We start from the raw sequence: 71,020 nt of genomic DNA on the forward strand, positions 1-71,020 counted from the left end.
CCTTGCCACGGTCGTGATCAGATGGGGGGGGGGGGAAGCGTGTGGGAACGGGGACGCTGCCTGGCTCGCCCCGACAAGCCCGGGGAGCTGGGTGTGAGGTTCCTGGTACCCTCTCCTCTGTCCCTGCGGGCGTGGGGCTGAGCCTCTGTTAGTGAGTGGGCGGTTTGATGTAATTAATTGAGGCGGGGGTGAGAGGAAGGCTTACTCCGTCAAGCCCCTGCTTGACTAAACCTGTGCAATGTCTGACATCAGCCGCAGGCCTCAGACGAGCAGCCCAGAAGAAGCACCCCCGAGCCAGCTTCCACAATTCCCAGGACTTCAAAGCGTAACTAATCTGATAGTTACCTAGTGTTTCTTGGGGACAAAGGGATAGGGCAACTCAGGATCGAAAGAAAAATCTGTGTGGTGTGTGTGGGTGTGTGTGTGTTGAGATCTTTTAAAAATATGGATTGGGAAAATCTAAGAGGATATAGATAAATCATATAGATATATCATATAGATAAATCATACTTTTTTGGACAATGGAACACACAGGAGCCATAGAATGTCAGTAGAAAATTTTCAGTGCTAGGGATGGGATATCTGCCAGTGAGTTGTTGGCCAGCAAGGTCCCTGATGCCCCCAAAACATTACAGGCCGTAGCTGAGGCCCTTGGTTTCCCACCAGGAATAGATGGTAAGACCCTATTGCTGAAGACACCACATACTTGGGCTGCAAGATCACTGAGAAATCCTGCTGGAATTGAGCTGATAACCCCCTCCATGTAGACTGGCTGACAGAAAGCTGGAAAAAGCCACACTGCATGCAGTTCAATGGGAGAGAGAAAAATCACCAGTGGACATACTCCACAGTGGACACTGCAAGAGGCCAAATGAGCCACTCGGTGCAATAGTGGCACATCTGTTATGGGGGAAACCAACTGCCCTCTAATTGGACTGGAGGCCTGCTCCATGGGAGGGAATACATCCCTGATACTGAAAACTTAAAACAGGAGTAGTCATGAGCCCTAGGGGTGTAACATTTGTTGCTATCTGGCTAAATGTTTATAGTATGCTCATTAAACTGCCCAGTAAGCACTTCTCTTAATGTTCATGCCCATATATTAATGCTACTTTCACTTTTTCTTTTTTTTTTTTTTTTTTTTTTTTTTAAATTTTTATTTATTTATTTATTTATTTGAGAGTGACAGACACAGAGAGAAAGACAGATAGAGGGAGAGAGAGAGAATGGGCGCGCCAGGGCTTCCAGCCTCTGCAAACGAACTCCAGACGCGTGCGCCCCCTTGTGCATCTGGCTAACGTGGGACCTGGGGAACCGAGCCTCGAACCGGGGTCCTTAGGCTTCACAGGCAAGCGCTTAACCACTAAGCCATCTCTCCAGCCCAACTTTCACTTTTTCATTAAAGAACTTTCTCTTTTCAGATGGAAGTGACCTTGGGATGACTCAGAAGGCACCACGGTGCTGAGAAGAAGTGACAGAGGAGTGCTCAGCTTTGCAATATCTCTATCATACCTTGCAAGACTCAGGGTCCATTGTGGAAGAGGTGGAGAAAAGAATGTAAGAGCCAAAGGAAGGGTAGGACTCCTTACAACGTGCTCCTCCAGACACAAAATGGCCTGGATATCCATGACCTCACAGTGCCTGACACTACCTACACAAGACTATTATAGTAGGAGGAAACGATCATGACATCAAAATAAGAGAGAGACTGATTGAGAGGGGGAGGGGATATGATGGAGAGTGGAGTTTCAAAAGGAAAAGTGGGGGGAGGGAGGGAATTACCATGGGATATTGTTTACAATCATGGAAATTGTTAATTATAAAAAATAAAATTAAAATATATATGGATTGGGACCTGGAGAGATGGCTCAGTGTTTAAGGTGGTTGCCTGCAAAGCTTAAGAACCCAGGTTTGATTCCCCAGTACCCACATAAAGCCAGATACACAGGTGGCACGGGCATCTGGAGTTTGTTTGCGCTGGCTGGAGGTCCTGGAGCACCCATTCTCCATCTGGCCCCTTTCCTAATAAATAAATTAAATGTTTTGTAAAGTAAGGATTGGAGGCTGGAGAGATGGCTCAGTGGTTAAGAACCAACATAAAGCAAGGTATAAAAAGTGGTGCATGTGTTGTGTGTAGTGGCTGGAGGCCCTGGCATGCTCCCTTTCTCTCTCTCTCTCTCTCTCTCTCTCTCTCTCTCTCTCTCTCTCTATTCCTCTCTCTCTGACACACACATACACACAAATAAAAACTATGGATTGAATAAACCAGTAAAACAGACTATCTAGGTGTGGTAGTTCACTTGGGAGGCAGAGGTAGGAGGATTGCTGTGAGTTCGAGGCCACCCTGAGACCTCAGAGTGAATTCCAACTCAGCCTGGGCTAGAGTGAGACCCTACCTCAAAAACCAAAACAAACAAAAAAATCTGCCTACTGCCAGTTGGGTTTCTAAGTGCAGAAATTTCTGCCTTCTAACTGTGCTCTACTCCCCAGTCAAAAATCAGCCTCCTACTTCCAGCATCAAGACTCAAATACTCCACACAGAGCCTCCAACGTGGACTATTAGAACCACAGTTGCACCCAGTTGCTTCCATCAAATTGCCCCCTCTCTGGGAATGTGTCGCCTCTAGTATTCCTGCCTTTGCTCTTGAATTTGTCTAACTACCCCCCCACACACATTTGTCCTTTAAAAATCTAGCTCCTTAAAGACTTCTCTGATTTTTATACCCAAGAGGTCCTTTGCCCCTTGTTTTCATCCGCCCATGATGCCATCATGAACAAAGACCTTGCTTTCCATTCTTTATGGTCTTAACTTGCAAGACTCTGCTTGACCAGAGCATACAAAATGAAGAGCAGAGGTTAAGTGTCAAACAATTGCTGTTTTCTAGATCAATCAATCCATCAATCCTGTGAGGTACGAAGGTAGAAAAGAGGGGAAGGAAGAGAGCCCACTGTCTCCACAAAGTGATCCTAGCGGATGACTGATGAAAAACTTTTACTTGTGAAGTTCAAAACCTAGAGAGACAGTGTATTTTAATAGAAATAGGATACCTGAGTTTTTCTCTTGAACACTGGACATCTTCTGTGTACCAAGTGCTAGTTGGATGGTTACTGGAAACACACAAAGATAAGCAGGAAAGATCCAAGAAGGTAATCTACAGAGATAAATAAAAGTTATTGAGGTGTAGGAAGCCTTCTATTTCTAAGCCATCTTAAAGCTCGTCCTCTAGCGTTTTCACGTTTGTGTATATTTGTGATAGATGTAATAATTATAACTACCTAAAACCTTTTCTTTTTAGTAAGTGTACAAAATAATGGGCATCTTCATGACAATTTCATACATGTATAACATCGTACTTTGCTTGTATTCATTCCCCATCCCCCTTCCACATTCCTCCTTACATTGATCCTTTTCCTCCTCACAAGTAGTCACCCTCTGTTTTCATGACCTATATATATAAATGTGGGTTCTAAACTGATCTTGACGACCCACACTTGTCATGCCAGCACTTGAGAGGCTGAGGCGGGAAGACTTCTGTAAGTGTTCGAGACCAGCTTGGGGGCTACAGTGAGATCCTGCTCAAAAAGATCAATCAGGACTAGAGGGATGGCTTAATGGTTAAGGCATTTGCTTGTAAAGCCAAAGGACCCAGGTTCAATTCCCCAGGACCCACGTAAGCCAGATGCACAAGGGGGTGAATGCATCTGGAGTTTCTTTGCAGTGGCTGGAGACATTGGCACACCCATTCTCTCTCTTTCTCTTCACTCTCTCTCTCTCTCTCTGTCAAATAAATAAATAAAAATAAAATATTTTTTAAAAAGGTCAATTAGAAGCTGGGCATAGGGACTCGTGCCTTTAATTCCAGCACTTGGGAGGCAGAGATAGGAGGATTGCCATGAGTTCAAGGCCACCCTGAGACTACATAGTGAATTCCAGGTCAGCCTAGGCTAGAGTAAGTGAGACCTTACCTTGAAAAACAAAAAAAAAAAGAAAAGAAAAAAAGAAGGTCCATCAATGTAGGTTCTGAATATGAGATAACACTCAAAAATTGTATTTTTTTTTCAAGGTAGGGTCTTGCTCTAGCCTAGACTTACCTGGGATTCACTATGTAGTCTCAGGGTGGCCTTGAACTTATTGCAGCCCTCCTACCTCTGCCTCCCCGAGTGCTGGGATTAAAGTCTCGCCACCACCCCTGGCTGTATTTCTTTTCTTAATATTTTATTTATTTCAGAGACAGAGATAGTGAGAATGGGTGTGCCAGGGCCTCCAGCCACTGCAAAAGAAATCCAGGTGTATGCGCCACCTTGTGCATCTAGCTTATGTGGGTACTGGGGAATCAAACCTGGGTCCTTAGCTTTGTAGGCAAGTGCCTTAACTGCTAATCCATCTCTCCAGCCCGAAATATTGTATCTTTTTTTTTTCCTTGTCTATATCCTCTCTTGTTTCCACCCTGCCCTGCCTTTACACCCTATTGCAGTTCCCTTCATGTTCTTGGGACAAACACCTACCAGAAGCAGCTTAAGGGAGGAAAGGGTTTGTTTCAGGATTACAGAATCCAGGAGAAATGCCATCAATGGCAAAAGAAGCTGGCTCACTTCAATACATTCACAGCAGAGAGAAAACACCAACAGCCAGGAAACAGGAACAGCCAGAGCTCAAACTGCTCAGAACACACCTTAGGACTGGGCTACAGATCCATTCCAGTAGCACCTCCTCCAGTAGGCTGCTGGAGATTTAAGGAAGTTTAACCTTAGTCAAAAGGCTATGGGGGGGCTGGAGAGATGGCTTAGTGGTTAAGGCCCATGCCTGTGAAGCCTAAGGACCCAGGTTCGATTCTCCAGGTCCCACTAAGCCAGATGCACATGGTAGGTAGCACGTGCATCTGGAGTCATTAATATTTGCAAGCAGAGAGACACAGAGAGAATGGGAGCATGAGAACCTCCAGCGACTGCAAACAAATATTCCACTTTGCATCTGACTTCATGTGGGTAATGGAGAATTACGCCTGGGTTGTTAGGCTTTTGTAGGCAAGTGCCTCAAGCACTGAGCCATCTCTCCAACCCCACATTTATTCATTCATCCATCTAGGCTGATTCCATCCTGGCTATTGTGACTAGTGCAGCAATAAGGATATGCCCAAGTATTTCTGTGGTTTGCTGACTTAGATCCTGTAGGGGTGTCTACCCAAGAATGATATGACTATAATAGCCAAAACTCTTGAAATTAAGAAAAAAAAATCTTCTCAATCTGAACACTTAGTATAAAGGTAGAGTAAGCAAAATAGTATAATACTAGTATAAATATAGGCATATAGATCAATGGAATTAATTTGAGAGTCCAGCAGTAAACGCTTTCCTTTTCTGGTCAGTAGATTTTTGACAAGGAGGCCAAGACAAGCCTATAAGGGAAAAACAGTCTTCAACAAATGGTGCTGGGACAAGGTACCCCCATGCAAAAGAATGAAATCAGACTCCTCTTGCCACAGTATTCAAAATTTAACTCAAATAGAGTGTAGGCCTAAATGCAAAATCTAGGACTTATAAAATTCTCAGAAGTTAACATATAAGCAAATATTTATAATCTTGTATTAGGAAATGGCTTCTTACATAAAACACCAAAAAAAAGAAAGTAATGAAAGAAGTTGGATTAAACTGAATTTCATAAAAATAAAAACTTTTTGATAAAAATGACATCAAGTAAGCAAAAAGACAGGCCACAGAATGGGTGAAAATAGTTACAAATTATGTATTTGTAAAAATTCATATCTAGACTATATAACTCAATATCACAACTCAATAATTCAATGACAACCCAGTTAAAAAACAGGCAAGGGCTGAGAACATAGCTCAATTGGTAGAGTATCTGCCTAGCATGTATGAAGCCCTAGGTTCAATCCCCAGAACCACAGTTTTAAAAACCCATGGTGGGGCTGGCGAGATGGCTTAGTGATTAAGGCACTTGCCTGCAAAGCCTAAGGACCCAAGTTTGATTCCCCAGTACCCATGTAAGCCAGATGCACAAGGTGGTGCATGTGTCTGGAGTTGGTTTGTAGTGGCTAGATGCCCTGGCATGCCCATTCCTTTCTTATCTTTCTCTCTGTTTCTTTTTCTCTCCAATAAAGAAATAATTAAAATAAAAAAAAATCATGGTGGCAAATGACTGTAGTTCCAACACTCAGGTTGTGGAGACAAGAGGATCAGGAAGACAAGGTCAGGCCATCATCAGCTACATAGAAAGTTAAAAGCTGCCGGGGCGTGGTGGCGCACACCTTTAATCCCAGCGCTCGGAAGGCAGAGGTAGGAGGATCTCTGTGAGTTCAAGGCCACCCTGAGACTACATAGTGAATTCCAGGTCAGCCTGGACTAGAGCGAGACCCTACCTCAAAAAACCAACTCCCCACCAAAGAAAAGAAAAGAAAGAAAATTAAAAGCTAGTCAGAGATACATGAGATTTAAAGCAAAAGGAATGAGCAAAAAGCTGGGATGTGGTGACTCAAAACTATAATTGCTTCCGTACGTTGGGACTGCGCCTGCTTGAACCCGGGTTCGATGCCACCCCCACCCTGGGCCCAAGTCAGCCACAGGGAGGATGCCGGACAATTTGGGATGAAGATGAATGGAAAGAATTTGAGCAAAAAGAGGTCGATTACAGAGGACTCCAGGTTCAAGCAATGCAAATAAGTGAAGAGGAAGATGATGATAATGAAAAGAGAGGAGATCCAGGAGATAACTGGGAAGAATGTGGAGGTAGTGGAGGTGTAGAAAAGTCTTCAGGTCCCTGGAATAAAACTGCCCCAGTACAGCGACACACAATTCCCGTCCCTGCAGTCCACTGCCAAGCATGTAGAAAGTCTGGACAGGTACTTAAAATGGATGCTACCTGGATTAAATGACCACATACGGCACATCTACATCTTATTTAGGGTCATGAATTTTTTAAAGTAAATAAAATGGGAATAAATGTAAATGTCAATTCTCCTACTGCTGCCTCCCATGTGTGGGGATTAAAGATCCTCTTAAAAAAAATAAAAGAAAATAAAATAGAAATAACATACCAAAAAATAGGGGGGAAAATCTTAAAAAATATATATTTATTTGACAGACTGAGTATGTGAGTGAACCAGGGCCTCTTGCCACTGCAAAGAACTTTAGATGCTTGTGCCGCTTTGCAAGCCTTGGCTTTACCTGGGTACTGAGTTGAAACAGGGCCATCTGGCTTTGCAAGAAAGTAGCTTTAACCACTGAGCAACCTCTCCAGCCTAAATTTTTTTTTTTATTAAAAAAGAAATAGGAAGAAAAAGTAAGAGTGCTGGAGAGATTGCTTAGTGGTTAAGGAGCTTGCCTGCAAAGCCTAAGGACTCATAGTCTACTTTCCCGGTCCCACATAAGCCAGATGCATAAGTGATGTACGTGTGCAAGGTTGCACATGTATACAAGGGGGAGGCACATGTGTCTGGACTTCAATTTCAGCAGCTGAAGGCCCTGGTGTGCCAACTCTCTCTCTCTTGCTTGCTCTCTCTCTCTCTCACTCTTGCTATCGCTCTCTCATTTAAAAAGAAAAGAGACCAGTCTGTTGGGCTTGCCTCAAAAAGGAAGAAAGAAAGAGAGAAAGATAGAAGGGAAGAAGAGAAAAGAAAGAAAAAGAAAGAAGAATGGCAAATGATCTAATCAGACATTTCTACCAAGACTTCAACGAAGACCGAAAAATGTCTGATACATACCCAGGAAGATGTTCAATAACATCAGCCACTACAAAAAACAAATCTAAGCCAAAATGACATGCTTCTTCACACACACCAGGATGGGGTGGCTAAGCTTTAAAAGCAACAGTAACAAGTGTTAGAAAGAAGGTAGGGCATTTGGAACCCTCACATCATGCTGGTATGTAAAATGGGGATCCGCTTTGCAAACACTTTTTCATATCCCCAAAATGCTAAGCAAAGTTATCATATGACCTGGCAAATTTACACTTAAATGTTTACCAGGAGAACTGGAGACATACGTCCACAAAACCTTATACAAGCATATTCAGGGCTGGAGAGATGGCTTCGTGGTTAAGGCACTTGCCTGCAAAGTCTAAGGACCCAGTTCGATTCCCCAGTACCCACATAAGCCAGATGCACATGGTGGTGCATGCATCTGGAGTTAATCTGCAGTGGCTGGAGGCCCTGGCATATCCAATCTCTCTCTCTCTCTTTCTCTCTCTCTCTCTCTCTCTCTCTCTCTGTCTCTGTTCTGTCTCTGCTCACAAATAAATTAATTTAAAAAAAGAATATTTGTGGGGCGGGTGGTGCACGCCTTTAATCCCAGCACTTGGGAGGCAGAGGTAGGAGGATCGCTGTGAGCTCGAGGCTACCCTGAGACTACATAGTGAATTTCAGGTCAGCCTGGACTAGAGTGAGACCCTACCTCAAAAAAAAACAAAATAAGTAAATAAAAATAAAAAGAATACTTATAGCAGCTTTATTTATAATAGGAGGTAGCTTTGGATGAGTTTTAGATGTAACGTCATAGTAAGTCAAGGCACATCTGTATTAATTTTTTTGTGTGTATGCATGTTCATTTGTGTGTGGATGTACATGCATGTGTGTGTGTGTGTGTGTGTGTGTTTGTGTGTGAGGGCTCGAGGGTGACGCTGGGTGTTGTCCTCAATAGCTCTTCCCTTTATTCACTCAGACATGGTCTCTCACTAGAACCCAGGGTTTGCTAATTCTATTAGTCTAGCTATCCAGCTTGCCTTAAGGACCCTCTATCTCGACATCCCAGAGTCCTGGGAGCACAGGTGGGTGGCCTTACCCACCAAGAATTTATTTTTATTTTTATTTATTTCTTTATTTTGGTTTTTCAGGATAGGGTCTCACGGTAGCCCAGGCTGACCTGGAATTCACTATGGAGTCTCAGGGTGGCCTCCAACTCACGGCGATCCTCCTACCTCTGCCTCCCGAGTGCTGGGATTAATGGTGTGTGCCACCATGCCCAGCACAGTGGGCATTTACATGGGTGCTGGGAATCTGAACTCAGGTCCTCCAGCTTAAGTGCTTTATCCACTTAGCCACTTCTCTAACACCTGTATTCCCATTTCAATTAACAAATAGGGGGCTGAAGAGATCGTTTAGTGGTTAATGTGCTTGCCTACAAAGCCAAAGGACCCAGGTTCTATACCCTAGGACCCATGTAAGCTAGACACACAAGGTGGTGCATGTGTCTGGAGTTCACATGCAGTGGCTGGAGGCCCTGGCGCACCCATTCTCTCTCTCTCTGTCACCTCTCTTGCTGCCTCTTTCTCTCAAATGAATAAATTTTTTTAAAAATAAAGAAAGAGCTGGACATGGTGGCACACGCCGTTAATCCCAGCACTTGGGAGGCAGAGGTAGGAGGATCGCCGTGAGTTCGAGGCCACCCTGAGACTCCATAGTGAATTCCAGGTCAGCCTGGGCTACTGTGAGACCCTACCTCAAAACAACAACAACAAAAATAGAAACCCAGCTTTAAAAGTTTTCAACCAAATCTTGTGTGTGTGTGCATGTGTATGTGCAGATACACATAACCTGTGTGCACAAATGCAGAGGCCAGAGGAGGACACTGAGTGTCCTTTGTCTCACTGAACCCGGAGCTCTCGCCATCTTTCAGCTAAACTAGCTGACTCGTGAGCCCCAGGGATCTTCTTGTCTCTGGCCCTTTCAGCACCGCGGTTACAGGTATGCACAGCCAAGCCCAGCTTTCTTTTCTATGGGTGCCCAGCATCACATTTAGTTCCCCATGCCACACAGCCAGTGTGCTTTCCCATGGAGCCATTTCCCCAGTAACAAGATTCTTACTGAAAAAAAAAAAATTAATACTTTCAAATTTTTTACTTAGTTACTTGTGTGAGGCAGATAGAGATTGGGTGCACCAGGGCCCTCAGCCACTGCAAACGATCTCCAGACACACGTGCCACCTTGTGCATCCAGCTTATGTGGGTCCTGGGGAATCGAACCTGAGTCCTTTGGCTTTGTAGGCAAGTGCCTTAACCACTAAGCCATCTCTCCAGCCCTGAAAACTTTTTTACTACTTCCCAAGAAGATGAAGAAATCCAAACCTTAACCCATTTGTTTTTCATATAAAACGTGTAATATTTCACAAGCACAGAAAACCAGGACACCAGATGTCTCAGATGGCCTTGGGTTAAGCGAGTTTAGGAGTCTCAAGGTATTTCTTTCCTTCTGGTTTGTCATCAGACATGCTGTCCATTGCACTACCAACCTGCATCGCTCCTCTTGGTCTTTTACAGCCGGGCATAGTCATGGCAGTCCCCCCCCCCAACACTTCTACAATACTTAAACAAACAGAAATCATTTGGGCTGGAGAGATGGCCTAGCAGTTAATGTGCCTGCCTATAAAGCCTAAGGACCCACGTTCGACTCTCCAGATCCCACGTAGGCCAGACACACAAAGGTGAGGCAAGCACAAGGTCTCACATGCCCACTAGGTGGCGCAAGCATATGGAATTCAATTGCAGTGGCTGAAGCCCTGGCATGCCAATTCTCTCCCTCTCTTCTCTGTCTCTCTTTCACTCTCTCTAAAAAAAAAAAAGTGAAATCATTTTACCAGCACCAGGAGATATAGGCAGTAAGATGGCAAGCTCAAGGCCAGCCTTGGCTACATATATATACAGACAATGTAAAAAAAAAAAAAAAAAAAAGCAAAACAGGCAGGCTCACTTTGCATGAGAATCAACAAGAATGAATGGAACATCTACTGCAGAGCAAGACTTAAGTTCAGAATAGAATAGCATAATTCCCATTTTTTAACCTAATAGCAGTTTAACTGACATAATGAAATACGACAAGACACACTAGCCAAATCATCTGGAAATTTCATTTTGTAACCTATATTTAACAGCCCCCTACGATGTGTCATGTGCTATTATTGTAGGAAATAGAAGTGGACAAAACAGATTTATCCCAAGAGTTAAAATGGATGTGACGAGCACAATGGCTAACGCATAATATGTGCTCTGTCCTTGACGCTGCTCTGAATATCCTTCAGGAGGATTTTGAAATCTAATGGTCATATGACTCACGCAAGACCTGTACATATGACAAAACGAACACAGTGAATTTGAAATTTTGCCCAAGGGCACCCAGATAATAAGGAGCTGAGCCAAGGCTGGGACCGTGTGGTGCCGGAGGCGGGATCATACCTCCTGGGCGGAGCTGGCCCTACAGGAGCTCAGAGCAAGAGGCGGACAGTAGGATGGGGGGGGGGTCCCCAAGACACACACTCTGCACTTGATGCATAGAAATGCGCCTCTTCCCACCTGCAGGGACAAAGTTATTAGTTGCCTGAAGAGTTTTAGGCAAGGGAGTGGGGGCTGGAGAGAAGGCTCAGCGTTAAAAGGTCCTTGCTTACAAAGCCTGACCGCCTGGGTTCCGTTCCCCAGTACCCACACCAGATGCACAAAGTGGTCCAAGTGTCTCTGGAGTTTGCTTGCAAGAGGCCCTGACATACCCATTTCCCTTCCCCCCACTCTCTCTCTCCTTGCAAATAAATAAATAAATAAAATAAAAATAAAACATTTTAAGCAAGGGAGTGGTGTGAATATGTTTGAGAAGGGAGGATAGCTTGAGTGAACTGGAAAAGACCCAATGATCTGGTGAGTAGATACGATAATAGGGAATGGTCACATTTCCAGATAATTATCAGGCAAAAATCAATAAGATTTGAGAGGAATTTGGCAGAAGGTTTGAGGGAGAAGGGCAACAGGGAGTCTACCCATTCCCAGTTGCTGGGAAGACCAGAAAATTAATCTGGCTGCGATGAGATTGTAGTCTGTGGAAACATGTGGCAGAGAGGCATTTCTGCCAAGAAAACAGCCTGCCAGGGCTTGAAAGGGCAAGAGAAAGGCAGAATGAGACGAAGTGGCTGAACTTGTGTGCAGAGACAGAGGACGAATATCAGCGTGGTGATAGACAGCTTGGGGCCTAGTCTGCTGAAAGGAAGACTTTGGTGTGCGGCCCAGGAAGAACATCAGTGTAAAACATGCAGTAAAATGTCCACACCGACGTGTTAGGCAAAATAGGTGTTTGTTTGTAGTGGGGCAGGATGGGAAGGAAAGGATCAGATAAATGAGGAGGCTGTGGCAATCTTGATAAAGGCTGGGCCAACCAGGTTCCATTGCAGCCCAGATCCTGGGAAAGCCCTTGCACCAGTCTTCTGGAAAGGATACCAGGGCTGGTTGATTTGGGAAAGACAGAAGAGAGCAAAGGTTTCCCAGGTCATCAAGTTGTGGTAAGAGACAAGGGATGTGCCGAGAGAGGCATCAGGATTAATATATGAAAGCAGTCCCAGTTAGCAGAAGGGTAGAACTCCTTCCTCTCCTGGGATACTTGCCACAGAGCGTGCCCGAGAAAAGCCCACTGTATACAAACCCTGGGAAGGCTGGTGCTATGTGAACGACCTGCAAAGGATCATGAGGCTTATGACCCAGTGCCCTTTCCCAACTCTCTAGCCCACTTCCATTCTTGAAAGTGCCTTTTTGTTTCTTAATACACTGTCTGTATTTATTAATAACCCTGTGCTCCTGATGCAAGTCTTTGGCCTGAGACACAAGAACCTGAAAACCTCAGTGGGTGCCCTCTGAACTCAGATCTACACCTGTAACGTCCTGAACCCAAAACACGCCACCTTTGGAGCCAAGTCAGCACATATGACCAGAGTCAATAACCTTTAATTATGTACCTGGAAAGTGATTATAAAATAAACTTCATGGAGTTGAATATACACTAAATAACCCTGAATGGATTGGTTTTTTTTTTTATAAAAAGTATATTTTTATTTGGGCTGGAGAGATTGCTTAGTGGTTAAGGCGCTTTCCTGCAAAGCCTAAGGACCCATGTTCAACTCTCTAGATCCCACCTAAGCCAGATGTGCAAAAGTGAGGCAAGTGCAAGGTCACACATGCCCACTAGGTGGTGCAAGCATCTGGAGTTCGATTGCAGTGCCTGCAAAGCCAAAGGACCCAGGTTCTATTCTCCAGGACTCGTGTAAGCCAGGTACACAAGGTGGCTCATGCTTCTGGAGTTTGTTTGCAATGGCTGGAGGCCCTGGCCTGCCCATCTTCTCTCTCTCTCAAGTAAATAAATAAAAATAGGGCTGGAGAGATGGCTTAGTGGTTAAGCACTTGCCTGTGAAGCCTAAGGACCCCAGTTCTAGGCTTGATTCCCCAGGACCCATGTTAGCCAAATGCACAAGGGGGCGCACATGGCTGGAGTTCATTTGCAGTGGTTGGAGGCCCCGGAGCACCCATTCTCTCTCTCTCTCTCCCTCTTTCTCTGTCTGTCACTCTCAAATAAATAAAAAAAAACATAAAAATAAAATACTTTTTAAAATATTAAAAAAAATCATCTTACATCTCTTACCAGAAAGCAAAGCTACTTATTGGCAAGCTGATGAGGCCTGTCTGTAGAAGCAGGGAGCTTTGTTCTTTCTTTTCTTCAAGTAAAACTCTGCTTGCTTCCTCTTCCTCAACTTTCCTCTCTTGTCATGCATCACAACCAAGCGACAATGAACTCAACCCCCAAAACCAGTAGCACTAGGGCCTTCATCCTCATGGTCATCAATGGCTGTTTCTTGTCCAAGTATCTCAACTACATTTAGGCAGGAAGAAGAAAAAGGGCAAAGGCAAAAGGGAAATGCTAGCTGGGTCTGTTCTTTGTTCAATAACCTTCAACCTTTGCAGCATTTACACTCAGTGATTTATACCCGTTTAGATCTCTTTGGTTGGAAACAACCATGGTGGGGGTGGGGGTGGGGTCTCAGGAGCAATCACAGAGAGTCTAGGGACATGGGCAAAAGTGTAGGAAAGAGGACATTTCAGCTGGGCTTGTCCCTGTCCCAAACAAAATTAACTTCTGTTAGGAAAGAAGTCTCCTTTAGACCTGCATTTCCAACTAGCTTCTCAACTGTTAGACTTGGATGTTTCACAAGGATCTCAAAATCAGTATGTTCTGACATGATCTTATTTTCCTTCCACACTGGTTTCTCTTCCAGTGGTTTCTTTACCTTGGTAAAATCCAGAACCACTTGACCCAGCTTGCTAAAGCAAAGGCTTGACTGCCTGTCCCCCACCACATCCAAGCAGCGATCACCTCTCATAGATTCCTCTCTCTGCCCATTCACCTTCTCTCTCAGCCTTGCCTGTGCTCCGACAGCCCTGAGGAATGGCTTGTCCTGTCCCTTCTCACAACCTCTTCTGTGGGTTCTGATGGTGGCTGTCAGGGGAATTGTCCTTAAACTCAAAACCATCAATATCCCCCTAGAAATAAATAACTTGCAGTTTCCCACTCCCTGTAAGACAAAGACCAAACTCTTTGACATGACGTGACCAACAAGGTTCTTTGTGACCTGGTCCCTACCCACCTCTTAGGTCTTGTTGCCACATTCCTAAAATACTTTCTCTTCCCTAGAGGAACCTCTTGTCTCCTCTTGTTCCTGGGCGTTTGTAAACATCGCCCCTTCATCTCAAATATCCCCTTTTCTTTCTGCACCCTGCTCCCCATTCTGAATTTAACCAAGTTTCCTCTGGAAACTTCCTAAATTGCAACTTTGTGCTCTGCCCTGTAATCATCTGCTCACCGTGTCCCTTTGCTAGCAGATCAGTGGCACTTGAACTTCATATCACAATGGTGCCTTGTACTGCTCCCCTGTGAACTCCAAGAAGTCCCCCCAGGAGTCTATATGTTGAGGAGACAGTGTGGGTCATTGTGGGGCAGATGATCCAGGCACCACATCTTGAGGAGCACTGAAGAAACTGCCCTTACTGCCTGCCTAACACAGGACAGTCACAAAGTGAGCCATCTGTCTACCTCTGGGGTGGTTAAGTTCTGTTGTTAACTTGCTCCGATTAGGAATCAAGAGACATGCCTTTGGGTAGGTCGATGAGGTTATTTCGAGGAAGAGTAGGTGTCTCTTATAGTGATGGACTGACTATGTATAAAGACGCTCGAAGAGCATCTAGTCCCCTTTCCCCTGGCTGCCTCTGCTGGTGAGTGCTTTTTGCCTGGCTGCCCTCCTGAGTTATTCATTCTTCATGACTCATACTGACACCTACCCTGTTTTCACCATCCCTCATGGACACTGGAACCCAGTTTCATCCCCCTCCAGGGATCCTCCGGGCCTTCAGCTCTAGACAGGGATTGCTGAGCCATCCGGCCTTGTGGACCAGGTTCCTCGATGCTCAAGCCTACAGACAGCTATAGACTTCTCAGCCTGAATCCTGTAAACCAATCAAATAAACCCCTTTATAATATAAGGTCATTCTATAGGTTCTGTCTGTTTCTCTAGAAAATCCCAAAGAATACAACCTCTAACCCTTTTTACCTTCCTCCCTTCTGCGTTGTTTCATCTCCATAAAGATCACTAGTTAGGGGGCTGGAGAGATGGCTTAGCGGTTAAGGTGCTTGCCTGCAAAGCCAAAGGACCCAGGTTCGACTCCCCAGGACCCACGTTAGCCAGATGCACAAGGGGGTGCGTGCATCTGGAGTTTGCTTGCAGTGGCTGGAGGCCCTGGCGCGCCCATTCTCTTTCTTTCTATCTGCCTATTTCTGTATATCTCACTCTCTCAAATAAATAAAAATAAACAAAAAAGATTACTAGTTAGAAGGGACCATATTTTGATGTCAGATAACTCAATTGATTAGTCAATCAATCGGTCCCTTTCAATGATTCTGTATGATTAAGTCCAAACTCCCTGGTAGACAGACCTGGGGTTTAAATCCAGCAGCGCCTCTCGTTATCTCTGACACTTTGAACAATTTGTTTCAACTATATACTTGTAGTCAGCTCCATGTTGCTGGGACGAATATCCACCTAGGCAGGGTTTATGGGAGGAAGAGGTTTTCTTCAGCTTACAAAGTCAGGGAAAGTTCCATCAGTGGTGGAGGAAGCTGGCTCCCTTTCACAGATCCAAGTAGAGACACCACCAACAGCCTGGACCAGAAGCACGCAGGACACGCCAGAGCTCAAACTGCTCTTTCCTCACCTTTGAGACAGAATCCAGATCTACCCCCTAACATACCTTAAGGCTGGACTCCAGGATGCACCCCCAGTGACCACTCCTCCAGTAGAAAACCAAGTTACAAGTTTAACTTTTTTCTTTTCTTTTCTTTTCTTTTTGAGAGAGAGAGAGAGAGAGAAAGAGGGAGGAGGGGGAGAGAGAGAGAATGAGAGAGAATGGGCCCATCAGGGCCTTCAGCCACTGTGAATGAGCTCCAGGTGTGTGCGCCCCCTTGTGGCACATGTGTAACATTGCGTGCTTGCATCACTGGCTACCAGGGACCTGGAGATTAGAACATGAGCTCTTAGGCTTCTCAGGTAAGTGCCTTAACCAATAAGCCATCTCTCCAGCCTTTTGTTTGTGTTTTGTGTTTTGGTTTTTTGGTGTTTTGAGGTAGGATCTCACTCTGGCCCTGGCTGACCTGGAATTCACTACATAGTCTCAGGGTGGCCTCGAATCACAGCGATCCTCCTACCTCTGCCTCCCGAGTGCTGGGATTAAAGGCATGCACAGCCATACCTGTTTTTTTTTTTTTTAATTTTTATCTTTAAATTAAGTAGAAACCTTGTATGGGCACGTCATATGCTGGTACTATCATTTCCCTCTTCCCTGCCCCCTTCCGGTTGTGGGCCCTCTTTAGTGAGATTGCTGGTCTTCGCCATGGGGTTGTGGGTTATGAGCTGTGAGGGCAGTGGCTAGTCTTGGTGGGAAGGGCAATACCTCAGGATCTTCCCTCCCACCCTGTGGCTCTTACAGTCTGAGAATTCCCTGAGCTGTGGTGGGCGTGCTTTAAGTCCACTTTAGTGTTGTGCTCTCAGCAGCTTCTGGATTTCTACTTTGGTACTTTGTTGTTGTTGTTTATTTTTATTTATGTATTTGAGAGCGACAGACAGAGAAAGAGGCAGATGGAAAATGGGCGTGCCAGGGCCTCCAGCCCCTGCAAACGAACTCCAGACGCATGTGCCCCCTTGTGCATCTGGCTAACCTGGGTCCTGGGGAATCGAGCCTCGAACCAGGGTCCTTAGGCTTCACAGGCAAGCGCTTAACCGTTAAGCCATCTCTCCAGCCCAACTTTGGTACATTTTAAGTATCCTCAGTGTCTGTCCCCATCACCCTGGTGCACGTTGTCAGCCTCACCATGGAAGCAGAACTCTTACTCATCAATTCCTCTGGGGTTTCACCCGGGCGCTGGCTGGCTAGTGGTTCATCTCCTGCCCGGGAGTCAGCTAGCTCTTCTTGTCTTGTTGAAAGATTTTTGATTGTCCTCAGCTTTCGCTGTCTTCTGGAAAAACAAAACAAAACATAAAAAACCAGATTCTTCAGTAGAGAGTGAGTTCAGCCTAGGTTAAAGGGATAAACATTGCTAATTTAGAGAGATCTTAATAGGTGTAAATTCTCTTTTGCCCACAAACTAGTGGGAGCTTCTCTTTAGAGGACCATAATCTTGGTCTCCATAGAATTCTAACTTGGTTCCCAGTGCCAACTATTGCTTCCTTTCCACTGAGCTGATCTCTTAGCCAATCAGAAAGCTGTTGGTTACTCTCCTAGGACAAGTTTAATCTTAAGAAGACACCTGAGTCTGTCACATTCAGACCACCCCAATACTTCTTAGGTCTCTTGCCTGGAAAATTACACTATTTGTCACCTTTTTAAGGTTGCTAGTAGGAGTAAATATGATAAATGTAAAGGCCTGGAGATAATGCTTGAATCAATTGCGAGACCTCACCAGAAGGGTGCATAGGAAAGATTGTCCGTGACAGTGGGAAACAAGCTGGAGGAGTTCTTTTCAGAGGTCCTTACTCAGGGGAAGGCAAGATTCTTGGCTTAACTACTGAAAAGAATTCCAGGGGCTGGAGAGATGGCTTAGCGGTTAAGCGCTTGCCTGTGAAGCCTAAGGACCCCGGTTCGAGGCTCGCTTCCCCAGGTCCCACATTAGCCAGATGCACAAGGGGGCACACACGTCTGGAGTTCATTTGCAGAGGCTGGAAGCCCTGGCGCGCCCATTCTCTCTCTCTCCCTCTATCTGTCTTTCTCTCTGTGTCTGTCACTTTCAAATAAATAAATAAATAATTAAAAAAAAAAAAGAATTTCAGGCTGAGCCATTGTGAAATAAAGTTGGATTTTAACATAGATTTCAGCAGGGAGGTGAGTGGTGAGTTGATAGAAAAAAAAAGAGGCCCTCAGGAAAAGAATAGGACACACCCAGGTGTGGGCAGGGGGCTTCTCAAGAGGGAATTCTGCTCAGGTGTCTTAGCAGTAGCTGCATATATGATAGAATTACAGTGTTCAGAGCGTTTCTAAGGAACCATTTTTTTCTCCTTTTCCTTTTTGGATAAATGAGTTTATGGGCTGCTTCAGATAGGATTGCAATCTGATAAGGTAAAGCCACGGGACACAAGGGTGCACAAGTGGTTGAGACATGTTTTACTGTAAGTGTTGATCCTTGTGAGATTTCTAGAAAAAAAATAACAGGCTCTTAGTTGGAAGAGGAAAAAGCCTATACTCAAAGGTCATATACACCTAGGCCTTACACATGGTTCATCACTACCTTAACATTCTTATTTGAAGCATCTCTATTTAAAAGAAATATTGTTTCCATGTGAGCAAGTTCTGAGACAAATTTTGTTAATTGTACTGGAATAATTATTCTTCTCCTTCTTCTTCTTCCTCTTCTTCTTCTTCTTCTTCTTCTTCTTCTTCTTCTTCTCCTTCTTTTTTCTTTTTTTTTCTTCTTCTTCTTTTTTTCTTTGAGGTAGAGTCTCACTCTAGCCCAGGCTGACCTGAAGTTCACTATGGAGTCTCAAGGTGGCCTCGAACTCATGGCGATCCTCCTACCTCTGCCTCCTGAGCGCTGGGATTAAAGGCGTGCACCACCACACCCGGCAATGTACTGGAATTCTTGACTCTCAGTAGGCAAAAGATTCCAACAGTTTCTGGTGTGAGGGACCCTTTTCCCTTCCCATGTTCTTCTTAATTTTTCCTGTCTTTTTATCCTGCCTCAATAAGAAGTTTGGAATTGACTTAGAAAGGAACTTTAAAAAAACTTTTTTGTTTTGGGGGGGGTTTGTTTTTGGCTTTTTTCAAGGTAGGGTCTCACTGTAGCCCAGGCTGACCTGGAATTCACTAGGGAATCTCAGGGTGGCCTCAAACTCATGGCGATCCTCCTACCTCTGCCTCCCGAGTGCTGGGATTAAAGGCGTGTGCCACCACGCCCGGTTTAAAAAGCTTTCTTAAAAGTAAATGATGGTTGGCAACCAGATAGGACAATACGAACGTCCTTCACACACTACTAGTGGCAATGTAAATTTCTAGGAAATCAAATGTCTGGCTGATGTGAAGATGTGCGTAACATGTTATTCAACAAATACACTTTTAGGGATATAGCTCTGAAAGTCCTCATGCCTGAGCCGGCCGTGGTGGCGCACGCCTTTAATCCCAGCACATGGGAGGCAGAGGTGGGAAGAGCGCCGTGAGTTCGAGGCCACCCTGAGACTCCATACTGCATTCCAGGTCAGCCTGGGCTACAGTGAGACCCTACCTCGAAAAACAAACAAAAAAAAAAAACACACAAAAAAAAGTCCTCATGCCTATGTGTTAAGGGACACGTACAAAATGTCAACTACATGACTTTTGTCATTTTAGAATTAATTTATTTGCACGTGTGTGTGTGTGTGTGTGTGCATGAGCAAGGCTTCTTGTCACTGCAAGCCAATACTACACTCTTATACTCCTTTTTGCATGAAGCTTACACGAGTGGCTGGGAAATTAAACCTAGGCCATTAGGCTTTGCAAGTAAGTGCCTTTAACCACAACAATACCTGCTATTGTTTCTTGAGACAGGAACTCATGTAGCCCAGGACGGCTTCAGATTAACCGTGCAGCCACGGACGGCCATGAGCTCTCCGTCTCCCTGCCTCCTCCTCCCAAGTGCCAAGACTACAGGTATGTGGGTCATGCCATGCTCTACACGACTGTGAAGCAGAAAGACGTTTAAATGTACTGCAGTGTAACTACAAAATGCAGTAACATACAACAGTTTTAATGGATGCATCTCAAGTGCCATGAGATAAAAAGAAAAGGAAGCTGCAGAAAAGGCAGAAGATACCTTTCATATGAAGTTTAAAGCATGCAAAGCAAGCCCCTATTGTGTGATGACATCCATGCATACTGTGTAAAAACACATATAGGCTGGGCGTGGTGGCGCACGCCTTTAATCCTAGCACTCGGGAGGCAGAGGTAGGATCGCCGAGAGTTCGAGGCTACCCTGAGATTACACAGTGAATTCCAGGTCAGCCTGGGCTAGAGTGAAACCCTACCTTGAAAATAAATAAAACAAAACACCCCATATATACGTGTGTGTGTGTGTGTGTGTGTGTGTGTGTGTGTGTGCGTGCGTGCGTGTCTGGAGAGGTGGCTTAGTGGTTAAGCACTTGCCTGTGAAGCCTAAGGACCCCGGTTCGAGGCTTGATTTCCCCAGGACCCATGTTAGCCACATGCACAAGGGGGCTCATGCATCTGGATTTCTTTTGAAGTGGCTGGAGGCTCTGGCGTGCCCATTCTCTCTTTCTACCTTTATGCCTCTTTCTCTCTCTGTCTGTTGCTCTCAAAAACAAAAAAAATTAAAAAATAAAAACACACAGAAAGAGCTGGACATGGTGGCGCACACCTTTAATCCCAGCACCTGGGAGGCAGAGGTAGGAGAATATCTGTGAGTTTGAGGCAACCCTGAGACGACATTGTGAATTCCAGGTCAACCTGGGCTAGAGCGAGACCAAACTTTGAACCCACCCCTGCAAAAAAAAAAAAAAAAAAAAAGCCCACACAAAGGTTGCAGTACCACATAAACTCCAATACTGTATGGCAGTGACATAGAGAGAAAAGAGACTAGAATTAGGAAGAATTCCTCAGAAAACATGCATACGTTTTGTATCTTTTTTCTATATGTGTGTGATATGTATGTATGATATATGCATGTGTACGTTTGGATGCAATGTACACACACGTGGGGGCCAGAGGAGATGGTCAGGTGCCTCCTCTATTGTTTTTCCACTCAATTTCCTTGAGATGGAGTCCCTCACTGCACATGGAGCTGCCAGCTTTTGTGTGGTTATCGAGGTAGGGTCTCACTCTAGCCTAAGCTGGCCTTGAACTCTAAGTGAGCCTCCTACCTCAGCCCCCTGGGTGCTGGGATTAAGGGTGTGAGCCACCATACCTGGGACCTTCCTTCCTTCTTTCCTTCCTTTCTTCTTTCTCCCTCCCTCCCTCCCTCTCTCTCTCTCTGTATCTTCCTTCCTTCCTTCCTTCCTTCCTTCCTTCCTTCCTTCCTTCCTTCCTTCCTTTCTTTCTTTCTTTCCTTCTTTCTTTCTTTCTTTCTTTCTTTCTTTCTTTCTTTCTTTCTTTCTTTCTTTCTTTCTTTCTTTCCTTCTTCCTTCCTTTCTTTCTTTCTTTCTTTCTTTCTTTCTTTCTTTCTTTCTTTCTTTCTTTCTTTCTCTCTCTCTCTCTCTTTCTCCCTCTCTCTCCTTCCTTCTTTTTTTGTTTTCCTTTCTTTCTTTCTTTCTTTCTTTCTTTCTTTCTTTCTTTCTTTCTTTCTTTCTTTCTTTCTTTCTTTCTCTCTCTCTCTCTCTCTCTCTCCCCCCCCCCACCCCTCTCCTTTGCAAGCCCAACAGGCTGGCCTTTTTGATGAGAGAGAGAGAGAATTGGCACACCAGGACTTCCAGCTACTATAATCAAACACCAGATGCATATGCCTCCTTGGGCACATGTGTGACATTGTGTGATTGTCACTGTACGTTTGGCTTACAGAGGACTTAGAGAATCAGACATGAGTCCTTAGGCTTCACAGGCAAGCACCTTAACCGCTAGGCCATCTCTCCAGCCCATGGATTTTTAAATTTTTATTTGTACTTTTGACAAGGAATGATTTATGAGATGGAAGATAGGCCTAATAAAATTCCCATCAGCACAGTGGTGGATGCCTGTAATCCCAGCACTCAGGAGGCTGACAGGAGGGTGAAGAGCTCAAGGCTAGCCTGGGTTGCATAGCAAGACCCTGCCTTAAAAAACAAAACCACAGGGCTGGAGAGATAGCTTAGCGGTTAAGCGCTTGCCTGTGAAGCCTAAGGACCCCGGTTCGAGGCTCGGTTCCCCAGGTCCCACGTTAGCCAGATGCACAAGAGGGCGCACGCGTCTGGAGTTCGTTTGCAGAGGCTGGAAGCCCTGGCGCGCCCATTCTCTCTCTCTCTCCCTCTATCTGTCTTTCTCTCTGTGTCTGTCGCTCTCAAATAGATAAATAAATAATTAAAAAAACAAAAAACAAAAAAAACCCACAGTTTCTTTGAAGGCGATTTGGATTTTAAGAAATCACCAGTCCCTTTGTAACTGGGTAACTGGGGAGCAAGGTTCCGTATAGGAGAATGGCTCAGAGTATGCTCCAGAAGAAGCAAGCCTTGGGTTAGGGGAGATGTCTCAAGTAGCTAAAGAGCTTGCCACCCAAATGGGAGTACCCTTTAGGAAGCTAAAATTAAGGACATCCCTGAAGGAGCTCTGCAGAGCAAGATGCCCAATGACAGAACTCAGAGGGATGAGACAGAGGGTAGGGCTTACCTCATGTGGGGCAGAAGTACTTTGCCCAGTATTTTAAACCAAATCAGCAAACTGAAATTAATCCAGGAACTGCCTGGAACATGTCTGGGGTGAGGACTGATCTTTTCAGTAAATATTCGTCACTCACGTTTTACAAAGCCATGATCTGGGTCCAGAGAGATAAAAAGAGATAAAACATGGGATAGAAGGGTGCTCTGCATCCTCCTGGACAGGTGGCCTGGAACTGTTGTGGATGAAAGAGGCAGACCCCTCCTAGATGATGTGGACCCCTCTTCCACAAGGGCAGGGCACTGAGTCAGAGCTGTGGGTGAGCAGAGGGGAGTGAGGGGGAAGGCCAAACCATCAGGTGGGAGATTAAGGTCCAGAGCTTCATTTTAACTCAGTGGCTTAGCAGTTAAGGCTCTTCCCTACAAAGCCGAAGGACCCAGGTTCAATTCCCCAAGACCCACATAAGCCATATGCACAAGGTGGCACATGCGTCTGGAGTTCCCCTGTAGTGGCTGGAGGCCCTGGTGTGCCCATTCTCTCTATATATCTGCCTCTCTCTCTCTTTCTCTCTCTCTCTCTCAAATATATAAACAAAAACATGGACTTTACTGGGATTTGGAGATCCAGAGGAAGGGGGCAAAGAGGAATGAAGTTGGATACTGGGCTGTTGTGAGAGAGAAAATGGATTGGAGGGACAGGAATTGTTCTGAGGGGAGCTCTTTGCTTAGGATTTGAGTCAGTGTATGGCTTCCTCATAACAGACCATTTGAGGACATGAGGTGACTCAGTAATTCTTGTCATATCTTCATTCATCTGTTCAGTTGTCTCCATCCAAACCTCAATGACTTCATCTGCAAAACAAGGCTGACTAGACATATGTAGACCTGCTGGGTCAAAATACCTGACCCGAGGCAACTTAGGGAAGAAGAGGATTTATTTCCGCTTACAGTTCTGGAGGGTGGAGTTGGTTTTGGCCGGAAAGGCATGGTAGGAGGAGGAAGTCGGCTCACGTCATCACATCAGCAGGGATGAGAATGAATGTTGGTGCTCAGCTGGTTTTCTCTTTATTTTAAATTATTTTGATTTATTTATTTTAGAGAGAGAAAGAGAGGGAGGGAGAAGGAGGGAGGGAGGGAGAGAGAATGGGCATGCCGGGGCCTCCAGCCACTGCAAACGAACTCCAGATGTGTGCGTCCCCTTGTGCATCTGGCTAATGTGGGTCCTGGGGTGGGGGTCAAACTTGGGTCCTTTGGCTTTGCAAGCAAGCACCTTAACTGCTAAGCCATCTCTCCAGCTCTGCTTTTCTCTTTATACAGCCCGGGTCCACTGGCTCAAGGAATTGCCACCTACCATTAGAGTGGGTCTCCTTGCCTCAACCTAAAATCCCTCACAAACATACCAAGAGTTTTCTATGGTGATTCTGAATCCTGTCAAGTCAACAGCCAGAGATTAACCATCACAACGTGCTTCTTCTGGTTGCTGTCAGGATAATTCAATTTACACCATAGCACATGGGTCCCAAAAGGCATACATAAGAATGGTCTAAAGGCAGATGAGGTCATGCATGCCTTTAATCCCAACACTCACAAGGCTGAGGTGGGAGCATGTTCATTAGTTTGAGGCCAGCCTGGCCTCTAGAGTGAGTTCCACGTCAATCTGGGCTAAAGTGAGACTCTGTCTCACACACACACACACACACATAAACTAAGGATTGGTGAGGTGGCTTAGCAATGAAGGTTCTTGCCTGTGAAGCCTAAGGACCCATGTTTGATCTCTCTCCAGATCCCATGTAGGCCAGATGCACAAAGGTGACACCAGAACAAGGTCACACAGGCGCACTAGGTGGCACAAGTGTCTGGAGTTCAATTTCAGTGGCTGAGCCCCTGCGCGCCACTTCCCACTCTCTCTCTCTCTAAAAAAAGGATTTTTTTTTTAAAGAATGTTTCAAATCTTGCTGTATGTAATGCAGAAACACTGGAACTATCTTAAGTGCCTCTCAACTCAATGGATAAAGTATAATGTATTCATGAAACTGATCACTAGATAGCTAAGTACATGGATGAAAACTCCATCTCAGAAACATAATGCTGAATTTTTTTTTAGAAAGCAAAACTTCAAAAGTACCCTTTGAGCCGGGCGTGGCGGCGCACGCCTTTAATCCCAGCACTCGGGAGGCAGCGGTAGGAGGATCGCCGAGAGTTCGAGGCCACCCTGAGACTCCATAGTGAATTCCAGGTCAGCCTGGGCTAGAGTGAAACCTTACCTTGAAAAACCAAAAAAAAAAAAAAAAAAAAAAACAGTACCCTTTGAGAAACACAAATATGTGATAAGACTATAAAATGGAGTGGGGGAACAAATCCCAGAATATTCCAACGTGTAGTTGTCCGTGGGGTGAGAAAAAAGGTAATAAGATGTAATAAGTCAGGCTGAGGAGGCTTCAGAGAGAATGATAATGGTCATTTTTGTCACTGTTGTTTCAAAACAGATTTCAGAAGAGCTGGAGAGATAGGTCAGCAGTTAAAGGCACTTACTTTCAAAGCCTGCTGGCCCAGATTCTATTTCCCAGTTCTAATGGAAAGCCAGATGCACAAAGTGGTACATGTGTCTGGAGTTCAGTTGCACAGGCAAGAGGCTCTGGTGCACCCAGGTGAGTGTTCTCTCTCTCTCTCTCTCTCTCTCTCTCTCTCTCTCCCCCTCTTTCTCAAATAATAAAGTAATTAAACAGATTTCACTATCAGCCCAGATTGGCTTCCAACTCCCTATGAGCCCAGGCTGGCTTGAAACTCACAATTAATTCTCTTGCCTCAGTCACCAAGTTCTTACTAGGATTATAGGCATGTACTATCAAGGCCTGGCTGGTATTGTTTATTTTGAAAAGGATTTATTTTATTTTATTATTTGAGAGAGAAAGAGAGGGGGAGAGAGAATGGGTGCCAAGGCCTGTAGCTACTGTAAATGAACTCCAGATGCATGCACTACCTTATGCATCTGGCTTTACGTGGGTACTGGGGAATCAAACCTGGGTCCTTTGGCTGTACAATGTAAGTGTCTTAATTGTGGAGCCATCTCTCTAGCCCTGCTATTGTTTATTTAAAAAAATAATTTAGATGCATGAATTTTGTTGTAGCATATTCTTTATATTTTATAGATATTTGAAGAATGTCTTACTTGTATTAATACAAACAATTAAACATACATCCCACTCTCAAACTCAACATTTGGTCCTATGGGGTCCCATGGATCCCATATGGTAAATTGAGAAGTTATTTCTCTTCAGGGTCCACCTACCCTGGCCACTGCATGATGTTTATCTGCAAGGCGTGCATGGCATTCAGAGTATATAAATCCAGATGTCATTAAAAACTTTAAAAAGAAGCCTAATCTTTACAAGGTCAGGTGGTCTCAAGCCTTCCTGCAAGCAATTAGTAAAGAGTCAACAATAGAAAACTCTTTTGAATTTTAAAAACACAGAAATAAACCTGTCAAAGACCAAGGAGAACTATGGAATAAAACTATTGGTAGAATGAAGCGATCCAAGGAGATCAAACAGAAATGCCAAGCTAAATTTATAATTAGCAGACTGAGGAAAAATAAACAGCCACGGAAAGTGCAGGACATCAAAGCAGTCAGGCAAAACATCCATCTTATCTGGGCCCCTTATGCAAGCAAAGGAAAGTGTGAGAAGGACAAACGGATCAGCAGTTACAATCAGATATGGACATGGAGAGCATTTCTTAAAAATATCTCTTTGAGGGCTGGAGAGGTTGAGGTTAAGGCATTTGCCTGCAAAGCCAAAGTATTCCCGTTCGATTCTCCAGGACCCATGTAAGCCAGATGCAGAAGGGGGCACATGCATCTGGAGTTTGCAGTGGCTGGATGCCCTGGCACGCCCATTCTCTCTCTCTCTCTCTTTGCTTCTTTCTCCCTCTCAAATAAAAAAAAAAATATGTTTTTTTTTTTTAAATACCTCTATGAGCCGGGCGTGGTGGCACATGCCTTTAATCCCAGCACTCGGGAGGCAGAGGTAGGAAGATCACAGTGAGTACGAGGCCACCCCGTGAATACAGAGTGAATTCCAGGTCAATCTGGGCTAGAGTGAGACCCTATCTTGAAAAACCAAACCAAACCAAATCAAACCAAACAAACAAAAACCCCTCTATGTGTATATTTGAAAATCTCTTCTAGATCTAGAACTTCTAAATTACTGATATTTTTTTTTTGCATACTCAAGGAAAGGTGATTAAAAATACTTTTCAGTGGCTGGAGAGATGACTTAGTGGTTAAGCACTTGCCTGTGAAGCCTAAGGACCCTGGTTCAAGGCTCGATTCCCCAGGACCCATGTTAGCCAGATGCACAAGGGGGCGCACGCATCTGGAGTTCGTTTGCAGTGGCTGGAAGCCCTCATGTGCCCATTCTCTCTCTCTCTCTATCTGCCTCTTTCTCTCTCTCTCTGTCACTCTCAAATAAATAAATAAAAATGAACAAAAAATTAAAAAAATACTGTTCAATATCATTGCATAGCAGTGTTCGATCTTCAACAGATGTGCTCTTTAAGCAATGAAAATTATCTAAGTACAGAAGTGTATATAAAATGCTTATGCAATTTTATATATGGCACCAAAAAGCATGTATATAGTTGCCAATTACAAAAGATCGTGGTATAAAGTAAATTTTACAGTAATATATATTCTAATAATTATCTGCATGTCTAGGAATGCATACTAATTTGTAATTTTTAAAATATTTTATTTATTTATTTGAGAGACAGATAGGGAGAATGGGTGTACAAAGGCCTCTAGCCACTGCAAACGAACTCCAGACACATGTGCCACTTTGTGCATCCAGCTTACGTGGATCTTAGGGAATTGAACCTGAGTCCTTAGGCTTTGCAAGCAATCATCTTAACCACTAAGCCATCTCTCCAGCCATAATTTATAGTTGTTTTATCTTTCTGTCTATTTGAATGTTTTATCATTGAATAGTGATCATTTTAATACTAGTAATGTTTAACATTAAACTCTATTTCATTTAGCATTAAAATAGCTATGACAGCATTCTTTTGCTTGGTATTTGCCTGGTGCATATCTCTCTCTACTCTTTTTATTCTTGTATCTTTGATTAAGTGTAACAAACAGCAGACAGCTGACCTTTAAAAATCCACTTTCTGGGCTGGAGAGATGGCTTAGTAGTTAAGGTACTTGCCTGCAAAGCCAAAGGACCTCTGTTTGATTCCCCAGGACCCACATAAGCCAGATGCGTAAGGTGGCACACACATTTGGAGTTTGTTTGAAGTGGCTGGAGGTCCTGGTAAGCCCATTCTCTCTCTCTTTCTCTCTCTTACTCACTGTGTCTTTCTCTCTCTCTGAAACAAATAAATAAAAAATAAAAAAATTTTTTTTAAAAAGTCCACTTTCTGGGGCTGGAGGGATGCATTCGTGGGTAAGGTGCTTGCTTGCAAAGCCAAAGGACACAGTTTGATTCCCAAGGACCCATGTAAGCTAGATGCACAAGGTGGCACGTGTCTGGACTTTGTTTACAGTGGCTGGAGGCCCTGGCATGCCAATTCTCTCTCTCTCTGCCTCTTTCTCTCTCTCTCTCCCTCAAATAAATAAATAAAAATTTTAGAAAAAAAAAAACCGAATAAAGTTTTAAAAAGCCGACACCATGGTGCATACCTGTAATCCCAACACCAGGGGCAATGACACAGGAGGGGTGAATTCGAGACTAGCCTGGGCTACACAGTGAGACCTTCTCTCGATGAAAAGAACATTTTTAATATATTTACATGGGAAGAATGTGCCCTGAGCATCGGGGACTTTGGGTGCACACTCGTGTTGCTTTTTCATCTCTCCTTCTTTGCCACTGTGGTGTCGCTGCTCTTTCTCCCCCACGACACTTCTCTCCATCCACCAGTCTTTCTCTTCTGGTGCCCACTGTCTCCTCTTGGACCCCAGGACTCCTCCTTCTCCTGGGAGAGAGCCATTGCCTGCTGGCCCTGACCCCTTCTGCACTTGTTCCTGGCAGAGGGTCCCTAAAGAGGAAGCAGCCTGGCCAAGCAAAGCAGGAGAAAGTTCCAGTTCACAAAATGCTGTCCCCCCTGCCTCCCGCCCTCTCCTCCAAAAAGGAATGAAAATCAGTCAACTAATAGCAAAAAGAAATCTTAAGAGTTGTTGTAGCCATTTCATCCAGTCCAAATCTCTATAACTCCTGACTAGCCAAAGAAGTGAATCCGGAGAAGCGCTCTTTGGGACTTAGCCCTGGGGTGACTTACTCCGGGAAATTGTCTTTGAACACACTGCCCTGCTTCCCTTAGCAGGGCACCTTTCCAGGGCAGGAATCACTCTAGTTTATCTCTTTGTCCAGCACACCAAGCATAAAGCAGGCGGTGCAAATCGTGGTTAGAGAACAAGGGGCCCATTGAAGATTTGAACATGAAGCCAGGGGCCAGAACTGAATTGTTCCCTTCACCTGACTAGCAAACAAAGCTTTGTTTCACGCTGTGCTGGGTTCCCAAAAGCCTGCCTGACCTATTCACAGACGCACCTTTGGGTCCATGTCCTGAGGGCTTTGCTACCAGGAGCAAGTCAGTGGCAGTCTGGGTAGCAGCCTCAGAATAGCTGAAACTGGGCCATTTTTTTTTTGTATTGGTCAGCAGGAGCCTAGTCTAAAATAAGATACAAGAGAGACCATAAGCCCGAGGTAAAACCTTCACAAATGTCTGTTCTTGTTCCAACTCGGACCTCCTCTCTTCCTGTCCCCTGCGCATGGTGAGATTCACAGAGGGGTGTCCAGTGAGGACTCTCTCATTGAGGAGAGCCAGGAACAGCCCTTGACCTCAGGCTAGGAAATGAGGCAGGTGGAAATACAGCTCATGGCCCCACAGGGATTGACGTCTACAACCACAGGAACCTGGCCATAGGATGCTGCCCTAGGGCACCCAGGGGAGGCTATACTTGGTGTCAGTGTGTCTGTGATCAGTAGCCTCCTCTTCCAGAGGCAGCTGGGACTCAGAACTGTGGACAGTGGAGCAGGGGTGTCACCTAGAGAACAGGGGAGAGAGGAAGAGTTAAGTACCAGCAGACAAGGCAGAAGCAACAGAGGGTAAGCTGGGTGTGGTGGCGGCCCACAGGTGTATCGCTAGCCCTCAGGAAACTGAGGCAGGAGGACGGCAAGTTAGACGCTAGCTTGGCCTACATAGGAAGGCCTTGCATCAGCTTCCTATCCCCTCAAAAGAAATAAATGGCCTGGCGTTACAAGTAGCTTAAGAGCAGGATGAGAGGGCTGGAGAGATGACACAGTGGCTAAGATGCTTGACTGCAAAGCCCAGTGACCCCAGTTCAAGTTCCCTTTATCCACGGAAAGCCAGATGCACAAAGTGGTGCATGTATCTATCCGGAGTTCGTTTGCAGTGTCAAGAGGCCCTGGACACCCATTCTCTCTCTCTCCTCTTGCAAGTAAATAAATAAATAGATACATGTTTTTAAAAAGAGTACGGTGTGAAGGTACCTGGGAGGGAGAGGCAAGATTAGACCCCAGAGGAAGGTGGCCGAGGCTTTGTCCTGTGGCATTGTGAGGCATGCAAAGTTGTTTTTTTTTTTTTTTGAGTTTTTTTAATTATTATTTATTTAATTTTTATTAACATTTTCCATGGTTATAAAAAAATATCCCATGATAATACCCTCCCTCCCCCCCACACTTTCCCCTTTGAAATTCCATTCTCCATCATATTACCTCCCCATCTCAATCACTGTAATTACATATATACAATACCAATCTATTAAGTACCCTCCTCCCTTCCTTTCTCTTCCCTTTATGTTTTGTTTTTTAAGGTAGGGTCTATAACTAGGAAATTTGGGGTCCTGGGGTACTTCCTGGAACCCCAAGCCCTGAGTTTATAGCTGCAAACTATACAAAGAATTGGCAATTCCAGATTAAAGAAAGTGACCTTTAGATATCATAGGAAAAGGACTGAGGAAGGGAGGGGAAGGTGGGGAGAAGGGAGACAAGCCACCAGGAGCCCATGTAAACGAACATGGATCTTAGATTTAAAAAAAAGAAGAAAGCGGGGAAAAAAATGAAAGGGGATTTTTAAAATGTGTGACTCCAAAAAGATTAAAAGTGAAGACAGTAATAAAAAGCTAAAAGTGGCCCGGGTGGCATACGCCTTTAATCACAACCCTTGGGAGGCAGAGGTAGGATTGCTGCGAGTTCGAGGCCACCCTGAGACAGCATAGGGAATTCCAGGTCAGCCTGGGCTAGAGTGAGACTCTACCTCAAAAAAAAAGGAGTAAATATATCTCCCCACCTCCACCCCAGCATGCTGAGAGAAATCTTACCCAAGATCATTGCTACCACAGTTTCAGGGAGACGGAGAGAGAGAGAGAGAGAGAGAGAGAGAGAGAGAGAGAGAGAGAGAGAGAGCCCAGCCGTCCATTGGTCAGAGAAGATATCCTTTAGAATTTGTACCAGCACACCTGGACACACCTATTCCAGGTATCCCAGCCAACCGGCCTGGGCTTAGAGGAGAAATCCACCCATACCTGGAGAAGGTGCACACTCAAGAGAGAGCTGATTGGGTGAGATGGAAAAGCACTAAATCCCTCCACCGAAACAGGCGGGGCGGCAAGCTGAGATGGGCAGGCCAGCTGGCAAGGGTGTGGCGTAGGATCATGTATGTAGGATCCCTCCCCTTAAGGGCCCTCCTGATCCTGCCTAGCCCAAGAACCTATCTGTCTATCCTGGGACCCCCGTATTGTCTCATTTTAGCCCAGGCTGATCCCAAAGTCACTGGATCCCTCTTAGTCTGCAGAGGGCTGGGATTGTGAGCATTAGCCACCGCACCAGGCTTCATGTGAGGTGTTAAGCAGAGGATGGCACGCTTAGATTTTAATCTGAGGAAGATGGCACTGCGGTCGAGCTGAATGGAAGGAGGTCTGTCTGGTAGGAGGCTGTTGTCACATCCAAAGTGCAAGATGATGTGGAAGTTGGTTTCCAGCAGCAGTGGACTGGGGAGCAGACACCTTTACAAATGACAGCAAATGTCATCCTGAATGTGCCCCACAGCATCTGATAAGATGGGGTGACTCATCTCCTTAATGTGCGTTACACCTGGCTGTGTTCAGGATTGCGTGAGAGACGAGAGGCATGGAGACCCAGGAGATGTGTGAAGGCAGACCTGCGTTTACCATCACATGTTTGCTGGCCCATAGATAAATCCAGGGCCTGAGGCAGCCAGTGCATGAGGCTCTGTGAAGCACTGTGGGCTTGGGGTTCAGGACTAGTGATGCTGAGGAGGCCACCCCAGCAGGGAAAACTGTGAGCGAGGTCACAGGGACGTCAGAGTCCAAGGAGCTGCTATACGGGGATGTGAGGCAGAGGAGCAGAAGGGGACAGGGAGAGTTCATGGTCAGGACAACCATGGGTGGACAAATACCAGCTTGAAGAGCAGGGATGGTCGGGTCAGCCATGGACAGGGACAAAGGACTTCAGAACGGGGCAGGACCATGAGCTGAGCTGTGTTTCACAAGAACAAACAAGCCCTTCCTGAGTGGAGACGCCTTAAGCGGCTGTTGGCATTGCCACATATAAAAATTCTCAAAGAGAGTTCTGGCAGAAAGAAGGAAGCCAAGAGGGTAGCTTTGTGAAGGAGCTCACAGGTGGCCTTGAATGTGCACATTTGCTGTTGGTTCACCAGGCCCTGTTGGTGACGAGGGGGTGAACAGATTGGGGCACAGTTAAGTTGGGGTGAATTATTGGCAAGTTCACAGGTCAGTGTGGAGAAGAGAACAGAAGCAACATTAATTACCTCTGACTAGGCCCTGAGCACTGTGCCAGCAACTGACATGCAATATACACGATATCCTTTAACATCAATCTTCCAGTGAAACAAGGTTGATCTTCATCTTCAGATACAGAAAGGGGTTCTGACGGTCCAAGCCAATCGGCTGATCAGATAAGCTATCCAAAGGCAGTGCTTTTCAGTTTTTTTTTTTTTTTCTTTTTCTTTTTTGAGGTTGGGTCTCGCCCTAGCCCAGGCTGACCTGGAATTCACTATGGAGTCTCAGGCTGGCCTCAAACTCACAGTGGATCCTCCTACCTCTGGCTCCCAGAGTGCTGGGATTAAAGGCGTGCACCACCCTGCCTGGCGAAAGGCAATGCTTTATCTTCTGTACCAGGTGTCTTCATGGAGGGCATCCAGATCTTTCTTGCATCCATTTTCCTTATTACATTTGCAGATACAAGTAATGACACCATTGGGTAATAACTGAGAGGCGCTGGCGGTTGCTGCAGGCACTCTACATGCTAAAAATAGCCACACCAAACCCCTGATAATACTAGCGCTACCCTTATAATGAGGGACAGAGACATGGAAAGGCTAAGTAACTGGTCTAAGGTAAAGCCTCTGGCAAGTGCAGGAGGCAGCCCTGAACTGAGAGAGTCTGGCTCAAACCCTCGCGCTTCACCAATGTGCTAGATAGAAATAAGAATGTGGGGCTAACTGGGCGTGGTGGCGCACGCCTTTATTTATTTATTTTTGTTTTTATTTATTTATTTGAGAGCAACAGGCAGACAGAGAGAGAGAGAGAGAGAGAGAATGAGCGCACCAGGGCCTCCAGCCATTGCCACCTTGTGCATCTGTGATCCTTAGGCTTCACAGGTAAGCGCTTAACCATTATGCGATTTCTCCATTATTTTTAATTTTTAATTTTTTGTTTTTATTTATTTACATAAACTCTTAAAAAAAATTTTTTTTTAAGGTAGGGTTTCACTCTAGCCCAGGCTGACCTGGAATTTACTCTGTATTCTCAGGGTGGCCTCGAACTCACGGTGATCCACCTACCTCTGCCTCCCAAATGCTGTGTTTTTATTTATTTATTTATCTATTTAACAGCAACAGACAGAGAGACAAAGAAGCAGAGAGAGAATCACTGTGAGTTTGAGGCCACCCTGAGACTATATAGTGAATTCCAGGTCAGCCTGGGCTAGAGTGAGATGCTACCTTGAAAAACAAAACAAAACTAAAAAAGAACGTGGAGCTGGGCATAGTGGCACACATCTTTAATTCCAGCACTCAGAGGTAGAGGTAGGAGGATCATTGTGAGTTTAAGGCCACCCCGAGACTACATAGTTAATTCCAGGTCAGTCTGGGCCAGAGTGCAACCCTGCCTCAAAAAAAAAAAAAAAAAAAAAAGAAGAAGAGGAAGAATGTGGGGCTAGAGAGATGGCTTAGCAGTTAAGGCATATGCCTACAAAGCCTAAGGACCCAGGTTCGATTCCCCAGTACCCACATAAACCAGATGCACAAGGAGGCGTATGCATCTGGAGTTCATTTGCAGGGGCTGGAGGCCCTGGAGTGCCCAATCTCTCTCTCTCAAATAAATAACAAATATTTTTAAAGAAGAAACAAGAATGTGCGTCTGAATAATACACTCTCCTATATGGATGAAAATGGCATCCCCTAATCTCTGTCTTTGTGGGACTTTATATATGTCTGTGTACTTGGCTGGCAGTTAGTGAGCCCCCTTCACCTGGCCACTCCACGATTAGTGCACAGAAGGCCACAGTGTCCCGAAAGAGCCTGTCATAGGCCCGGAGAAGAGACAGGGACACCGGTCAGTGAAGAGGGAACCTGTGGAGGACGCACACACAAGCACACCTGACCTGCATCCAGTCTCAGCGGATCATCTCGCCTGCTCTGTGGAGAGCAGACCCTGGGTAGGCGAGGGTGGAAGCCAGCCGAGTGGAAGGACGTGTGGCAGGTGTCACTGCTTTGATTATAAAACTTCGCTTACACGCCTTTAATCCCAGCTCTTAGGAGGCAGAGGTAGGAGGATCGCCATGAGTTCGAGGCCACCCTGAGATTACAGAGTGAATTCCAGGTCAGCCTGAGCTAGAGTGAGACCCTGTCTTGAAAAAACAACCAAACAAATAATTTTGCTTTTATATCCTGAAAAGCTGGGAGGCCAGGGCTATCCACTGACTCTGGTCTTTCCTCATTGACTGGCTCTGTGGAGCCTCTGGACTAATCTTTTCGTCTGGGCCGACATGAAGGTGGTTGGACCCAAATGACTTGGATGTTCCTGCCTCCTTTAAGGTCGAGTGCCCTAACCCTGCTTCCATCCCTCCTGCGACTTTCCTTTGCTGCCTGAACTCTATGCCGGGCCTCGTGTGGTCCCACTGCCCTGCACGTTGCCTGCTACCCCGCCTACGTTGAATATACCCACCCACTCCCCTTTGTCTCTCATTACGCTTCTTATCACAAGGCCTTAGCTACTGCAGACTTGGAAGCACTTTCCTTTTTTTTTTTTTTTAATTTTTATTTATTTATTTGAGAGTGACAGACACAGAGAGAAAGACAGATGGAGAGAGAGAGAATGGGCGCGCCAGGGCTGGGCCTCTGCAAACGAACTCCAGACGCGTGCGCCCCCTTGTGCATCTGGCTAACGTGGGACCTGGGGAACCAAGCCTCGAACCGGGGTCCTTAGGCTCCGCAGGCAAGCGCTTAACCGGTAAGCCATCTCTCCAGCCCTCATTACGCTTCTTATCTCAAGGCCTTAGTTACTGCGGACTTGGAAGCACTTTCCTTTGATCCCTGCACCCGGGCTCTTCTCCACTGTCTTCTCTCTGATGCAATTTCACCACTTCCCGGAGGCCATTTCTGACTATCCCACTTACGTGGGTCCCTCCCAGTCTCACCACACATCCTCGGTCCTCTTAGGACGTCAGTAGACTGAGACGATCTGGTGTCTAGCCGTGTTTATCTTGCTGTCTTCTCCATAGAAGAACGCCATGAACGGGGAAAGAGGCCTGGCCTGTCTCTGCTCATTCTGTCAAACGCAGTGAGCAGGAAAGTGCACAGTGAGCAAGTAGGAGACACCGCTCAGTATTAGTCGACTGAATGAATGAACCATCTTTCAGCTTTATTTTAGAGATAGTGTGAGAGAGAATTGGCCTCCGCCACTAAAATCCAACTCCAGATGCTGCGCCACCTAGTGGGCACGTGCAACCTTGGGCTTGTCTCACCATTGTGCGTCTGGCTTACCTAGGATCTAGAGAGTAGAACATGGGTCCTTAGGCTTTGCAGGCAAGCACCTTAACCACTAAGCAGTCTCTCCAGCCCTTGGTTTTTAATAATATATAATTTAAAGCAAAGCATTTCTATTTCTTTTCCATTTCTTAAATCAAAAGGTTGTGTATGTGTGTGTGTGTGTGTGTGTGTGTATGTTTTAAGTAATTAAAAGCCCTGCTTTTAGGAGGAAATAAAGTCTTCTGAATTAATCTTATTTTCTTATTATTTTATTCAAGTTCTCTTTTTACTTTTTTCCCTTTTTGTTAATTTTTTAATAAGCATACAAAATAATGGGTTTTAGGTCATTTTCACACATGATGAATTAGCACTACAATAAAAAAGCCAGGTGTGGTGGCGCACGCCTTTAATCCCAGCACTCGGGAGGCAGAGGTAGGAGGATCACCATGAGTTCAAGGCCACGCTGAGACTACATGGTGAATTCCAGGTTAGCCTGGGCTAGAGTGAGACCCTACCTCAAAAAACCAAAACATATAATAATAATAAATACAGGGCTGGAGAGATGGCTTAGCGGTTAAGCGCTTGCCTGTGAAGCCTAAGGACCCCGGTTCGAGGCTCGGTTCCCCAGGTCCCATGTTAGCCAGATGCACAGGGGGGCGCACGCGTCTGGAGTTTGTTTGCAGAGGCTGGAAGCCCTGGCGCGCCCATTCTCTCTTTCTCCCTCTATCTGTCTTTCTCTCTGTGTCTGTCGCTCTCAAATAAATAAATAAAAAATTAAAAAAAATAATAATAATAAATACAAATTTTGAAAAATCATGGAGTTGCACACTACTGGGGTCGGGAGGGAACCATCTTGGCCTCTCGGTCCAGGCAGAACTGTTGTGCAGCACATGCTGGTCACCTAGCCTCTGGAGCCTTGGCATCAGAAGGGTGGCACCTTCCTTAGAGGGGCATTAAAGTAGACATTGGGTGTAAAGTTCCGTGGGCACAGTTAGCCCTCTGAAGAGTCTAAGTCCTTCCCTTCATGCAGGAGGGACTACATGAGAGACTGTTTCTTTCTCTGGCTGTAGCCTCCTCAGGGCCACCATGCTTTCATCACCTCCGTTTCAGTTAAAACAGGAACCCTGGAGGAGATAAATAATGAGACCTGCAAGCTGGCTAGAGAAAAGGAAGGACAGGGTTCTGGATAAAACAATACAGCTGGTCTTTGTAGGCCTTGGCTGGCTCCCATGAAACCCCTCCCTGAGGAGCATGGGCAAGGTACCTCTGCCCTTTTCCCTAGCAATGTCTCAACTTTATGGTAGTTACACCTTTATCCATACTCTTGCTCAATCACGATGAGCTTTTGCTCCCAGAGTCACAGTCATGTCTCCTCCACAGCTTTCACCTTGTGACCTGTTTTCTTTTTTGGTGCTAAGTGAGTGCAGGGACTCTGTATGCTGTACCACTAAGCCACGGCCCAGTCTCTTGAACGTCTTCCCAGATGTGGGACCTTGGTGGCATGTGCTTGTAATGGACATTGAATTCACCCAAATAAGAAATCTGATCTAGGGCTGGAGAGATGGCTTAGCAGTTAAGGCACCTGCCTGCAAAGCCAAAGAACCCAGGTTCGATTCCTCAGGATCCACGTAAGCCAGATGCACAAGGTGGTGCATGTGTCTGGAGTTACTTTGCAGTGGCTGGAGGCCCTGGTGCACTCATTTTTTCTCTCTCTCTCTCTTCCCTTTTCTCTCCCTCTTTCTACCTCTGCCTCTCTCTCAAATAAATAAATAAAAATATTAAAAAAAGAAATCTGGTCTGGAGAGATGGATTAGCAGTTAAGTGCTTGCCTGTGAAGGCTAAGGATTCTGGTTCGAGGCTCAATTCCCCAGGACACACGTTAGCCAGACACACAAGGGGGCGCACGTGTCTGGAGTTTGTTTGCAGTGGCTGGAGGTCCTGGTGCGCCCCTTCTCTCTTTCTGTCTGTCTGCCTCTTTCTCTCTGTGTCTGTCTGTCACTCTCAAATAAATAAATAAATAAAAATAAACAAAAAATTTTAAAAAATGATCTAAGGCTTATACTTTTTCAAAATAGAATCCTTTTTTTTTTTTTTTTTTTTTTTTTTTTTGCTTAAGTACAAGAGGAAGTATTTCCATAGCTTTGTCATCAACACCCTCAGCTTCCCCAAAGAGCTGAACATGGTGGGAAAAGTGGTTCTAGAAGCCACCAACCCAGCTCCTTCTGCCACCAATGACATGTGCTTGTTTAAGGTGTATTTTGCTGTTGCTATTGTTCCTTTGAGACAGGGTCTCCTATAGACCAGACTGCCCTCAAAGTCACTGTGTAGCTGAGGATGGCTTTGAACACCTGCCCCTCCTGCTTCTACCTTGTGAATGCTCAGATTCCAAGCTTGTACCATCTCCCCTTGATTATGTGCTGGGAATCGAACCTAGGGCTTTGTGCATGCCAGGCAAGCACTTAGCAACGTCTCTAGCCCTGTTTTCGGGTTTGTGTGCTTTCTTTTTTTTTAAAATTAATTATTTATTTATTTGAGAGCGACAGACACAGAGAGAAAGACAGATAGAGGGAGAGAGAGAGAATGGGCGCGCCAGGGCTTCCAGCCACTGCAAACGAACTCCAGATGCATGTGCCCCTTTGTGCATCTGGCTAATGTGGGACCTGGGGAACCGGGCCTCGAACCGGGGTCCTTAGGCTTCACAGGCAAGTGCTTAACTGCTAAGCCATCTCTCCAGCCCTGTGTGCTTTCTTTTGACAGTTTCTCACTATGCAGTCCAAGGCGGCCTCAAACATGGGAATCCTCCTGCCTCAGTCTCCTGAGTGCTGGGATTATAGGTGTGTTTCAACCACCATGCCCAGCACTGAAGTGGATTCTTCTTTTTTAATTTAATATATGTTATTTATTTGACACACAGAGAAATACAGATGAAGAGGCAGAGAGAAAGAGAGAATGGGTGCACGCCAGAGTCTCCAGCCACTCCAAATGAACTCCAGACGCATGTGCCCCCTTGTGCATCTGGCTTGCGTGGCTCCTGGGAATTCGAACCTGGGTCCTTAGGCTTCGCAGGCAAACGCCTTAACCACTAAGCCATCTCCCCAGCCCGGATGTGGATTCTTCTTTAGGAAGTCTTCACAGACCCTGTGGCCTCTCCTTTTTTCCTGCTTATGTCAGCACCCACTCATGTTTTAGAGTGCAGGTGGCCTTTGATAATGCCCACTCTGCCTACTCTGTCCTTCAACTGTCATGGGTTTGAGAGCTAAGATATGGAGATGGCAGATGCCATGCCTACCCCTCCCTCCTGAGATAGGAGGAAGACATTAGCAACTGCCAAGAGTCCCCGGGCCACACACCCTGTGCCAGACCTGCCATATGCCATCAAAGCTGCTTACCACAGCCCGACGAGCCCGAGGAGGGCTAATGTCTCAGATAGTTTCACCATCTCACTGCTCAGGAGCTCGGAGACATTTGAGGTCACCACGCTGAGAGCACACAAGGCAGGATGGGAAGATAAGAGCCACAGTCTTTGCTCACAGTGCCTCAGGGAGCCAGGCTGGCAGAATGAAGGAGAGTTCCCGCTGCAGAGCAGCCCTGGCAAGCCCTTCCTGACAGCAGGAACTTGTGAATAATGACTCCGATTAAGTGAGCATTTATTATAAGCCAGGCCCTGTGCCCAGTGCTTTGAAAGACTGTTGTTCCAAACGTCTCCTATGCCTCATTAACTGGGATTTTGAAACTCAATGTTCTAAACTGGACTTGGTGTCACACTTCTGTGATCCGGTACTCGGGGAGGGGGCAGAGACTGGGGGATTAGGAGTTCAAGGTCATCCTGGGCTACATAGTGAGTTCAAGGTCAGTCTGGGCTACATGAGGCCCTGTCTCAAGATTTCTCTTTTTCAAAAAAAAAAAAATTTATTTTTATCTATTTATTAGAGACAGATAGAGGAGGAGGGAGAGAGAGAGAAAGAGAGAATGGGCATGCCCAGGCCTCTAGCCATTGCAAACTCCAGACAGATGTTCCACAATGTGCATCTGGCTTACATGGGACCTGGAGAATTGAACCTGGGTCCTTAGGCTTCACAGGCATGCACCTTAACTGCTAAGCCATCTCTCCAGCCCTCAAAATTTCTCTTTTCAGGCTGGAGAGATGGCTTTAGTGGTTAAGCACTTGCCTTTGAAGCCTAAGGACCCCGCTTTGAGGCTCAATTCCCCAGGATCCACATGCCAGAAGCACAAGGGGGCGCACGCATCTGGAGTTTGTTTGCAGTGGCTGGAAGCCCTGGCGTGCTCATTCTCTCTCTTTCCTTCTTTCTCTCTCTATCTGTAGCTCTCAAATAAATAAATAAACAAAAAAATTCTGTTTTCATTACATAAATAGTACATATTCATAATTAAAAATATAGATAAGGGCTGGAGAGATGGCTTAGCGGTTAAGCACTTGCCTGTGAAGCCTAAGGACCCCGGTTTGAGGCTCGGATCCCCAGGTCCCATATTAGCCAGATGCACAAGAGGGCGCATGCGTCTGGAGTTCGTTTGCAGAGGCTGGAAGCCCTGGCGCGCCCATTCTCTCTCTCTCCCTCTGTCTTTCTCTCTGTGTCTGTCGCTCTCAAAAAAAAAAAAAAAAAAAATAAAATAAAATAAAAATAAATAAATATATAGATAAAATAAAACTGTTATGGTCTGAAGTATGAAAAAAAAATGTCCCTCTATCTTCTTGCTGGCCTTCCAATACACAACATGCACACCATGCCTCCAACACACACCATGAGGAATGCCAAAGAACTGAGTACAAATCCTTACCAGAATGTTCTAAGTCCTTCATGCAATTGAGGGAAAATGCCAAAGGACAGAAGTTCCCAGAGCTTAATTTACATCAGTCTGGAAACACCACAAAAAGCCCAGATTACTGGTTTCACCCAAGGATTCTAAATCAGAGGGTCTAAGGTAAAGTTTGAGCAATGCTGCCCCAGGGGTCAGGGCACCTCTCTTGAGAAGGCGTCATAGAGAAGGGTGACCATTGCTCTTCTGGGGACACCCAGATGGAAGGCCATTATCAACTGCCCCCTCAGAAGGCTGAGGTGGAGTGATGGCCGATGCCCACCCTGCTGCTGAAACAAGAACCATTTCCTCCCCATGTGCACTTAGGCTTTGCTGACAACTTTTTTCCTTGATACTGCGCTACCCAGAAAGTTCACTGGAAGACCAACGAGTATCAGAGAGGAAAGCCTTCCTATGTCTTCCCCTTTGTCCCATGGGGAAATGTCAAGACCTGAACTAGGACCTTGGATTAGTGAGGTCGGTTCTCTCAGGCTGTTCTGTGGGAAGTGGACATTGACAAAATAACAGCGGACTCAGGGATGGCCTGTCCAGTGATGTTTGTGCCCCTCCGCCAAATGCATGTTGAAATAATCCCCATGCCACAATGTTCCCAGGAGGGGATTATGCCAGTTTATCTCTTCAAGTGCTGCTAGGGAGGGTGAAGGGCACCAGCTCTATAGCCCTAGAGCCTGGCATGGGGCCTGGCAAAGAGAAGCAGCTCAGATGGAAATGAATTTGTGTCAAAGGGGCCTGGGTTCAATGTTCTCTCAGAACTCATCTGGCTCTGACTGGATTGCACAAACCCATTGCTCAGTGCTCGGTTCTTAGACCTCTGCCAATGCTGGGGCAGAAGCCGTGGTGATACGGAGCAGAGGGAGGCAGGAGGAAGGGGAATTGCCAGGAAACAGCAAGGAGATGTGAGCTCAGGTGCCAGAGTGACTGGATGGGAATTGGTCTAGAAGTGGAGAGGCTTCTTGGAAGGCTCCCGTGAGCCCATTGATCCCCACGGAGTGGCCAGAGGGTCCCCAGGACCAACAGTTCGAAAGGCTGTCAGGTCACCTTTGACCTTGGCATCCTCCAGTTGCTTCTACGTTGTTATGTCTTCGGAAGAGGAAGAACAAAGCCATGAGCTTTTATTCCGGGATTGGAGTGCACTAAGAACGCCTTTCCTGGGGAAAGGTCTGGGGCTGTTTGCCACTTGCAGTCACGTGTCCAAGGCCATAGTCTATGCACAAAGCATCTCCTAGGGACGTATGCGAATGAACTGGGATGGGGAAGGGCAAGGTACAGTGAAGACTTGGGTGTCATCGCTTTAACAGCACATGGCTGTAAGACCACCAGAGTCCGCTCTCTGCCACAGCTCCAGAAGACAGAAGCCTCAGCTGATGCCCGAGGGGCTGGCACTGCATTGAGCCCATTGGATCTGAGTTCCACTGAGCTGAGGCAGCTGACCAGTACTGGGCATTGGACTTAATACTCTCACTGTTTGAAAAACAGAATTCCCCGGTGTATCCAGAAGGTTCTTGAAGTTGTTTCCCTAATGAGTTCTCTACACCTCCACCCCAGGCCACAGGCCAGATTTTTGCAATTTATTGGTGGTCTCTGTCTTTTCTGTTCTAGCACCCCAGAATCAAGAAATTCTGAGTCTTCTGTAATTCAGTACTGTATGTACTGCCTGGGTTCACGGAGCCGTTTCTCCTCGTGACAGAACACCCGAGGTGTGAGCATACCCACGGGTATTTCTTCCGACCCTTTGTCGTTGTTATAAGACACCGACCCTCAGTTCAGAGTCTATTCCTTCTCTATGGCAGAGAGCAAATAAATAGCATCTTTTCTTGTTGCTTAGAGAAAGGTAGGAAAATGCACAAAAAATGTAGTAAAAATACTGTAAATAACCACTGTTAGGAGGTTACAGTGGTGCGTGCCTGTAACCACAGCACTCAGGAGGTTGAGGCAGAAGGATCATGTGTTTGGAACCATCCTAGGCAAAAAAGAAAGAAAGAAAGAAGAAAGAAAGAAAGAAAGAAAGAAAGAAAGAAAGAAAGACAAGACATATCCATCTATTTTACATTTTCTTATGACTATTTCTCCATATCTTATAATTCCTACTATCACCAATATAACAGTTTACTTAACTTACCTCTCTTCTAGCTCTTTAATTTACTTATACTTTTTTTTTCTTCTTTCTTTTTTGAGGAAGGGTCTCACTCTAGCCCAGGCTGACCTGGAATTCACTCTGTATCCTCAAGGTGGCCTTGAACTCACGGCAATCCTCCTACCTCTGCCTCCTGAGCACTGGGATTAAAGGCGTGCGCCACCACACCTGGCTTTTACTACTTACACACTTTTCCATCATGCAAAAGATAATTTTTTAAAATATTTTTTGTTCATTTTTATTTATTTATTTGAGAGTGACAGAGACAGAAAGAGGCAGATACAGAGAGAGAGAGAGAGACAATGGGCGCGCCAGGGCTTCCAGCCACTGCAAACGAACTCCAGACGCATGTGGCCCCTTGTGCATCTGGCTAACGTGGGACCTGGGGAACCGAGCCTTGAAATGGGGTCCTTAGGCTTCACAGGCAAGCGCTTAACCGCTAAGCCATCTCTCCAGCCCAACAAAAGATAATTTTTTAAAACTATGTAATGAGCATTCTTGTGTATTCTCCCTTTCTTTCTCTCTCTCTTTCTACCTCTGTGTGTGTGTGTGTGTGTGTGTGTGTGTGTGTGTGTGTGTGTGTGTGTTTCAGCCAGAGTGCTGCAGTCAGTGTGACTCCCCCATTGTCTCCACACCCACTTGGATTCAGCCTCCAGCACCTGGGCTCTTTTCCTCATGCATTCTCCCTGGACTATCACAAAGGCTTGGCCCTTTTCCATTCTGAGTAAGCCTGGAACTGTGACTAGATTCAGTTTATTCACCGGAGGCCCTTGAGAGCGGGGAATGAAACCAAAGCTCCTAGACTTCCGGGGAAGGAGAATCCATCGTGCTTAACGGGGGATCACTGGCCTATGTCTTAAGGGTCTAAATCTCAGAGAAGCAGGGGATAAATTGGTTGTTGGGCGTCAGGATGAGAAAGAATCTCTATTGTCTGGCTGCTGTCGGGGAGTCCTCAGAGGTCAGGATGTTGGTAGGGTTACTGCAGGCAGCCCAGGGCCTGGCTATAAGCCAGAGAACTTCCTCAGACCATGGGTCCTTAGCAGGTCCTCATGTGGGTCCTTAGCAGGTCCTTGAGAAGCTCAGAGTGGGATACTAAGAGGTTAATTGCAGGAAGATGAAGGTCCGTTGGCACCAGACAGGACAGGCTGTGCATGCTCAAGGTTGCCCCCCATAGTGCACACATCCCATTTGTGACTTTAGTTCAAGATTCTTTTAGTCCTGGGATATGACACTCGTGGCCATGGCTTGGCTTTAATTGGAGACCCGTTAGTCCTGGGATGTGATACTCGTGGCCTTTGGACTGAAAGAAAAAGTGATCTTTCTGATCAGGGTTAACTCAGGATCTCAGAAAAGCCTAAAGTCTTTGCATTATAGCTTCTCAGTCCTCCATATAATGCTTCTCTCCAGAGCATGCCAACAAAGCCAGCTCCTTCACTTGGCCTTTCTTTCTGGAAGGTCTTAGTCTTTAGAAGGCTTTTCTTAGGGGAGGGGGAACCCCTCTCTCACATCCCTGCCTTTGCTTTGTCAAATCTATTCAGACTATCTTGTCCATCAGGTCCTGTCTTAATCTTGCATCAAATCCCAGGCCAAGTGCACTTCCTTCATGAACCCTCCTTGTGTCTTGCAGGAAAGTACGACTCCATTTCTTCACCCAGCTCCCTCCCTCACCAATGCAATGGTGCTCTTGAGGGCCACACCCTGGGTGACTCACCTCTGCAGCCTTTAACCAAAAGAGAAAAAAGGAAGAAAGAAGGAAGGGAAGGAGAGAAGGAAGAAGAAAAAGAGGGAGGAAGGAAAGAAGGAAGAAAGGAAATGAAGGGTTCTGCAGATTGTATAGCAATAGCCCATCCTGCTCTCTGTGATCTGACACAGGTCCTGATTTTTTTCTGAGTCTTTCTGTCCCTGATCTTACAGGATCCCCACATGGCCCACGGCATGGTTTAGGTCAGAGATCCACACCCTGCAAATGAGGAAGCTGAGGTCTCAGGAGGAGAAGTGACTTTTCCAAGGCTATCTCAGAACTCCCCTGGGAGACTAGGACCTGCTTCCTTCCTCAAACCACTCTCTTCTTCGGCTCCTGCCCCTGGCTTATTTCCCTGTTGGCCACAAGAATAGAGTCGGACAGTCCCCGAGGAGTTTGGGGGTGATAAATGTGTGGGTGGAGTGTGTGTAGGCTCCTCTGAGTGAGTGTTGGGGAGGTCGGTGATCATGACTTTCAGAGTACCCCAGAGCAAGGTTGGCACTAAGATTATCTTCTGTCTACTCTTCATCCCCTGCTCATCAATTGGGGGACCCTAGGTGTTCCCCAGCATCCAATAGCTCCGGCCATACTAGCAAAGGCAACACAGTCCTGGACCATAGCAGATACTCAGTTGTCATTGAATAAAACAGGATCTGATCTTGCTAGGTGACCTTGTGTATGTTGCTCAGACATTCTGGTCCTCGGGTCTGAATCTGGAAACTGATAAGCTTGGAGTGCCACCCCTGAAAACCAAGGACAGAGGCAGAAATACTGTCTCCCACATTGTGCAGGATCAATACAAGAAAGAGGGGTCACACTTCTCTGTGTAGTCCAAGGAACAGGATAAGGATAGGTGAGGGAAGGTGAAGAGGTGCTGGGGTAGACAGAAATGCGGAGTAATTTACTGAGCACCCGAGCAGCTTTAGAATGGAAGGACTGCCTTCGTAGGGAGTGAGTTCCCTGTCACCCATGGTGTGCACAAAGGGACCAGGAGGCTCTCTTGGGGTGTGATGGTGAGGATGGGCTGAATGCCATGTGAGGTCCAGCTCTGGGGGCTCGAAGTCCCCCTGTGCTCAGCATGGTTTCGTGCTTGTGGTAGCTGAGTTAGCGAGGGCAAAGGTGCAGGAATGGACTGGGTGGGAATTTGAGGACTGTGCTTGCTCAGGGATGTAACTGAGGTGACTCTCTCTCTCTGATCTACTGTTTCCTAATGGGCAAACTCCAAATGGTGACTTCTGTCTGCTCAGCTGTCTGAGTATAAGATTATAAAATGCTCTTAAACCAGTGCGGCCCATAGAAATCAAAAAGGTTATCCGTTAAGATATTTTTTGGTATGTTCCTTCAAAACTTCTATATATTTATCATAGCAAATATGAAGGGGAAATTAAAATTACTCATACCATCCAGAGTTAGTCATTGTTAACGTTTTGGCATCCCTTCCTTCACTTTCCTTTTAATGCATGTGTTATCAAGAAATGAGTATTATTAGCCAGGCGTGGTGGCGCACGCCTTTAATCCCAGCACTCGGGAGGCAGAGGTAGGAGGATTGCCGTGAGTTCAAGGCCACCCTGAGACTACAGAGTTAATTCCAGGTCAGCCTGGGCTAGAGTGAGACCCTACCTCAAAAAACCAAAAAAAAAAAAAAAAGAAAAAAGAAATGAGTATTATTTTATACCCTGTCCTCCTTTCCTCCCTCCCTCCCTCCCTTGATTCCTTCATTCTTTTTCTCTTTCCTTCCCTTTCTTCCTCCCTTCCCTCTCCCCTCCCTCTCTTCTTCCCTTTCTTTCTTTCTTTCTTTTTTTTTTGGTTTTCAGAGGTAGGGTCTCACTGTAGCCCAGGCTGACCTGGAATTCACTATGGAGTCTCAGGGTGGCCTCGATCTCATGGTGATCCTCCTACCTCTGCCTCCCGAGTTCTGGGATTAAAGGCATGCACCACCACACCCGGCTTCCCTCTTCCCTTTCTTTTTCTTTCTAACAGGGTCTGACTATATAGCCAGGATGTGGTGATTTGAATGTAAAATGTGCTTCATAGAATCATTTGTTTGAATCCTTAATCCCCACTTGGTGGCGCTGTTGTAGAGCCTTTGGTGGGTGGAGCCTTGCTACAGGAAGTGTGTCCCTGGGGTCAGGTCTCCCTGTGTTTTATGTCCCAGGCCTGCTTGCTGCCCTCAGGGCACTTTCACTATCTCCTCCTTGCTGATGTGAATGAAAATAGAACGATGACCAGTCATCTGCCCCTGCTACGCTTTCCTTGACACAATGAAACTTCCCCTCGGAACTGTAAGCCAGAAATGATTCCTTTCCTTCCATAAACTGCTTCTTGTTGGATGTTGTGTCCCAGCAAGGATAGAGTAACTGTTACAACAGATTAGTCTGGAATTTGCGATCATCTGGCCTCCACCTCCTAAGTGCTGGGATTACACACATGGGCCACTAAGCCCAGCTTGTACCTTGCTTTTATCTCTACTAAAGATATATATTTTCTTAGCTCTTAACACATTCCTATGTAGGCTTAACCTTTTAACATATCTTTTCATTGGGGCTTAGCAGTTGGGGTGCTTGCCTGAGAAGCCTATGGACCTGGGTTTGATTCCCCATGTAAACCAGATGCACATGGTGGTATATGCATCTGGAGTTCATTTGCAGTGGCTGGAGGCCCTGGTGTGTCCATTTCTCTCTGCTCTCCCCCCATCAATTATATAAATACAAATGAAAAAATATTTTAAAATGTCTTTTTATCAAAGCATAATACATATGTAAGAAAGCTCCCATGTCATAAAAGTATTATAGTTCATTGCATTCTCACAAACTTTATTCACATGTGTGACTCACACCCAGATTGGTGGGATGGAATATCACCATGTTGGCTCATAGTTTCCAAGACTTCAGCCCATCATTGCTTGGCCCAATCTCTTGGGACCTTTGGTGAAATAGAATATCAGTGGTAGTTGTTTGTGGTGGAGCCACAGGAAGCTCATGGTAGCCAGGAAACAAATAAAAAAAAGGGTCTGGGATCCCATGACTCCTGTAAGAAGCACAACCTAAGTGACCTAACTTCCTTCCACTAGCCCCACCTTCTAAGAAAGACGTCACCACTTTCCACAGGGCCACAGGCTGGTGACCAAGCCTTTAACACATGATCCTTTTGGGGACACCTCCGATTCAAAGTGTAATAGTTTTGATGAGGTCCAAATACTAGTGTTTTTTTTTTTTTTTTAAATCTGCAAGGGCTGGAGGGATGGCTTAGTGGTTAAGGCGTTTGCCTGCAAAGCCAAAGGACCCAGGTTTGATTCCCCAGGACCCATGTTAGCCAGATGGGCAAGGGGGCACATGCGTCTGGAGTTCGTTTGCAGTGGCTGGAGGACCTAGTGCACCCATTCATTCTCTCTCTTCCTCTTTCTCTGTCAAAAAAATAATACATAAATATTTGCCAGGGTTGGTGGCGCAAGCCTTTAATCCCAGCACTTGGGAGGCAGAGGTAGGAGGATTGCCATAAGGCCACCCTGAGACTACCTAGTGAATTCCAGGTCAGCTTGGACTAGAGTGAGACCGTACCTCAAAAAACAAAACAAAACAAATAAACAAACAAAAAATATTTATTTATTTATCATCAGAAAGAGAGAGAATGAGAATGGGCATCAAACAAACTCCAGATGCATGTGCCACTTTGTGCATCTGTCTTTACAGGGGCATAGGAGAGCTGAATCCTGGGCCAGCAGGCTTTGCAAGCAAGCATCTTTGACCACTGAGCCCTTTCCCCACCCAAATTACCATGTTTTTTAAATGAGTTGTCCTTTTGATGTCAAGTTTAAGTTTGTTGTCCAGGCTTTGATATTAAGGTTTTCTCCTACACATTTTCCTAATGGTTGTATTTTCAAGTTTTAATTTTACATCCATATCCATTTTGAGTTAGCTTTTGTACGAAGTATGAGGTTCAGATCTGGAAGGGGGTGTTGCTTTGTGTTTTTGAATCTACATGCAGCTTAATTTTTATGGATGGCCAATATTCTGTTCATATGTAGTCCATAAGTTACTTAAACACCATACTATTGATGAGTCTTTGATTGGTTTCATTTTTTTTTTTTTTACTGTTGTAAATAATAGTGATTAATATTCTTGCAACTATGCCAGATGTGGTGGTGCACGCCTTTAATCCCAGCACTTGGGAAGCAGAGGTAGGAGGATCGCCATGAGTTCAAGGTCACCTTAAGACTACATAGTGAATTCCAGGTCAGCCTGGGCTAGAGTGAGATGCTACCTCAAAAAACAAAACAAACAAAAATTCTTGCAGCTAAATTTTTACCCATGATGGTTATCCAAGAAGAGTATCTTATTTTATTTTATTTAGTTTTTTGAGGTAGGGTCTCACTCTAGCCCAGGCTGACCTGGAATTCACTATGTAGTCTCAGGGTGGCCTTGAACTCATGGCAATCCTCCTACCTCTGCCTCCCGAGTGTTGGGATTAAAGGCATGCACCACCACACCTGGCTCTTTTTTTATTTTTAATTTTTGTTTATTTTTATTTATTTATCTGAGAGTGACAGACAAACCGAGAAAGAGGCAGAGAGAGAGAATGGGTGTGCTAGGGCCTCCAGCCACTGCAAACGAACTCCAGACACATGTGCCATCTCATGCATCTGGTTTATGTGGGTCCTGGGGAATCAAACCAGGGTCCTTAGGCTTCACAGGCAAGCGCTTAACTGCTAAGCCATCTCCTGCCCTATTTTATTTTTTCTTAACAGTTGGGGATCTTAAAGCTGAGAATGTAGCTTAGTTGGTAGAGTGCTTACTTAGTTTGCACAGAGCCCTGGGTTTGACCCCCAGCGCTGTATAAGCCAAGTGTGGTTGGTACACACCTGCAATTGCAGCATTCAAGAAGCAGAGGCGGGTGGATCAAGGAGTTCACTGTCATCCTTGGCTACATAGAGATTCTGAAGCCAGCCAGGGCTACATAAGATCCTGTCTCGAAACAAGAGGGAGGATGGGGGGGAGGGGGAACACACACATAGAGAGACTTCAATGTAGCTGGGACCACTGGCATTTACCACTGCTCCTGGCTCACGAAGAGTATTTTAGAAGTGCAGTTACTGGGTGGAGAAATGGCTTAGCGGTTAAGCACTTGCCTGTGAAGCCTAAGGACCCCGGTTTGAGGCTTGGTTCCCCAGGACCCATGTTAGCCATATGCACAAGAGGGTGCATGCATCTGGAATTCGTTTGCAGTGGTTGGAGGCCCTGGAGCGCCCATTCTCTCTCTCTCTCTATCTGCCTTTCTCTGTCTGTTGCTCTCAAATAAATAAATAAAAATAAACCAAAAAAAAAAAAAAAAAAAGAAAAGAAATGCAGTTACTGCTGCAGTCTGGGGACGTTAGGCACTTATTATGCAATCGCACTTCAGCAAAGCTTGTGTCAATACCTTCTCTCTCCAGCTGAGTATAGAATAGCCTGTGTTCACCTCAAGCCGGTGATCATCTCCAAAAATTACAACAAAAATACTGCCAGTGGGACCTCCATGGGGTTGTGGATTTATATTTCTTAGCGAGGGGCAAGTGTGGGGAGGGCAGCCACAGGGGGCTTCTGCTTCTCAGTGCCCCTCCGAACCTCCATCTGCTTCCTTCTTCTTGGTGTCCCATCTACCTGCTTTCACCAGCGCAGGGTTCGGGAGCTAAGGTTCTGTTCTCTGCTCCCCTCTTTGTCTCTTGATGTGTGATTCTAGATGATCCAAACGCCTTCTTTTGGACTTGGGTGTCCTCGTTTATAAGGGAGCCCACGGTACTAATAATATTGTTTCCTCACAAGGTTGTTGTGAAGATTTAATCCTGCCGTGGGGCTGGGGAGATGGCTCCAGTGTTAAAGGTGCTCACTTGCAAAGCCTACTGGCCTGGAGTTCAGTTCCCCAGTACCCACATAGAGCCAGACGCACAAAGTAGCTCATGCATCTGGAGTCTATTTGCAACTGCTAGAGGCCCTGATGGGCCTATGCCTCCCTCTCTCCTAACTCTTTCTCCTCACAAATACATACATACATGCATACATACATACATGCATACATACATACATGCATACATAAACAATAAAACCCACCACGGACACACAATCACTTTAAAATAGGCATGCTGGCACCACACGCTTTCTCTTATATGTGGAAACCAGGTTTAAAATTACGAGTGCTCAGGCTAGAGAGATGGCTTAGCGGTTAAGGCGCTTGCCCACAAAGCCAGAGGATCCTCGTTCCGACTCTCCAGCACCCATGTAAGCCAGATGCACAAGGGGGCACATGCGTCTGCAGTTCGTTTATAGTGGCTGGAGGCCCTGGCGTGCATGCTCTCGCTCTCTCTCTTTCTGCTTCTTTCTCTCTCTCTCAAAATAAATACATAGTAAATATAACAAAAATTAAGAGTGCTTGCTTAGCATGCATATCTACATGTGTATTTATATGTGTGTGTATAGATCACAAAACGCATAGGAAGTCCTAAGAGGGGAGGAGATGATCTTAAGGGAGGTGAGAAATACAGAGGGTTAGGGTCACATGTGATCAGAAAGCAGAAGGGGGAATTAAGTGGGGGAAGGGAACCAGGTGGGCAGTGGGGGAGCGGAAATGAGCACACAGTATGACATGTGTGTATGAAGACGCCATGGTAATAAACCCACGACTTTGTATGTTAACATTAAAAAGTAACACAGAGGAAACAGAGGGGCCATTCAGATAATAGGTAGATGTTTTGGATCCTATTACGAACTTCACGTTCCTTTCCTCCTCATGATTTTTGGCTACTAGCGCCCCCTGCTGAGCGTCAGCGAACTAATGCCCCAATCCTACTGGACCGGCTTCACCTTGGTGTGTAGAAGGCAGCAGAAAACAAAGGGTTTAATTTTTTTTAATTTGGTTCTGTTTTTATTTATTTATTTGAGAGCGACAGACAGAGAGAGAAAGAGACAGAGAGAGAGAGAGAATGGGCATGTCAGGGCCTCCAGCCTCTGCAAAGAACTCCAGATGCATGTGCCCCCTTGTGCATCTGGCTTACGTGTGTCCTGGGGAATCGAACCTTGAACCAGGGTCCTTAGGCTTCACAGGCAAGTGCTTAACTGCTAGGCTGTCTCTCCAGCCTAAGACAAAGGGTTCAAGTACCAGGGTTACCCTAGTACTGATGAGTCAAAACCTTGCCCTGGAAATGCACTTGGCCTTGAAGGAGCCCCTTCCTGTCTCAGACACTGCACTGGAGGCTGTATCTGGTTACCTGGGCTTGTAAAGGAGTTGTAAAAATTATTTTCCCTGCTGACTTACCATCATGATTTGGAATCTCCGCATCACAAAAGTAAATCTGAGGTCCCTGATGCAAGCTGAGGACTTGGGTGAGGACAACTGTGTGCCATGTCCCCATTTGCCACAAGCAGTGAGTGGTGTTTGACCTGCCCTCTGCTCTGTGTGGCTTTCCCTTGCCGTTCAGCAGAGCCTTGAGAGGGCAGGAACCAGGCCTGGGCCCTTGAGAACTTTCCCAGCTGCCCTGGGCTAGGAGCACCCCCAAGCGGCTGTGACTTGAAGTTGCTCCTCTCCAGCTCCAGGCATGGGCCAGAGCAGTTGGTTAGTACCCTGCAGGACTTCGAGCCCTTGGCAAGGTCTCTGCCGAACCCAACTGTTTGGCTTCTGCCAATTTAGGAGGTGGAAGAGGGAACATTCCAGGATTGGCTGGCTCTCCTCCTGGGGGCTGTCGCATTCCATCCTCTGCATTGGTCAGAATACTCAGTGATCTGGAGCAGACAGACTTGTTTTAAAATCTAGAGTCAATGCTAGAGGAAAAAGTAGGGGAAGGGCTGGAGAGATGGCTTAGCGGTTAAGCACTTGCCTGTGAAGCCTAAGGACCCCGGTTCGAGGCTCGGTTCCCCAGGTCCCACGTTAGCCAGATGCACAAGGGGGTGCACGCGTCTGGAGTTCGTTTGCAGAGGCTGGAAGCCCTGGCGTGCCCATTCTCTCTCTCTTCCTCTATCTGTCTTTCTCTCTGTGTCTGTTGCTCTCAAATAAATAAATTAATTAATTTAAAAAAAAAGTAGGGGCAACTCTTCAACATATTGGTCTTGACAAAGACTTTCTGAATACAACCCCAATTGCTCAGGCAATAAAACCACAGATTAATCACTGGGACCTCATGAAATTACAAAGACTTTGCACTGCAAAGGACACAGTGAAAAAAGCAAAGAGGCAACCTGCAGAATGGGAAAAAATCTTCGCCAGCTATATATCTGATAGAGGATTAATATCTAGGATATACAAAGAACTCAAAAAGTTAAATAATAAGGAATCAAACAAGCCAATCAAAAAATGGGCTATGGAGCTAAATAGAGCATTCTCAAACGAAGAAATATGAATGGCATATAAGCATCTAAAAAAATGTTCTACGTCACTAGCCATCAGGGAAATGCAGATTAAAACTACATTGAGAGTCCATCTCACTCCTGTCAGATTGGCCACCATCATGAAAACAAATGATCATAAATGTTGGCGGGGATGTGGAAAAAGAGGAACCCTTCTACACAGCTGGTGGGAATGCAATCTGGTCCAGCCATTGTGGAAATCATTGTGGAGGTTCCTAAAACAGCTAGAGATTGATCTACCATATGACCCAGCTATAGTACTCCTAGGCATATATCTGAAGGACTCATCTCATTTCCTTAGAAGTACGTGCTCAACCATGTTTATTGCTGCTCAATTTATAATAGCCGGGAAATGGAGCCAGCCTAGATGTCCCTCAACTGATGAGTGGATAATGAAGATGTGGCACATTTATACAATGGAGTTCTACTCAGCGGTAAAGAAAAATGAAGCTATGAAATTTGCAGAAACATGGATGGACCTGGAAAGTATTATACTAAGTGAGGTAACCCAGGCCCAGAAAGCCAAGCGCCACATGTTCTCTCTCATATGTGGATCCTAGCTACAGATGACTGGGCTTCTGCGTGAGAAGGAAAATACTTAGTAGCAGAGGCCAGTAAGTTAAAAAGGAGACATAAAGGGAAGAGAAAGGAAGGGAGAAGGGTACTTAATAGGTTGATATTGTATATATGTAAGTACAATGATTGTGATGGGGAGGTAATATGATGGAGAATGGAATTTCAAAGGGGAAAGTGTGGGGAGGGGGAGGGAGGGAATTACCATGGGGTATTTTTTTTATAAGCATGGAAAATGCTAATAAAAATAAAAAAAAAAATCCAGAGTCAAGCCGGGCACGGTGGTGAACTCCTTTAATCCCAGCACCAGGGAGGCTGACGTAGGAGGATTACTGTGAGTTCAAGGCTAGCCTGAGGCTATATAGTGAATTCCAGGTCAGCCTGGGCTAGAGTAAGACCCTACATCAAAACAAACAAACAAACAAACACCAAGGTGTGCCAGGTGTGGTGGCACACGCCTTTAATCCTAGCACTCGGGAGGTAGAGTTAAGAGGATCGCTGTGAGTTCAAGGCCAGCCTGAGACTACATGGTAAGTTCCAGGTTAGCCTGGACACTATCTTGAAAAGCCAAAAAACAAAACAAAACAAACAAACAAAAACCAAAAACAACAAAACGAAGCCTGTCATTCATTGGTTGTGAGACCTCAAACTATTTGACCTGTCTGCCTCCTTTCTCACCTTTAAACATCTTTATAATATAGTGAGAATGAAATGTCAATATATCCCACGAGGCTAGGGAGAAGACAAACAGATCTCTGGGGCAACCTGACTAGCTAGTCTGGCAGAATTGGTGAGCTCTGGATTCAGAGAGAGACCCTGTCTCAATAAATAATAAGATGGAGAGCACTAGAGATACTTGACAGCCATGTCTGGCCTCCACATAAATGCACACACATGTACACACACACATGTACCCACCCACACGTATACATATAAGCATGCACACACATAAATGTGCATACTCACGCATGCACCCACACATATACATATAAGCATGCATACACATACATGAACACACATACATATGCACACACACATAAACATGCATACATGCATGAACAGACATATACACATATACTCACACACACGTGCACATATACATCTAAACATGTATACACACCTACTTTTGGGGGGATGAGGTGGGGTCTCATTCTATCCCAGGCTGTCCTGGATAATGGTGATCCTCCTACCTCTGCCTCCCGAGTGCTGGGATTAAGTGTATGCGCCTCCACACCCAGCTTCACACCTACATATTTAAAAAACCCAAAGTGGGGGCTGGGGAGATTGCTGAGTGGTTGAAGGCACTTGCTTGCAAAGCCTGCTAGCCCAGGTCCGATTCCCCAGTACTGACATAAAGCCAGACGCACAAGGCGGCACAGGCATCTGGAGTTTGTTTAGTGGCAAGTGCCTCTAGCATTCCCATGTTCATTCTCCCTCTCGGCTTAGAAATAAATAATGTATTTTTAAAAATCCGATGTGGACATCTCAGTGCCTGGCATTTAGCAAGCTTTATGTTGTCAACAAGATTTTGTTGTGTCTTTGCTTTTGCCCCTGATTCCTCTATTGTTTTCCCTGTCCGCTGCTGTCCTGATGGAGGACAGTTTCCTGACTGGCCTCTGGTCTACTGCGCACTCTCACAGCATGGCAATCTTCACGAGGCATTCAGTCACTCCTCTACCCAAGGGCCTAGCTAACCCGACCGAACACCCCTTGCTATGGGGCAGAATGCGTACCCCTCAGTGTGACCTCACAGGCTCCGTCCTCCCTGCAAAGCCCGTATAGGCGTCACTGTAGCCATCGGCCAGTACTCCTGCTGGTCTTTGCGTTTGAAGTTCTTTCCCCAGCAAACATCCCTCGAGGCTGCTTTCCTTTCTTCGTTCAGGCCTCGGTTCAAATGCGGGAGTGCCGTGACCTGAGCCACTTCTACCCGCGCCGCCTTGCCTCCCGTCTCCCATACCTTAGCAGCGTTCACCATGGCCTTGTTGACTTGTGTGCCCAGACAGTGGCTTACTATCTGCCTCTTCCCTCCTAGACGTGGACCTTCAGGAGATCAGAGACCTTGTCCGTGGCCACTGTCCACTCCTTAGTATCCATTCCTAGGTCCGGACCCAGAAGACACTCAAAACAATTATTTTATTTTATTTTTCTTTATTTATTTGAGAGAGAGAGAGAGAGAGAGAGAGAGAGAATTAGAGTGCCAGGGCCTCAGCCCCTGAAATTGAACTCCAGACACTTGCGCCACCTAGTGGGCATGTGAGACCTTGCGCTTGCCGCACCTTTGCACATCTGGCTAATGTGGGATCTGGAGAGTTGTACATGGGTCCTTAGGTTTCACAGGCAAGCACCTTAACTGATAATCCATCTCTCCAGCCCAAAACACGCCTCTAATCCCAGCACTCAGGAGGCAGAGGGAGGAGGACTGCCGTGAGTTTGAGGCCAGTCTGAGACTGCATAGTGAATTCCAGGTCAGCCTGGGCTAGAGTGAGAAAAGGAAAAAATACACTGGACAAGTGCTTTTAAATTCTGTATAACTGTGGAAAACCACTGCTCGTCGGAAGTGTGCTTCTGAGTTTGTCTATGCTGTCTTCTTGTGAGGCGTTCCACCAGAGGCGGGTTCTGTACCAGGTCTGGTGCGCCGCTCTGGAAAGGGTTCAAGTCCCCAGGTCCCAACCCCCCTCAAAAGGGAGGAACTTGAGTCCGGGTTCTAGCCACGCAGTTTCTTGCTACCCTGGACGGCCTGGTTCCTTCATGAGATAGGAGCCATGGGGGTGAGGGTAGGCTAGCTGTGGGGGTCCTTGCTAAACACAGGATTTGAAGGGTGGAGAGGAGGTAGGCTGTGCGCAGACGTGAGCTCACCCCGTGGGGCAGCCCTACTCCATTGAGTCAGTCTCAGGATTTGCTGTTCTGGAGTTCTCTTATTCTTGTCATCTCTATCCCCCCTTCCCCTCTATAGGCTAGCTCCCTGCCAGGCCTTGCAAGAGCCTTTGGCAAGGCTACTAGCTACAAAATAATCTGGGTGAGTTATCTCCCCTTCTCTCTCTGTCCTTCCCTCCCTCCCCCTCTTTCTTTTCCTCTCCCTCTTTTTCTTTCTAATTCCTTCCTCTTCATTTTTTTTTTTTTTAAGAAGCCATTTCAATCCAAATCACCAGGAGGAGAGTGGAAAGAGGACTGCGGAGTGCAACTCTCAGGAAATGGAGCTGCTTGCCTAGAATCCAGCCCAGCTTTCCTCGCGGGAAGGTTGTGCAAGATCTGCGTAAGTAACCTTGCCCAGGCCCCTCCCAGTTATGCAGAAGAATCATCTGGATTGTCTTGTTTTCAGACTTGGAAATTACTTCTCCATCCCCCGGCCCCAGATACACATGTGAAAACGTAAAGGTTATTTCACTCTGAATAAACTGTGGGACATTTAGAAAACGAAGGTGATTTCTGGGCCTTTTTGGTGCCTGGTGACGGTGTGTGTTTGTGGGCCAGCACAGAGGGCAGCTCATGCCGCCCATGGATCCCCTCGTCCCAGGTCTCTCTCCAGCGCTCCCGAGACCCTCAGAGTGGAGAGAGAAGTGAAAAGACCAGGCAGCTAGAGAGGACTCTCTGGGGAATAAGTAAGCTGTGACTCCTGTCCTCAGGACAGAGTGGATACTGGAAAGATAAACACACAGTGAAAATGATGCTCACTGCTCTGCTGGGAGGGTAGGCTGACAGAGAATCTACGCTTGTCTGGTTTAGGATGGAGACGTTGTCAGAGAAGGCTTCTCAGAGAAGTGGAATGGAAGCCAAGACAGGAAGAAGCTCATCAGGCCAAGGCGTGTGTGGACAGTGAAGGCCACATTATTCTCCCCCACCCCCCACGGCCACTGTCCTCTCCAATATATGAGCAAAGGAAGGTCTGTGCAGACCACCTGTAGAGAGGACTCAGAACTCTTCTGTTTCTTCTGGTTGGTGGAGCAGACAGAGGGGCTTACGGTGTTTGTGTATGTGCGGCAGAGACTATTTAAAACTTTCACTAAGGGGGCTGGAGAGACAGCTTAGCAGTTAAGGAGCTTGCCTGTGACACCTAAGGACCCATGTTCAACTCTCCAGATCCCACGTAAGCCAGATGTGTAAAGGTGAGGCAAGCACAAGGATGCACATGCCCACTAGGTGGCACAAGCATCTGGCATTCTATTTCAGTGACTGAGGCCCTGGTGCACCAATTCTCTCTCTTTGTCTCTCTGGAGGGATGGCTTAGTGGTTAAGCGCTTGCCTGTGAAGCGTAAGGACCCCAGTTTGAGGTTCGATTTCCCAGGACCTGTGTAAGCCAGATGCACAAGGTGGCACATACATTTGGAGTTTGTTTGCAGTGGCTGGAGGTCTGGCATGCCCATTCTCTCTCTCTCTGCCTCTTTCTCTCTCTGTCTTTCAAATAAATAAAAAATAAACAAAATAATTAAAGAAAAAAAGTTTGTATGGGGTGCCACAAGTGCACATACATGTTCTTATACCACACACTACATTACACACAAACACAAAAGTACATTGTCCTGAGCTGGGTATGATGGCGCATGTCTGTCCATACAGTACTGGGGAGACTGAGGCAGGAGGATGGCAAGTTCTGGGCCAGCCTGGATTCCAAGGTGAGATCCTGCCTCAAAAACCGAAATAGGGCTGGGAGCTGGCTCAGTGGTTAAAGGAGCATGCTTGCAAAGCCTGATGGCCTGGGTTCGATTCCCTAGTACCACGTAAAGCCAGATGCACAGAGTGGTGATTATGTCTGGAATCATTTGCAGTGGCCCTGGCATGCCTAGTCTCTCTCTCTCTCTCTGCTTGCAAATCAATGAATAAATTATTTTTAAAAAACCCTGAAACTAGGGGGCTGGAGAGATATCTCCTCAGTGCCGTGTGGACAGGCATGCACCATTATGCCTAGCTCAAGACAATGTGCTTTTTTATTTTTAAGGTGCTTGTAGGCAAAGCCAAAGGACCCAGGTTTGATTCCCCAGTACCCACATAAAGCCAGATGTGCTAGGTGGTGCATGTGTCTGGAGTTTGCAGTGGCTAGAGGCCCTGACATGTTCATTCTGTCTTTCTCTCTTTCTACCTCTTTCTCTCTCTCAAATAAATGAATAAAAATATTTAGCCGGGCGTGGTAGCGCACACCTTTAATCCCAGCACTCAGGAGGCAGAGGTAGGAGGATTGCCATGAGTTCGAGGCCACCCTGAGACTCCATAGTGAATTCCATGTCAGCCCAGGCTAGAGTGAGACCCTACCTCGAAAAACCAAAACAAGAAAATAATAAAAACCTACAGCTAAAGTACAATGCCCCTATCAAAGTCACAGGCCCAGCCTAAATTCGAGGTAAATGTGAAGCTCAAACTTAACACTAGGAGCTGGAGCTGTCTGGAATGACTGACTAGTTTGAGGGAGGTAGCCCATTGATGGTAGAAGGGCAGCCCGTCCTTCCACCACCTTCTTTGTGAGCCCCTCTACCTTGTCTCCAGCATCACGATCCTCCCCTTAGAAACCGTCTCTAGGGGGTGACACCCTTTGACAGAGTGGCAGGTCCTCCCTTGGGTCCCATGACGTAGCACCTGTCCTTCTCCTCCCTTCCAGCCCCTGGTCACCTTCTCAGCATCCTGAACTCTTGCCCACCAAGCAGGGATGTTGGAGAACTGTCATCACTTATGCCAGAGAGCAATGGTGGTGTGTCAGGAAGAGGGCGAGGCTGTTGTTGAGAGAGGGGAGAGGGCTCCCCGCCGCTCCGTTGGCAGGAAAACCATTCTGGGTCTTCTGCACTGCCTCCTCCACCTAGCCTGGTCTGGGGACATAGTGGCAAACAGACCTCAGGACAGGGGTCTGAGGACATTTCTGCGGGTGAGACAGAAGGCAGCGGCGAGACTGGGTAGCTTGGAACCACCCAGAGATAGAGGACCTAATGCTCTTCCAGACAACTTCCCAGGCTTTCTTTTCTCTCTCCCCAGGGAGCTGACAGAACCCACCAAGAAAAATTTTGAGGCACCACAGGTTTATAAATCTATCCCCCAAATTTCAAAATAAAGATACATGGATAGCACTTAATTACACTCTAGGCACCACGCTACGTGTTTTGCCAACACTGACTTTACCTGGGAGGGCGTCATCCCAGGTTCATCTTACGGACTAGGAACTGTGGCTAAATGGGACGGCGGGTGTCTTTCCCCAGAACTCAGCAGTGCCATGTGACCTCCTTTTGAAGCCTGGAAGCTGCAGCTGTGAGGAGCCCCAAGTCACTGTCACCCCCTGGCTCTTCACCCCAAAGTAAGACTTCACTTCAGCAGGAGGCGAATCTACTCATCACTGTTAACTTGGGCAAGTTGCTCCTTCTAAGAATTGCCTAGTTAGAAAATTGTTCTTAGCTTGATCCTTCTGTTTTCCACACAATTTCTTTTTTCTGTGTCTCCCTATATCATGTACATAATTATATACATGTTACATCATAGACATCATGTACATATACATCATGTGTATATGTACCAAGAAACATACATGGGTGTTTGTCTTCTTCGTTGGGAACATTTTAGTTAAGGAGTATTTAACATGAAATGATGGCTAGCTTTGGGAGTTAAGAGAATAAACAGAGGAGGAATGTCCCTTAAAGCTCAGCAAACACAATAATCCCCACAAAAACAACCACTAGTATTTAAACAAAGAAAGAATAATAAATAAAAGAGAGAAAAACCTACATGGCACACGAATGAGCAAGGCTGACATTTTCTCTTGCTGAAAGTTGAGCTGTGGACTGATCAGCTACTTGGGACACTGGGCAGTATGTACAATGGCCATTGCCACCACTGGATATCTTTCCTTTGTGGATCTTGGCCATCGGGTGGAAATTGTCATTGACAGGACCAAACACTTACTCCCTGGTGAGCGTTAGCCAACGTCCAGGGACACTGAACGCTGACGGGCAAGGCCACATCAGCCCACGATGACCCTGCCGTCATCACCCCTGGCACAAAGGATGTCACGGGAAGTGAGTGGGGGCGAGGGCTCTGACAACCACACCCTTCATCCCTGGTAGTTTTGTCCGAAGAAATGTCCCGTGAGCTGGTTTAGTGGCACTTTCTGTCTTCCCACTGCTTCCTGAAAACCCTTTGGCCACGACACTCTGGAGAAAGCAGAGGGTGGGGTTATGATAACACTGAGAAGGGAATTCCTGTGTTTGGAAGGTTCCAGTGGGCTCCCTGGACTAGACTTTCTCCCATCCTGCACAACACTGGCCCTCTCCTCTTCCTTCTCTTCGAATGGGATGGCAAATCCCGACAGGGCGGCTTTGTGGCCAGTGGGAATTTAGAAAGACCTCGTGCTTGCTTTCAAGCTCTTTTCTTGCCATCTTGGTATTTCTTTTCTCTGGGGGGGGGGCATGCTTCCTGCCACTGCAAATGAACTCCAAACACACATGACACATTCACATCCAGCTTTTCATGGGCACTAGGGAATCGAATCCAGGCTGTCAAGCTTTGCAAGCCAGCACCTTTAACCACCGAGCAATCTCTCCGGCCCATCTTAACACTCGGACCCATATGCGCATCTCACAAATGACAAGGCCAGTTCTGAAGTACAGAGTCCTGGCGACCTGCCATGTGGGACAGGGTGGCTGCTGCTCTCGGGGCCTCTATCCCCACCTGTGAAAAGGAGCCAGGAGAAGAACGGTTGTCACTTTAAGCGGCTTTCTTTGCTCCGGGATCATTCATGGGAGATATTTAGAACTGCCTAACTACCCCGTTTTCTACAGAAAACAGCCGAATCTCAGTGGTTTGGGGGTCTCAGAGCACCGCTACCATCCCCAATTCTCTGTATACGTGATGCCCATGAGGCAGGACAGGCAGGATGAGGGAACGACCTAATCTTCATCTGTACAGCGATAATAGTGCTCTGGATAGCTCTGGGGCGGAGAGAAAGGACACTCCTGGGTGGGTTCTTGTAGCAGACGCAGTACTTGATTCTGTGCAAATGTTACTCTTCTTGCAGATCAAGGCACTTTCATCCCCATTTCTAGGCTCAGGGAAGCGATGTGATATAGTCAGTTACTCAATTAATTTGTAATGAACCCAGGATTTTAACCTGCTCCTATGAATTCAAGAGGGAATCTCTGCACGAATCTGAGATTCTGTATGATCCTAAGTGCCAGGATTTCTGGAGGGAGAAGACCTAAGTGAGTATTTTTCTGCCTGGCGGGAGGCTGTGAATGGCCTGGCCTTCCAGAGACCTGTTCCCTGACTTGGCTGAGATTTGAGTGTCTAGTTATGCACATGGCCACAAGGTGGCGCTGCAGGCAAGGGGCCTACTTACTGAGGCTGGAAGCCCTGGCGCGCCCATTCTCTCTCTCTCTCTGTCTTTCTCTCTGTGTCTGTCGCTGTCAAATAAATAAATTAAAAAATAAATAAATAAATAAAAACGGACCAAAAGCCAGGCCAGGGTGCAAGCATTCCCCATGGGGAAATACCGGCCTTGCTATGTGAGGATGCCTGTGCCCCCACTCATGTAGGAATGCTAACCCCACTCTGTTGTTTTGTTTTTGACTTTTTTGTTGTTGCTATCTTTTTTTTTTTTTTTTTTTCTGAGGTAGGGTCTCACTCTAGCCCAGGCTGACCTGGAATTCACTATGTAGTCCCAGAGTGGCCTCAAATTCACTGCAATCCTCCTACCTCTGTCTCCCAAGTGCTGGGATTAAAGGCGTGTGCCACCACACCCGGCTGTTTTTAATTTTTAAATACTTATTTATCTGGGAGTGAGAGAGAGTGTCAGATAGAGAACGGGCATGCCAGGGCCTCTAGCCACTGCAAGCGAGCCCCAAATGCACGCACCACCTTGTGTATCTGGCTCATGTGGGTACTGGAGAATCGAACTTGGGTCCTTATGCTTGGCAAGCAAGTGCCTCAACCACTAAGCCATCTCTCCTGCTCAGTTGAGACAGGGTCTCATGGAGCCCAGGCTGGCATCAAGGTCATGGTGCTACGGCATCAGGAGGGTTGGTGGTGCTGGTTCGTAGCCCCACGCCCTCGCCCCAGTTTGTAGACGGGAAGCAGAAGCCTGTCTTCAAAGCCTTTGCCTTTCACTCTTTGCCCTTCAAGACTCCTGGGTGCAAAGGCACTCGAGTCTCCTTCCACAAAGAGGGCCTCAGGAGGATCCGGGCCTCCGGACAGTAGGAGCACAAATTTTCCTCACCTCTCTATCTGAAGTCTCTGCCAAGGGCCTCGGGGGATCTGCAGAGTGAGTGGCTGTGCCTTTGTGCAGGAACGCACAGGACTGAGGCTCTCTTCATGCCTGGGCTATGCCCAACACTCACCAACAGGTAGGTGGCAGCCTCGAGTCAGGGACTCTGGTAGGTCTCACTGGGGCAACCGGACTGGCAATTATGACCCAAGTTCTGGACTCCGCCATCGGCCCCTCACCTGAGACCTCTTGTGAGTGCCAGTCTCCTTGTTCTGGTCCACTTGTCTGGAGCCGCTTGGCTCCTCCACGGGGTTCTCAGCTATTCCCTCCCTCTCCCAGGACCAGGGAGTTCCAAAGGTTGTTCGTCAGCTCAGGTCCAGGGCGGCTGTCAACAACAGCTTGGTGGTGAAGACCCAGGAGACGGATACTGCTGTACCCTGGCCAGTGGGCAGGATGCTAGCACCAGGCCCTTGTGGAAATGAACGAGCTGTTATGGGAAGTGTGCGGACAGAAGTTATGGCATTACACAACTGAAATGCCAAGGACGACCAAGGTACCGCTGTCTTTGACAGAAGGGAGCTGGGATGGGGGGTGAGACTTTAAGGGAGCTTCCGAGGTGTGTTGGGAACCAAGTCTCTTAGGTGAGAAGGGTTTGAGGGACAAGGACAAGCCTCTGAGCTGAGGCAGAGGCGTGCAAGGGCCTGGCAAGTTCATGTGGCCAGGCGGAGGGTGGGTGGACGAGAGTTGGGATGAGGGAGGTGGATAGAGCGAGAGCTTCAGCATGAGGCCCAAGTGTTCCCAAGTGACTTCTCTCATGTCACTTGACTTCCCCAATCTTAGGACGTTCTGGGGCCTCTTTTAGGGAGAGTAAGCTGCCCAAGGTAGGGCCTACTTCATCCTGTGTCCCCTCACCCCACCGCAACCATTGTCAGTGAATGTTTCAGTGATGGAAAGAAAACTCTTCACGTGTTTATTAAACCAAGGATCAGTCAGGGGCTGGGCTGCGCTGGTGAGTTAAGACAGAGCTCTCGCTGCCCTGTGGGCATCTCTTGGTACCAGACCCGATACCCACATAAGCCACTGATAGTTGGCTTCTGCCCAGCTTCCCCCCAATAGTCCCAGGATACATATTACAAAAGTGAACAAATACGTTTCTCTTCTTTTATAAATGATACACTTCCTTCCCCTGCCAGCAGAGGTGGTTGAAAGTGACAGCTCGCTGAAAAAAAAAAAAAAAAAAAAAAAAAAGCAACAACTTTTATGAAATGAGGACAAAGGAAAGATCACCCCCCAGGGACGGGAGGCTGAGATGCTGCCCCTGGGGCTGGAGTAGGACATGAACCCTGCCTCTTTCTGCCGCACTCCTGGGGGGGCCTGATAGAGCTCTTGGTCTCTGGCCGATGGGGAGACTGCATCCACCCAGTCCATTGGAGCTTACAGGCACACAGCCACCACTGCACTGACTCCTTATGGAAGCATCTAGAGGCATTATCTTTAGGGGGAGAAAAATGAGCACATTCCAGTCTTGATGCTGGGGGAACCCCACCCAAGAGTAAGAAAGTTAACAGGCTTGGGGCTGGTACACCCAAGCTTCCTGAGGCTCTGGAAAGTGAAATGATTCTGCCCATGGCACGAGGTCCTCTGTGGCCCTTACCTGTCTTGCTGTCGCTGCCAGAGATTGTGGGGAAAGGGCCCAGGCAACAGTGAGAGTGTACCAAAGGACAAGAGCAGGAGAGAGGACAGAGAAGACAAGGAAATGCAAAGCCCTTGGTCCAGACCTGCCTCGGCTTGTGGGACTTCAGATCATCAGGTCTCCCCCTCTAGACCCTGTTTCTCCACCTGTCTCATGAGAAGGGTGGGTTGATTTTTCTCTGCAGTCTCTTCTATAATTAAGGTTACACCCAGGATTCCATGAGAAGAGGATTGGGCCCATGGGCCCAGAGCAAAGGGGTGTATCATAAAAGAAACTGCTAGAGTGAGGAGACCCTGGGCCCAAGGGAACATTCAGCCCAGCGGACCTGAGCCAGCAGTGCAGTGATGGCTTCTACCCACCCTCCACCCATCGCGGGTAAGCTCAGCCAAGGCAAGAGGGAAGGCACTTAGGGACAAATGGGGCAGGGCCCAGGAAGGGACCAGAGTCTGGTTTGGCAATGAAGGCCCCCACTTATGGTTCATGGAGGTGGGCCACGGAGACCAAGGGGCAGACTTTGTTCTTAGATATTGGCCCCAGATGCAAAAAGCCCCCATCAGCCCATAGTTCTGTGGATGACGCGGCCACGCAGGCTTGCAGACTCCCCACTGGTCCATTAAAATAGAAGTTACTTCGGCCCCTGAGCAAACCCGGGGCAACAGTCGGTCACGTGGCCCGAGGCCACACCATTCGTCACAAGACGTCTGGGCGTCTGGCGGCAGATTCACGGATGTCTCCGCAGTGCAAGGCCACCTTGGGCACGGAGCCAGGCTGCCGGGGGTAGGTGCCCTCCCGCACCAGCCGCCTGCACTGCACATCCTGACCCACGCTGACACTCTGCAGCGCTGGGAGGTGATGCAGCAGCGTATCAGGCAGGGGCAGCAGGCTGGTGCCTGATAAGTCCAGCTCCTGCAGAGAGCCCAGGCCTGAGAGTGTCTCGGCTCCTGCCCACCGGAGCTTCGGGTTGCCCGACAGGTCCAGGACCTGTAGGCCTGACAGCTCCCGGAAGCCATGAGGCACCAGCTGGGGGACACCCTGTAGACTGGCCAATGACAACTGGGTGAGGCCTGTGAGCCCCGTGAAGGCACCTGGACCGATGGCTGCCAGAGGGTTGCCGTCCAGGCTCAGGTAGCGCAGGGGCAGACCTTGGAGGCTGGGCACGGCGCGGAGTCGGTTCCAGGCCAGGTTCAGGCTCTGAATGGTGGGTGCGGGCAGACTGGACCTGACGGGACGGGGGACCAGGCGGTGAATGAGGTTGTGGGAGAGGTCCACATGCAGGGCCCGGCCCTGGCTGTGGGTGGTAAAGGCAGATAATGAGACCTCCCGGAGCCGGTTGTAGCTGAGGTTCACATCACTCAGGGGGCAACTGGCAAAGGTCTCGGCCGGCAGGGCCGCCAGACCGTTGTGGCTGAGGTCGAGTGACTCCAGGTAGCGCAGGCGGGAAAAGGCGGTGGGCGAGATGCTGGTGAGCAGGTTGTGGCTGAGGTCCAGGCCAGCCAGCGTGGTATAACCTGGTCCTGCCAATACGGATTCATTCACTGTTTCCAGTCGGTTGGAGGACAGATCCAAGTGGGCGGTATCCAGGGGGATGGGCACGGGGACAACGTGGGGGCCCAGGCCACTGCAGTCCACACGGGTCAGACTGAAGCTGTCAAAGAGGCCGAAGGTCTCCACCTCACACTGGCACCCAGGGAAGCATGGCCGGGTTGTCTGGGCTCCGTCCACAGCCAGCAGCAGCAGCAGCAGGGGCGGCAGCAGGGAGCGCGGCATGGTGGGGGCTGGATGGAGAGAGAGCTGCGGGTGAGTGGACGACTCGTTGAGCACTGTTATCCCACTCCCGAAGACATGGGCTCATGTGTCTGGTGACAGCTACGAGTTGTCACGAATCCCGTCCTCCTCGAATACTCCTAACGTCCAGTCCCTGTCCCTCTCTGGTCTTTTTGGGTGCAAGTAGCAGAAGCCCTTAGAGCCCCGGGACCTGCCACATGTGTTAACGAATCCTACCTTGAAACCCACTAGACCAGATGTTCTTTGTTGTTGTTGTTGCTTATTTTTATTTATTTGAGAGCAACAGAGAGAGAGAGAGAGAGAGAGAGAGAAAGGTAGATAGATAGATAGAGAGAATGGGTGCGCCAGGGCAACCAGCCACTGCAAACGAACTCCAGACGTGTATGGCCCCTGTGCATCTGGCTAACGTGGGTCCTGGGGAATCGAGCCTCGAACCTGGATCCTTAGGCTTCACAGGCAAGCACTTAGCTGAGCCATCTCTCCAGCCCCAGATGTTCTTTTGCTTGGGGGACCCTGCCAGGGATTGGCTCACAGCGCAGAGGTCAGGGCCTGGGTGCCTCAGGGCACGCGGTCTCCTTTCACCTTCACAGCTTCCTGCAAGGCCGATTTCTTGTCTTCCTTTCGCCACGAGGGAACGGACACTCAGGAGGCTGAGAGACTTGCCCACAGCCTGGGCTGAGTACTTGCCGTCTAAGCTGACACAGGAAACAGGGTCTCCTAACGCAGCCTGACAGGGGCTGCGCCCACTTCTCCTGCAGCGACTTGTGTCCATTCTACCACCTTGACTTGACCTCCGGAGGCCCCACCCTCCCTTCCAACTGGAAACCTTGTATCTAGGCTCCAAAATAATAGGCTTGGAGGGGGGCACCCACCCAAGCCCCTACCTACTTTCCCTTTGCCTACTCTCAACCCACATAACTCTCCGGCCTTTTTTTTTTTTTTTCCCCGAGGTAGGGTCTCACTCTGGCCCAGGCTGACCTGGAATTCACTATGTAGTCTCAGGGTGGCCTCGAACTCACGGCGATCCTCCTACCTCTGCCTCCCGAGTGCTGGGATTAAAGGCGTGTGCCGCCACGCCCGGCTTTCTCCAGTCTTTTATTTAACCCTGAACACATAGCTGCCTCGTTACCGTATTGTACAGATGAAGAAACAGGCCCAGAGAGGCGCCTGACCCTCGAGCCCACATGCTGAGCACCACCCAGGCCCTTGCTCTCGCCCCCGAGCAGAGCAGGGTTCATCCCAGGCCTGCTCAGTTCCATCTCCTCTTTTCTCATGTGCTGCCTCCAGCGGGTCCGCTGGCTAGAGGAGAGGGCATGGGCACACATTAGGATGCCATTTCCCTTCCCAGACCTCCGATTCCCTCCACTGCCACATACGCCAGACACTCTACTACTACGTAAGTGGTCACATCTAAGGGTCACGTGTACCCACACTGGTCAGACTCCAAGCCTGTTAAGTCCCCAGGGCCGGGCGGTGCTGGGGTGAAACCAGAGGGTTAAACAACAGTGAGAACTTCAAAGGACACATCTGGGGCTGCCCCTCCCCCACCGGGGGGCAGGCTTATCTGGGTGGCTGGTTCCAGGCTCCTGACCTGTCTCCCTCCCACCGGCCTCCAGGGAAAAGGAGTGGAGGTGGTGGTGGTGGTGGGGGCTGACCACCTTCTAGACCAGGGGGTAAGGCGGGAACAGCTGGATACCATTACAGGCCCTGCATGAAACTTTAAAGGGCAGCCACTTGATCTGCACTCTGGCTCCTTCCTCCCCGGGAACAAGTGGGGCTGTGCTCCCCAGCCCTCCCCTGGGCCTCTTCTTGCCACCCCTTTCTTTTGTAGAGGCCAATTTGAGGATTAAACCCAGCCCAGGTGCATCCTGGGCTTGGCCCCAGACATGGCAGGACACAGCGTTCCAATGTCTGCAGCAAAAGGAAAATATTAAGTTACTTCAGGCCCCCCTTTGTTCCCCGGGGAGCTCCTCACCACAGACTTCATTACTGCTCCGCACCCCACCCCTCCTGCTAAGCTGATCTGCTCCGATCCACCCTGCCTGGGGTTTAAACAAACATCACAAAGGGGCCCCAAGATTACCAGTCGGTTCCCAGAGGTGAGTATACAATGTGTCCACGCAATGCCAGATGGCTGCTTTGAGCTCTTGCTTGTGTAACTGGTGGGGTGAACCCAGCCCAAATGCAGTTGCCTTCCAGGCCCCAGCCCGTGCCCTGTCCTCCTCACACAGTGGAGTCCCCTCCACTGAGGAGGACTGCCCACCATGAAGGGCTGTGCCAGGAGCGGGGCAGTGGTCCTCCAGTTGACGGATGTCGGCGGGGTGGGGGGGCACAGATGGAACCCACCTGGGAAACCAGGGCACTGGGCCAGGTTCTTGCTCTGCCCACACGGTGAACACGTCCAGGGCCCTTGTTCGGTCTGTCAGGCCGAAGAAGAGGCAGTCCTCCTCCCATTTGCCCAACAAGGCCAACAGACCACCCCCCACTGGGAGGCTCCAACAGTCACTTGTTAACCTAGGTGACTTGGGGACAACTGTGGTTGGGGCGGGGGCAGATGAAATGGAGAGAACAGTCCCATCCTCAAAGAGGTGCTTTGAGGAACCTAGACCCCCATGGAGAACATTCCAGCACGGTGTCCACACACTGACAGGTTCAGCCGTGACTGCTGTCTCTCCAGGGTACATACTAGAAGGAGTCTCTTAACTAGGGACCCCAAAGCCTCCCTACCCCTCTCTGTAGTCTAGGACCCTGACTGGCAGGAAACAGGACAAGTGTGCTGGAGACGGAGACAAGTCCTGGAGGACAGTGAGGAGCCCCAGATCTTAGTCCCTGGTCTGCCCCAGACTGTTCTGATCATCAGTAAAGTCTCATCCTGTGTGCCTCGGTTTCCCCAACTTCGTGAGTCTATCTAGATAACTCAGCTTCACAAGTTGCAGGATTTTAAAACTGAGCAGACAGCTGTTACTAAATCTCAGTTAAATACAAAGCATGGCTGGGCACCGTTCTCAAGGGCGCAGAGACCAACCCATGGCGAGATCACTACCATTAGCTTGGGATCAGGTGACTTGGGTCTGTAGGGCCACCGGTGGCTTTCTTTGTTTCTTTGAGCCTCAGCTTGCTCATCTGTATAATAGGATTAATGTTGCCCCACCCCCAGCCCAGCGCTTTACCCTGGGAAGATCTATTCCTGCCAAGATCTATTCCTTTATCAATGCACTCTGGCCCGTACAGGAAAGATAGCTACGGATCAACCAGGACACAGAACACAAGGACTTAAAAAACCCGTGCAAAGCCCTGGTTTGGAGGACAGTCCTCCAGGACTGTTATTCATTGCCCTCAGTGTCAAGTCCACAGTGACTCTAAGAAAAGTTTGCTGACGCCTTCTGAGGTCAAGCATGAATGGTATGGGTCTACCAGCTCCAGGGGGTTCTCCTTACCTGAAGTGACAAAACAGACCTGCTGAGACAGCTCGGCCCATCACTGCCCTCCCAAGGGCTGTTTTTACCCACAGAGATCAAATTATCCTAGGTACAGAGGCCTCTAGAAGTTGAGGGCACCTTTCCCCCCTCCCACAATGGGATATGAACGCTTATTGTAGCCAGCGTGGCAGCTCTTGTCCACTACTCCCATGTCATGTCCCCCAAGCCAGAGAATTCCAGGCTTACGAGCTGAAGGCCCCTTGGAGACCAGAGGTGACTGAGGCCCAGAAAGGCAAGAGACATCAAGGAAATGGCAGTACAGGGCCTAGGAGCTGAGACCAGCTATCTCAGCCTGCTCCTGGCATCGCCCGCTTTCATCCGCCCTGACCGCTGCCAGGAGCACAAAATGTGGTCTGTCCAAAAGAGCTCCTGCCTCCCCTTCCTCTTGGCCTCCCACACCTCTGGCTATCTTGAGAGGCTACTGAAAAAATAAATTCTCAGCCATTTCAAACATAAGCCCGGGGCACGCCCCTTCTCCACCTGCACATTCCCTCCCCAGTTGGGGTCAGACCCAGACCTGGCTGGGGTAGCAGCAACAGAGAGTGCTCAGCAAGGAAGTTACGGGGGAGGGGGTCATTTGCTGGACCCGGGACTGGGTAGGAATCTAGCCTTGCCTAACTGGCTGAGTCTGGGGGTCCACAGGGATAAGAAATGAGGATTGTGGAAAGATGGAGTGACTCCCCAGTAAGTGGTCAGTGCCTGGTGGCCAAGGATGGCCATGATTTACTAAGCCCCTGCAGGCAGTGACTTGTTCTTCACGTCCCTTCCCACCCAGGTTCCCAGTGCTGTGGCCTAGAAAGTCATGTGGCTGGTGTCTGCTGGAAAGGTCCCAACTGCCCTCTTCTGTGGAGGCCTCCTCTGGGGCCCTCAATAACCCTACCGTAGTTGTTGATCCCTGGTGCAGAACCATAGTTTCTTTGACCCACAGAGTTTTATTTTTTTAAAAAAATATTTATTCATTTATTTGAGAGAGAAAGAGAGAGAGAGGCAGATGGAGAGAAAGACAGAATGGGCACGCCAGGGCCTCTAGCCACTGCAAATAAACTCCAGACGCATGTACCCCCTTGTGCCTCTGGCTTACGTGGGTCCTGGGGAATCGAACCAGGGTCCTCAAGCTTCACAGGCAAACACCTTAACCACTAAGCCATTTCACCAGCCTGACCCACGGAATTCTCTAGCTTCCCCCTAACAACTTCAATAGGGACCCCCAGGCACAGAAGCCAGGTGGGCAGGGAGTTGAGTCGCATTTTGGCCTGGTGCCCAGCACCCACCTGGCACAGGTCTTTTGCATCAGCCATCTGCTCAGGCCGCCTCCCACCTCACTCCCCTTAGTCATCAGCGAACTGACGCCAACGAAATCCCCAGGTGGAAATTTCATAAGCATACTGCCCTCTGACCGACCACTTAGTCAGCTGTGGAAAGAAAAGTCCCCGAAAAATTTCGGGGATAAACCCCAGATCCTCAAATGCGGGCTCTCCCTATAGAACTGCTAACTCTGTCTGCGCAGGCACGCCCGCTTGCCACGTCACCAATGCGATCTGGCTGGGCAGCGGAGGAACCAGGACTCAAACCCAGACATCTCAGCTTCA

At 47.4% G+C, this 71,020-nt stretch overlaps 1 protein-coding gene, 1 long non-coding RNA gene and 2 pseudogenes across 5 annotated transcripts in view; 3 read left to right on the forward strand and 1 right to left on the reverse strand.

Annotated features, from left to right (window-relative positions):
• The first annotated feature begins 6,668 nt into the window (after window positions 1–6,668).
• LOC101611099 lies at window positions 6,669–6,942 on the forward strand (annotated as a pseudogene).
• Window positions 6,943–13,542: 6,600 nt separating this feature from the next.
• Window positions 13,543–26,362, forward strand: LOC101611386 (annotated as a pseudogene).
• A 36,552-nt stretch (window positions 26,363–62,914) lies between these two features.
• Window positions 62,915–71,020, forward strand: part of LOC123459515 — a 10,073-nt gene continuing 1,967 nt past the window's right edge. The window contains exons 1-2 of one of the 2 annotated variants that reach the window (XR_006636308.1): window positions 62,915–63,027; window positions 70,939–71,020. The exon at window positions 70,939–71,020 is cut by the window's right edge and continues 75 nt beyond it. This is a non-coding gene — a long non-coding RNA (uncharacterized LOC123459515). Of the gene's footprint in view, window positions 63,028–67,787; window positions 68,052–70,938 lie in introns of those variants that run through there. The other variant, XR_006636307.1, reaches the window with a different exon arrangement.
• Tsku (tsukushi, small leucine rich proteoglycan) overlaps window positions 63,422–71,020 on the reverse strand; it is an 11,682-nt gene continuing 4,083 nt past the window's right edge. For all 3 annotated transcript variants that reach the window (XM_045146218.1, XM_045146217.1, XM_045146220.1), the window contains exon 2: window positions 63,422–65,942. In XM_045146218.1, coding sequence (XP_045002153.1) covers window positions 64,858–65,934 — 1,077 coding nt within the window. In that variant the 5' untranslated portion in view covers window positions 65,935–65,942 and the 3' untranslated portion in view covers window positions 63,422–64,857. The remainder of the gene's footprint in view (window positions 65,943–71,020) is intronic.

The sequence above is a fragment of the Jaculus jaculus genome, chromosome 3, assembly GCF_020740685.1.
Source record: "Jaculus jaculus isolate mJacJac1 chromosome 3, mJacJac1.mat.Y.cur, whole genome shotgun sequence".
NCBI lineage: Eukaryota > Metazoa > Chordata > Mammalia > Rodentia > Dipodidae > Jaculus > Jaculus jaculus.